This window comes from Aegilops tauschii, chromosome 5, assembly GCF_002575655.3.
Source record: "Aegilops tauschii subsp. strangulata cultivar AL8/78 chromosome 5, Aet v6.0, whole genome shotgun sequence".
Taxonomy (NCBI): Eukaryota; Viridiplantae; Streptophyta; class Magnoliopsida; order Poales; family Poaceae; genus Aegilops; species Aegilops tauschii.
In genome coordinates, this window is record NC_053039.3 from 461224837 (window position 1) to 461296410 (window position 71574).

The 71574-nt window shown below is 44.5% G+C and overlaps 4 protein-coding genes and 1 long non-coding RNA gene across 6 annotated transcripts; 3 read left to right on the top strand and 2 right to left on the bottom strand.

Annotated features, from left to right (window-relative positions):
- The first annotated feature begins 23235 nt into the window (after window positions 1-23235).
- On the top strand, window positions 23236-23799 carry LOC141023017 (uncharacterized). The gene has a single exon (XM_073499321.1). It carries the CDS (start codon window positions 23236-23238, stop codon window positions 23797-23799), a length of 564 nt encoding a protein of 187 aa, XP_073355422.1.
- Window positions 23800-32943: 9144 nt separating this feature from the next.
- Window positions 32944-37987, bottom strand: LOC109763186 (uncharacterized). Of its 2 annotated transcripts, XR_012183135.1 has the most exons (5): window positions 35785-37987; window positions 35246-35697; window positions 34988-35106; window positions 34788-34854; window positions 32944-33274 (listed from the first exon to the last, which is right to left on the bottom strand). It is a non-coding gene; the product is annotated as an uncharacterized lncRNA (long non-coding RNA). The 2 variants fall into 2 exon arrangements; XR_012183134.1 differs by having other exon boundaries at window positions 34788-35106.
- Window positions 37988-41573: 3586 nt separating this feature from the next.
- LOC109763058 (protein SUPPRESSOR OF FRI 4) lies at window positions 41574-46720 on the top strand. Its single transcript, XM_020321932.4, has 7 exons — window positions 41574-42173; window positions 42348-42445; window positions 43615-43735; window positions 43859-44244; window positions 45258-45376; window positions 45481-45534; window positions 46323-46720. Exons 1-7 carry the CDS (start codon window positions 41983-41985, stop codon window positions 46389-46391), a joined length of 1038 nt encoding a protein of 345 aa, XP_020177521.1. The 5' UTR covers window positions 41574-41982; the 3' UTR covers window positions 46392-46720.
- A 357-nt stretch (window positions 46721-47077) lies between these two features.
- On the top strand, window positions 47078-49523 carry LOC109763073 (uncharacterized). The gene is made up of 3 exons (XM_020321941.4): window positions 47078-47537; window positions 47872-49122; window positions 49243-49523. The coding sequence occupies exons 1-3, from the start codon at window positions 47348-47350 to the stop codon at window positions 49272-49274; spliced, it is 1473 nt and encodes a 490-aa protein (XP_020177530.1). The 5' UTR covers window positions 47078-47347; the 3' UTR covers window positions 49275-49523.
- Window positions 49524-49577: 54 nt separating this feature from the next.
- Window positions 49578-52616, bottom strand: LOC109763084 (uncharacterized). The gene is made up of 8 exons (XM_020321948.4): window positions 52240-52616; window positions 52013-52162; window positions 51227-51403; window positions 51005-51093; window positions 50830-50894; window positions 50609-50711; window positions 50012-50122; window positions 49578-49927 (listed from the first exon to the last, which is right to left on the bottom strand). Exons 1-8 carry the CDS (start codon window positions 52397-52399, stop codon window positions 49799-49801), a joined length of 984 nt encoding a protein of 327 aa, XP_020177537.1. The 5' UTR covers window positions 52400-52616; the 3' UTR covers window positions 49578-49798.
- Between the last annotated feature and the right edge of the window lie 18958 nt (window positions 52617-71574).

The following is a 71574-nucleotide window of genomic DNA, read 5'->3' on the forward strand; positions in this document are numbered from 1 at the left end:
CCTTTTCTATTTAGCTATCATATTTGATTTGTTTGAACATTTTCTATGTAATTGAGAACATTTTTAAAAATCCTTGAATATTTTTTGTGAAATCTTGGACCACTTTTTTAAATTTGTGAACATTTTTTGAAATCATAAACAATTGTTTCAAATTTGTGAACGTTTTTTACAAATTTCTGAACAATTTTGTAATGCCTAAACAATTTTTTCGAATTCATGAGCTTGTTTACAAATTCGCGAACTCCTTTTCAAACTTCTGAACATTTTTTAAATGAGAAAACAAATTTAAAATTTGGTAACCTCTTTGTGAAAATCACAAACATCTTTTTGTTCGATGAACATTTTTCAAATTCATGAACTTTTTTTAAATCAACAAACAATTTTTGAACCGATGAAGTTTTTTGAAATTTGTAAACTATTTTGAAATTGGCAAACATTTTTTGCTTTTTAACATTCGACTTTTATTCATATTGATGAACATTTGTCAAAATCATGAATATTTTTCAATATGCGAACATTTTTTTAAATCATCAAATAAATTAAATCCGCAAACATTTTATGATTTCTTGGACATTTGTTTTCAAAATTCTTTTTTTTTTGAAAAAAATCAGAACTTCTATGAAATTCCAAACTATTTAAAGTAAAAAAAAACAAAAAACAAAAAAAGATTTAAAAAAACAGGGCGCCCGTACATGGGCCGCCCCAAAAGGGCGCGCGCTGGGTGAGCAAGGGGTGCACGTTGCGTCTCCTCCCAGCACGCGGTATAGGAAGTCCCACATAGCCTTGCCATGTCCAGTCCACCTTGCAACCCGAGGTAAAGGGCATGCACGACCAATCCGAACGCTAGCACGGATGCATATGCGTCCGCTACCATTTTCGCATGAAACTTTGATCCCCGCAACTCTAGACAGAATGCTTGTGCGTTGGCTACAATTTTTCCCGTCAAAATGTTGTCATCTCAGCACATAAGTTTATTTCAGTAGGATTTAGTCCGTAGCTGTAGCAAAACTCCACAAAAAGGCACACACAAAGCAGTACACATATCCGATGCAACATGTGCACAGAAGTCCCGTCGTACCCAAAAACAAAAGGAGAACAAACATGTTTTCCTGGCCCTCCTAATTTTATTTTTTTTGCGGGGGTTCCTGGCCCTCCTATTGCCGCTAATATAATGGTGCTACAGTACCATATGGTGCTTGGTGCTAGGGCTGCACGCCATCATGCTGTCGTGAGTTTTTCCCACTCATAGGTCATATAACCCACCTAGACCATGTGTCTCTGTGAAATCAGCCGAAGAAACAACACCATTGACGACCTGGGATTCGATCGTGTGGATATTTTTGCCTTCCACCTCATTAGAAGCGCCCAACTGATAATCTGATATATAGGTGTTGCTCCCAATTCTAACATTTGCTCAGCTCTGCCGCCGGTGGCAACAAACTCCCACAGCCAGATGGGAATCGGCGTACGGCGGAGATGCCCCTCCTCCTGGGAGGCGGATTTACAGCAGACACTAACCACCTCTTCTTCTTCTTCTTCTTCTTCTTCTTCTTCTTCTTCTTCTTCTTCCTCACTGCTTCATGCCCATCCTCCTCTCTCCCCGATCCACCATCGGCAGCTCCGCCATTCCCGTCCATCAGCAATGGATCGGCCCCATTCCCCGCGGATCCGCTGGCAGCAGCAACAGCAGAACTCTTCGGGGCAGCAGAAGACGGCGGCATCACCTCCATTGCCTTGCTTTCTCTTTCTGCCTGGGCAAGGGCATCGCCGACGCTGGACGGTCGTGCCTCTCCACCCTCCTTCCGCACGTCCACCGTCCCCTCGCTCTCCGGCTGACACGCTGTGGCCTCCTCCACCCTGTCCTCGATCACGCCCTTCGCACCGTCGCCGCCGGGGGCGGACGGAGCGGCGGGGAAGCGGCCGCAGCCGGGTGGCCACGAGCGCTTGGCCGAGACCCTCCTCGGTCTCACCCCGCGGGACGCCAGCCGCTCGCCGATCGGGGCCACCCTCACCCCCACCATCAGGGCACAAGCCCTGCAGATCGAGAAAAAAAATAGCCGCAACGAAGAAGATAAGAACTAGAGGTATAAACCCTAAATTCCGATTGCGCCGCGGCGGAACGGGGCGACGAAATAATTGCCGTAGAAAGAGGGGCCGAGGCATTCACCTTCCGCAGAAGTCAGACGAGCCGCCGCCGGTGTCGTCGGCTGTTGGCGACGTGGGTGGAGAGATCGATAGACAGAGGTGTGGGACGGAATCGGAGGGGCCGGCTTCCCGATTCCGACGATCCGGTGCTAGGCGAGTCCGACCATTAAGCTTGCGATGGACGGAACGGGGGAGTATTATACACGCAAAAGGCCTGTCCGTTGCAACAGGAGAAAAATATCATACGCCTATGCGAATAATCTCACTTGAGGAACTTTTTTCCCCCGAAATTCCCGGAGCGCCTCCTCTGAGGCGATTAGGGTTTTTGGGTGGAACTTGACGGCGTGCGTCGATCTGATCGGTGGGGCGCAAGGATCACTGCTCGGAAGATGAATTCATCGTCGGAGCGAGGCAAGGAGAAGGAACCTGTGTCGCCTCGGGCGGCAAGAGCGAAACTGGCAGAGGCCTTGGGGAAACTAGAGATTACCGACGAAGAGGCTACTCCGCTGATAATCGACGATCGTGACAATGGGGCACCGGAGAAGTGGATGCTGGCAGGGAAGGTATTGTATCGGCACCTGCTCCATATCCAAACCATTGCTAGCGCTCTCCGGCCAGCTTGGGGGAACCCTAAGTGATTGTCTTTCCGATCTGTTGGAGAAAATAAGTTCGTGGCATGATCTCGATACGTCAACCTTTGACGTATCCTTGAAAAAAAATAAGTTCGTGGCTGAATTCGCAAGTCAAAGAGATCGGGACCGAGTATGGGAGGGTTCGCCGTTGCATGTGGGCAAGAACGCAGTTATTCTATCCGAATTTGACGACTGAATGCGGCCCTCTGAACTCAAGTTTGACAAGCTCCAACTATGGGCTAGGGTCTTAAACCTTCCCTTTCATCTGCGGGATGATAAGTGGAGTGTGGAAATTGCTAAGCAGATTGATAAACAGGCAACCTCAGTGCTATTTGATCATATGAATGGCTACTTACGGGCCAGAGTGACGGTCGATATTAGTAAACCTCTGCGGAGGTGGATTTTGATCAAGTCTGCTAGAAGGAACTGCATGGACCCCTATGATATCTTATATGAAAATGTGCCACATTTTTTGTTTCTCTTGTGGACGATTAGGCACTCAGACTTATATTGTCCAACACCTGGGACGTGTGATGCTAATGGCGACCTTCCTTTTGGCAAGGGCTTAAGGGCACCGGATGAGTATAAGAGAGCATTCTCGGGGGATGGCTCGTCGAACCAGGGCAATCAGAGTAACAAAGCCAGAACGAGAACCTCGAGTACTGCTGCAGACAAGAACCCGGAAGTTACCTCCCCAGTGAAGACGCGTCACCAGTTTAAACGCAAGGGAGGACCACCGGGTAATCAAATGGTGTATAGGAGGGTAGCAACGCCCTTGCTGACTAATGATCCGCACATATCTAGTGTTGCTGGGGACGAAATTGTTCCTGTCAGTGCTGGTCATGTGGATGAATTGAGAGGAGATCCAGAGCAGAACGGTGACGGTCACAGGGAACCAAATAAGAAGAAACCCACGCCGGTGAACTCCGGAGATTTGGCAGCGGCTGCGTCACAACGCTGCCAGTCACAATGTGTTGCCTTAGCTGGAACTGTCGGGGGCTTGGGAACCCGTCGACAGTTCGAGAGCTTCACAATGTTGTGAAGCAAGAAGTGCCCTGTCTGTTGTTTGTTATGGAGACAAAGATTGCAGCAAAGCGCGTGGAACTACTTCAGAAAACTTTAGGCTTTCCTGGGTGTTTTGCGGTTGATAGTAGTGGACTAAGTGGAGGGATTGGTTTGTTTTGGTCGGCGGATGTGCAAGTCGAGCTAAAGAATTATAGTTCTGGCCACATTGATTGTGTGGTGCAGAAGGTGAATGGCAGATCGGGTAAGTGGCGGTTTACTGGTTTTTATGGTGAACCAAAAAAGGAGGAAAGATACCAGAGTTGGCGTTTCCTCCGAACTTTGTTCGCAATACAACATTATGCATGGATTTGTGTTGGTGACTTTAATGAAACTTTATTTGCGTCAGAACATTTCCCGCGTACGGCTAGACCCGAATGGCAGATGAAAGCGTTCCGAGAGGTAACTGAGGATTGTTTGTTTCAAGATATTGGTTGGTCTGGGACAAAGTATACATGGGATAATGGTCAAGATGGTGTATCAAACGTGAAAGCCAGGATTGACTGAGCCTTTGGAAATGCAGAGCTTCTCGATATGTTTGCTTATGCTCATGTTCGGCACATTAGCACGACAGAATCAGATCAATTGCTTTGTCAAAGTTGATCTGCGTGAAAGTGTGGCTGATGGTCGCCTGAGGGGGCCTAAACCCTTTCATTACGAGGATATGTGGCAGTGTCATGTCGACTATGATCAAGTAGTGATTGACAATTGGCAGAAAGGAGATGGTCGGCAGGGACTAAAGGGTGTTCTTCAAGCACTAACCACGATGCAGGATTCGTTAAGTGCATGGGGTGGAAAGGAATTTTGTTGTTTGGCACGCAAAATTCGTAAGCTTCGTTCTCAACTAGATCGATTGCATAGCCAATCTGTTGGTCAGGGGCCGTCTGACAAAGAAAAAGTTGTTGCAAACAAACTTAAGGAGGCCCTTCGGTAGGAAGAAATCTTTCTTCGGCAGCGTTCTAGAGTGTTGTGGCTGAGACATGGCGACCGTAACACGAAGTATTTTCAGGCACAAGCTGCACAAAGGAAGAGATCAAATAAAATTCAGAATTTAGAGAGGGAAGATGGCTCCATATGTCGTACTGGAGAAGAGACTTGTGCTGTTGTACAAAACTTCTACCAAACTTTATATACTACCCAAGGGTACAAGCCTTTGGAGGATTTGACTTAGCTAGTAACCCCATGTGTGACACATGAGATGAATGAAGCTCTGGCTAGGCCTTTTACAGCAGAGGAGGTGCGTGTAGCACTGTTCCAAAATGGCTCCATCGAAGGCACCGGGGGTGGACGGTTTTACTGCTGGTGTTTTTCAGCGGCACTGGAATTTACTGAAAGATGGCATAGTTCCAGCTGTGCTGGGATTCTTGAATGGAGGCGAGCTACCCACACGGATGAATGACACCACTATAACACTTATTCCCAAGGTGAGGCATCCTCAGCGTATTAATCAATATCGATCTATTTCATTGTGCCCGGTTCTCTACAAAATTGCAGCCAAATGTATTGCCAATAGAATCAGGCCTTTTTTAGAGGAGATTATTGGGGAGGAGCAGAGTGCTTTTGTCCCCGGTCGCTTGATCACAGATAACATTCTCATTGCTTATGAGAGTGTTCATGCGATGAGAAGAAGGAAAGGAAAGAATAGTGTGTGCGCGGTGAAACTCGACATGATGAAGGCATACGACCGCGTTGAATGGCATTATATTGAGGCAATCATGTCTAGTCTTGGGTTCTGCACATCTTTTATCCGCCTTATTTTAAAGTGTGTTTCATTGGTCAGGTTCTCTATCCGAGTGAATGGAGAGTTGCTCCCGTTCTTTGACCCATCAAGGGGTTTAAGGCAAGGGGACCCCGTGTCACCTTATCTTTTTCTGATGTGTGCAGAGGGCTTCACAAGTTTGCCGAATAAATTTGGTGGAGTTTATGTGGACAAAGGGATTAGGGTGAGTGCTCGGTCACCTTGGATCAACCATTTGCTTTTTTGCGGATGATAGTATGATCTTCATGCAAGCAAAGGATGACTCAGAAATTATGGGGACTGATACGTCTCCAACGTATCTATAATTTATGAAGTATTCATGCTATTATATTATCCATCTAGGATGTTTTATATGCATTTATATGCTATTTTATATGATTTTTGGGACTAATGTATTAACCTAGAGCCCAGTGCCAGTATCTATTTTTTCCTTGTTTTTGAGTTTTACAAAAAAGGAATACCAAACGGAGTCCAATTGACGTGCCAATTTTTGATGATTTTTTCTGGACCAAAAGAAGCCCCCGGAGTAAAAGAGTTGGGCCAGGAGAGTCCCGGGCTGCCCATGAGGGTGGGGGTGCGCCCACCCCCCTGGGCGTGGGCCCCTGCCTCGTGGACAACCCGGAGACCCCCCCCTAACGTGAGACCTACGCCAAAAAATCCTATAGATACTGAAACCTCCAAAAAAACAGAATAGATCGGGAGTTCCGCCGTCGCAAGCCTCTGTAGCCACCAAAAACCAATCGGGACCCTGTTCCGGCACCCTGCCGGAGGGGGGGAACCCTCACCGGTGGCCATCTTCATCATCCCGGCGCTCTCCATGACGAGGAGGGAGTAGTTCACCCTCGGGGCTGAGGGTATGTACTAGTAGCTATGTGTTTGATCTCTCTCTCTCTCTCGTGTTCTTGAGGTGGTACGATCTTGATGTATCGCGAGCTTTGCTATTATAGTTGGATCTTATGATGTTTCTCCCCCTCTACTCTCTTGTAATGGATTGAGTTTTCCCTTTGAAGTTATCTTATCGGATTGAGTCTTTAAGGATTTGAGAACACTTGATGTATGTCTTGCCGTGCTTATCTGTGGTGACAATGGGATATCACGTGATCCACTTGATGTATGTTTTGGTGATCAACTTGCGGGTTCCGCCCATGAACCTATGCATAGGGGTTGGCACACGTTTTCGTCTTGACTCTCCGGTAGAAACTTTGGGGCACTCTTTGAAGTACTTTGTGTTGGTTGAATAGAAGAATCTGAGATTGTGTGATGCATATCGTATAATCATACCCACGGATACTTGAGGTGACATTGGAGTATCTAGGTGACATTAGGGTTTTGGTTGATTTGTGTCTTAAGGTGTTATTCTAGTACGAACTCTATGATAGATTGAATGGAAAGAATAGCTTCATGTTATTTTACTACGGACTCTTGAATAGATCGATCAGAAAGGATAACTTTGAGGTGGTTTCGTACCCTACCATAATCTCTTCGTTTGTTCTCTGCTATTAGTGACTTTGGAGTGACTCTTTGTTGCATGTTGAGGGATAGTTATATGATCCAATTATGTTATTATTGTTGAGAGAACTTGCACTAGTGAAAGTATGGACCCTAGGCCTTGTTTCCTAGCATTGCAATACCGTTTGTGCTCACTTTTATCATTAGTTACCTTGCTATTTTTATATTTTCAGATTACAAAAACCTATATCTACCATCCATATTGCACTTGTATCACCATCTCTTCGCCGAACTAGTGCACCTATACAATTTACCATTGTATTGGGTGTGTTGGGGACACAAGAGACTCTTTGTTATTTGGTTGCAGGGTTGCTTGAGAGAGACCATCTTCATCCTACGCCTCCCACGGATTGATAAACCTTAGGTCATCCACTTGAGGGAAATTTGCTACTGTCCTACAAACCTCTGCACTTGGAGGCCCAACAACGTCTACAAGAAGAAGGTTGCGTAGTAGACATCAAGCTCTTTTCTGGCGCCGTTACCGGGGAGGCTAGGTAAGCGGCACTCACACCCCGTCAACTAAGCTCTTTTCTGGCGCCATTGCCGGGGAGGTGATTGCTTGAAGGTATATCTTTAGATCTTGCAATCGAATCTTTTTGTTTCTTTTTTTATCACTAGTATAGTCTATAAAAGAAAATTACAAAAAAATGGAATTGAGTTTGTCTCATACGCTTCATCTTTTTAATATCTTTCGTGAGTATGATGGAAAGGAAAATTGTGCCAAAGTGTTAGAAGAAGAATGCATTAAAATGTTTGGCACTAAATATTTGAATGATGAGCATGATTGCAATGTTGTTAGTATGAATTCCTTGAATATCCATAGTACTAATGATAATTGCACTAGTCATGATGAAAATATCTCTTATAAGCATGTCGATTTTTGTGGAGTGTATTGGGTTTGCAACTACACACCAAATAGGGAAGATAGATATTGCAAGAGGCACAAGCATTTAGAAACTAAATTGTTTCAAGAAAGTCTTGATGTTTGTGCTGAAAAATTCAATATTTTTCGCGATCCTTGTGAACTTTGCAATGAACATGGTCATTTAAATCTCCAATGCAAATTGTTTCATGACCGAATCGTGTCCAAAAATTGTGATAATTTGATTACCATTGAGCATCATAAAGAGCTTAGTCTTCTTTTGGGGTATGAGGAAATGAAACGTATAACTGAGAGTATTCCAAAGTTTAATCTTGATAGATTTCTTGATTTTGATCTAGAGAAGATTCATATGTATTGTGCGGTGAATTGCATTGAAAATCCTTATATTGCCATTTACATAAAGAAAAGAAAACAAATAGAAGATGAAGAGAATACTAATGAAAGGGAAGAGACTTCCCAATATCCTCCTATTATTTCTTATGATGAATCAGGTAACAAGGAGGAGCTTTCTATTCAACCAATCTCATTAATAAGGAGCTCCAAAAAGAGGATTGAACCCACACATGATGTGGTGAAGAAGAAGAAAATAAAAAGGAAGAGAGGTAAAAAGATATCTCTCCCAAATAATGTTGCTCCTATTATTGTTGCGCCTCATGAAAATGAATCAAAAATAATTATGGAAGATGATGCACTTGATGATGATCTCGTTATGCCTATTGCTTGTTGTGATGATTATGATTGGGAAGATAATAATACTTCTTATGATCTTGAAAATCTTTTTGGCACTTGCTTAGAAGAATATGATAATTGTTATACTATTGGTGCTATCCATACTATTAATGATGAGAGTGATTATGCTTATGATATGAAAAGGCCCAAGCTTGGGGATGCTATGTTTAATGAAGATGATGTTTTTGAGAATATATTTGCTGCAATTAATGTTTGTCCCAAGCTTGGGGATGCTACGTTTAATGAAGATGATATTTTTAGTCTCCCAAGTTTTGATATGCAAATTTATAATGATGATAGCATGCCTCCTACTTTTGATGATTATATTGATGAAAGTGGGTTTGGAAGAGTGTCAACTTTAGGAAGTAATGATCCCACTATTTTGGAGGATGTTAAATCTTATAATATTTATGGAAGTGGATTTGGAGAGGTCATGACTTTATTTAGTGATGTATCCACTATTTCGGAAGAGGTTTCAATTGATTATGATAAGAACAAAGTTGCTACTTACGATGATTATTGTGATGAAACTTATGCTATAAAAAGTAGTGATGATTATATTTATAAAACTTGTCATGATTATGCTTACCCTTTTTCTGAACATTACTCTTTTAATGTGGAAACAATTTATAGTATTCAAGTCTCTTATGATACTCCCACTATTCCGAATGAGAAGAATTTTGCTTATGTGGAGAGTAATAAAATTTCTATGCTTGTGCATCATGAAAATAGTGCTTTATGTGATGGCTATATTGTTGAATTCATTCATGATGCTACTGAAAATTATTATGAGGGAGGAATATATGCTTGTAGGAATTGCAACAATATCAAGTTTCCTCTCTATGTGTTGAAAATCTTGAAGTTATGCTTGCTTTGCCTTCCTATGCTAGTTGATTATTGTTCCCATAAATTGTTCGCTCACAAAATCCCTATGCATAGGAAGTGGGTTATACTTAAATGTGATAGTCATATTCTTCATGATGCTCTCTTTATGTTTCAATTCTTATCTTTTATGTGAGCATCATTGAAATCATCATGCCTAGCTAGGGGCGTTAAACGTTAGCGCTTGTTGGGAGGCAACCCAATTTTATTTTAGATTTTTGCTTTTTGGTTCTGTTTAGGAATAAATAATCCATCTATCTTCTGTTTAGATGTGGTTTTGTGTTTTAATTAGTGTTTGTGCCAAGTAGAACCTTTGGGAAGACTTGGGTGAAGTCTTTATGATCATGCTGTAAAAAACAGAAACTTTAGCGCTCACGAGATTAGATTCAACTTTTTACTGGAGAGTGCTATTTAGTTGATTCTTTTTGCAAATGATTACTAGACAAATTCCTCAGGTCCACCAATTTATTTTAGAAATTTTGGAGTTCCATAAGTATACGTTTGATACAGATTACTACAGACTGTTCTGTTTTTGACAGATTCTGTTTTTATTGTGTTGCTTGCTTATTTTGATGAATCTATGGCTAGTAAAATAGTTTATGAACCATATAGAAGTTGGAATAAAGTATATGTAACACCAATACAAATAAATAATGAGTTCATTACAGCACTTTGAAGTGGTGTTTTGTTTTCTTTCGCTAACGGAGCTCACGAGTTTTCTGTTGAGTTTTGTGTTGTGAAGTTTTCAAGTTTTGGGTAAAGATTCAATGGACTATGGAATAAGGAGTGGCAAGAGCCTAAGATTGGGGATGAACAAGTCACCCCAAGGTAATATCCAAGGACAACCAAGAGCCTAAGCTTGGGGATGCCCAGGATGGCATCCCCTCTTTCGTCTTCGTTCATCGGTAACTTTACTTGGAGCTATATTTTTATTCACCACATGATATGTATTTTGCTTGGAGCGACATTTTATTTTCTTTAGCTTTGCTTGCTGTTTGAATAAAATACCAAGATCTGAAATTCTAAAATGAGAGAGAGTCTTCACATAGCTACATAATTATTTAACTACTCATTGATCTTCACTTATATCTTTTTGGAGTAGTTTGTCATTTACTCATGTGCTTCACTTATATCTTGTGAGTAAATAGTTGAATGATTTGAATATCATAAATCTGAAATTATATATGTTTCATATGCTTATCCCATGGGGAGTAATGACTTCACATATAAGAAGTAGAGGTGGTAAATTTATTGAAGGTTAGCAAACATTGTATTGGTCACTTGAACAATTCATGAAAGAATATTGAAGGAAGAGAGATTTCACATATAAATATACTATCTTGGACATCTTCTATGATTGTGAGCCCCATTAATTATTTTCAAACCTGAGCAAATTATTTGAAGTGGGACAAGGAAGACAACATAATGAGTTATGCTTGGGTATATTTGTATAGAAGTTATATTGTTATGGATCCTCTAACATGTGGTGCTTGCTATTTAGAATCCTTTGCTAGCCAAAATATCTGTACTAAGCGGGAATACTGCTTGTGCATCCAAATTCCTTGAACCAAGTTTCTTCCATGAGTGTCCACCATATCTACCTATATGCGGTATTTACCTGTCGTTCCAAGTAAATTTGCATGTGCCAAACTCCAAACCTTCAAATAATAATTTGTTTTGTATGCCCGAATCGCTCATATAGCGACTAGGGGCTGTCAGTATCTTCCATGCTAGGTGGGTTATTCTCACGATGAGTGGACTCCGCTCATCATTCACGAGAAAATGGCTGGTAACTGGGATGCCCGGTCCTATGATCAAAAGATCAAAAACAAATTTGCAAATAATTTAAACTCCCCCAGGAATGTTGATAGTTGGACGGCACCCGTTGTTTCGGACAAGACGTGGAGTGTGAATGTTGGTGGAAGGGGAGTAAAAACTTTACCTTTCTGCGTGGGAACCGCCTATAATGTATGTAGTATGAAAGATATTGGGAACTCTTGGTCGTTATGTTGACAACGAAAGCATACCTCTCAAAATTATTTTCATCTCTGTTTTTGCTTCGAGTTCTGGCACCTCTGCAAATCCCTGCTTCCCTCTGCGAAGGGCCTATCTTTTACTTTTATGCAAGAGTCAGTAGTATTCCTTCTCATTCCAACCTACTCTTTAGTTGGCAAGCATCATGTGATGGAAAGATCTAAGCATATATGGCCATTCAAATATATTTGATCATGAATTATTATTGTTCACAATTATCTATATGATAAATAAGTTGGGAGGCGAAACATTAAGCCCCTATCTTTCTCTGTGTTAGATGGATGCTATTTGTTCTAAAAATATGCTTTGAGTGGTAGCAATCATGGAAGACTGTATGATAGTTGAGTATGTGGGATTTGCTAAATCAAAGCTCTGACATTGACCCTTCCTGAAAATATGATGAATTGCAATTGTTTGATGACTGAGAACATAGTTTGTTAGTTTTCAAGAAAGTTTATGGTCTATGCTTTAACATGTGAACAGTTTGTTACTTGATCATGAAAAGTTTTATGAAATGAGCTACTGTTATGACATATAATGATGCTAGAAAAGGTGATTGAAATTATCATTGATCAAACTTGTGCACCTGCTAGCATTCACACTTCATAAATTATTTCTTTTATCATTTACCTACTCGAGACGAGCAGGAATTAAGCTTGGGGATGCTGATACGTCTCCAACGTATCTATAATTTATGAAGTATTCATGCTATTATATTATCCATCTAGGATTTTTTATATGCATTTATATGCTATTTTATATGATTTTTGGGACTAATCTATTAACCTAGAGCCCAGTGCCAGTTTCTGTTTTTCCTTGTTTTTGAGTTTTACAGAAAAGGAATACCAAACGGAGTCCAATTGACGTGCCAATTTTTGATGATTTTTTCTGGACCAAAATAAGCCCCCGGAGTAAAAGAGTTGGGCCAGGAGAGTCCCGGGCTGCCCACGAGGGTGGGGGGCGCGCCCACCCCCCTGGGCGTGGGCCCCTGCCTCGTGGACAACCCGGAGACCCCCCCCCCTAACGTGAGACCTACGCCAAAAAATCCTATAGATACTGAAACCTCCAGAAAACAGAATAGATCGGGAGTTCCGCCGTCGCAAGCCTCTGTAGCCACCAAAAACCAATCGGGACCCTGTTCCGGCACCCTGCCGGAGGGGGGGAACCCTCACCGGTGGCCATCTTCATCATCCCGGCGCTCTCCATGACGAGGAGGGAGTAGTTCACCCTCGGGGCTGAGGGTATGTACTAGTAGCTATGTGTTTGATCTCTCTCTCTCTCGTGTTCTTGAGGTGGTACGATCTTGATGTATCGCGAGCTTTGCTATTATAGTTGGATCTTATGATGTTTCTCCCCATCTACTCTCTTGTAATGGATTGAGTTTTCCCTTTGAAGTTATCTTATCGGATTGAGTCTTTAAGGATTTGAGAACACTTGATGTATGTCTTGCCGTGCTTATCTGTGGTGACAATGGGATATCACGTGATCCACTTGATGTATGTTTTGGTGATCAACTTGCGGGTTCCGCCCATGAACCTATGCATAGGGGTTGGCACACGTTTTCGTCTTGACTCTCCGGTAGAAACTTTGGGGCACTCTTTGAAGTACTTTGTGTTGGTTGAATAGAAGAATCTGAGATTGTGTGATGCATATCGTATAATCATACCCACAGATACTTGAGGTGACATTGGAGTATCTAGGTGACATTAGGGTTTTGGTTGATTTGTGTCTTAAGGTGTTATTCTAGTACGAACTCTATGATAGATCGAATGGAAAGAATAGCTTCGTGTTATTTTACTACGGACTCTTGAATAGATCGATCAGAAAGGATAACTTTGAGGTGGTTTCGTACCCTACCATAATCTCTTCGTTTGTTCTCCGCTATTAGTGACTTTGGAGTGACTCTTTGTTGCATGTTGAGGGATAGTTATATGATCCAATTATGTTATATTGTTGAGAGAACTTGCACTAGTGAAAGTATGGACTCTAGGCCTTGTTTCCTAGCATTGCAATACCGTTTGTGCTCACTTTTATCATTAGTTACCTTGCTGTTTTTATATTTTCAGATTACAAAAACCTATATCTACCATCCATATTGCACTTGTATCACCATCTCTTCGCCGAACTAGTGCACCTATATAATTTACCATTGTATTGGGTGTGTTGGGGACACAAGAGACTCTTTGTTATTTGGTTGCAGGGTTGCTTGAGAGAGACCATCTTCATCCTACGCCTCCCACGGATTGATAAACCTTAGGTCATCCACTTGAGGGAAATTTGCTACTGTCCTACAAACCTCTACACTTGGAGGCCCAACAACGTCTACAAGAAGAAGGTTGCGTAGTAGACATCAGGGACTGTTCTGGACAGTGTGTGAACAGAGACAAAAGCTCAATATACTTCAGTCCCAACACTCCAGAAACTGCTCGGGTTGCTCTAAAAATTTGATGGGCATTTCCGTGGAAGCATTCAGTGAGAGGTACCTAGGTCTTCCCACTGTTGTTGGACGCATAACGAGTGGCACATTTGATCATATTGGCGAAAGAATCCGAAGCAAGCTGAATAGTGGATGTGAAAGACTGGTGTCTTGTGCTGCTAGGGAAGTCCGACTGAAGTCAGTTATTCAAGCTATACCAACGTTCTCAATGAGTTGTTTTAAACTGACACGAAAAGTTCGCAAGAGTACTTCCTCGAGTATGGCGAAGTATTGGTGGAGTAGCTCTCTCGATCGGCGCTCTATGCTCTGGGTTTGACTGGGATACACTCGCATCAGCTAAAGTTGGGGGAGGCATGGGCTTTCGCAACCTTGAGATCTGCAATTTGGCCATGCTAGGCAAACATGGCTGGAGATTGACAACAAGCCCGGGCTCTCTCTGTGCCAGCGTGCTGAAAGGGAGGTACTTCCCCTCCTCCAATTTCATGCAGGCTACTGTATCGAGGGGTGCGTCAGCCACCTGGTGGGCCATCATTGCAGGGAGAGAACCGTTGAATGTGGGTATGATTCGGCGAATAGGAGATGGAACTTCCGTCTTGATTTGGGCTGATAGTTGGGTACAAGGAAAGTTGTCGATGAGGCCTTCTGCTCAGATTGGGACTGCCCCTATAAGCAGAGTTTCTGATCTCATTGATAGTGATAATTGGTCGTGGAAAATGGATCTGATCAGAAGTAACTTCATGGCTCCTGATGTTGATGCAATACTTAATATTCCGCTAAGGAAAGGGGGAGGAGATGACTTCTGGGCATGGGCGTGGGAGAAGACGGGTGTCTATACTGTGAAATTAGCGTATCGTGCTCTCATGACTCGTGATACGTCTCCAACGTATCTATAATTTTTTATTGTTCCATGCTACATTATATTCTGTTTTGGACATTAATGGGCTTTATTATACACTTTATATTATTTTTGGGACTAACCTATTAACCGGGGGCCCAGCCCAGAATTGCTGTTTTTTGCCTATTTCAGAGTTCCGCAGAAAAAGAATATCAAACGGAGTCCAAACGGAATGAAACCTTCGGGAACGTGATTTTCGGAACGAACGTGATCCAGAGGACTTGGACCCTACGTCAAGACATCAACCAGGAGGGCACGAGGTAGGGGGCGCACCTACCCCCCTGGGTGCGCCCTCCACCCTCGTGGGCCCCATGTTGCTCCACCGACGTACTTCTTCCTCCTATATATACCTACGTACCCCCAAGCTACCAGATACGGAGCCAAAAACCTAATTCCACCGCCGCAACCTTCTGTACCCGTGAGATACCATCTTGGGGCCTTTTCCGGAGCTCCGCCGGAGGGGGCATCGATCATGGAGGGCTTCTACATCAACACCATAGCCTCTCTGATGATGTGTGAGTAGTTTACCTCAGACCTTCGGGTCCATAGTTATTAGCTAGATTGCTTCTTCTCTCTTTTTGGATCTCAATACAATGTTCTCCCCCTCTCTTGTGGAGATCTATTCGATGTAATCTTCTTTTGCGGTGTGTTTGTTGAGACCGATGAATTGTGGGTTTATGATCAAGTTTATCTATGAACAATATTTGAATCTTCTCTGAATTCTTTTATGTATGATTGGTTATCTTTGCAAGTCTCTTCGAATTATCAGTTCGGTTTGGCCTACTAGATTGATCTTTCTTGCAATGGGAGAAGTGCTTAGCTTTGGGTTCAATCTTGCGGTGTCCTTTCCCAGTGACAGTAGGGGCAGCAAGGCACGTATTGTATTGTTGCCATCGAGGATAACAAGATGGGGTTTATATCATATTACATGAGTTTATCCCTCTACATCATGCATCTTGCTTAAAGCGTTACTCTGTTCTTATGAACTTAATAGTCTAGATGCATGCTGGATAGCGGTCGATGTGTGGAGTAATAGTAGTAGATGCAGGCAGGAGTCGGTCTACTTGTCTCGGACGTGATGCCTATATATATGATCATACCTAGATATTCTCATAACTATGCTCAGTTCTGTCAATTGCTCAACAGTAATTTGTTCACCCACCGTAATACTTATGCTCTCGAGAGAAGCCTCTAGTGAAACCTATGGCCCCCGGGTCTATTTTCCATCATATTAATCTTCCAACACTTAGCTATTTTTATTACCTTTTATTTTACTTTGCATCTTTATCATAAAAATACCAAAAATATTATCTTATCATATCTATCAGATCTCACTCTCGTAAGTGACCGTGAAGGGATTGACAACCCCTTTATTGCGTTGGTTGCGAGGATTTATTTGTTTGTGTAGGTGCGAGGGACTCGTGCGTGGTCTCCTACTGGATTGATACCTTGGTTCTCAAAAACTGAGGGAAATACTTACGCTACTTTGCTGCATCACCCTTTCCTCTTCAAGGGAAAACCAACGCAGTGCTCAAGAGGTAGCAAGAAGTATTTCTGGCGCCGTTGCCAGGGAGTCTACGCAAAAGTCAACATACCAAGTACCCATCACAAACCCTTATCTCCCGCATTACATTATTTGCCATTTGCCTCTCGTTCTCCTCTCCCCCACTTCATCCTTGCCGTTTTATTCGCCCTCTCTTTTCCGTTCACCTCTTTTTCGCTTGCGTCTTGTTTGCTCGTGTGTTGGATTGGTTGCTTGTCGCGATGGCTCAAGATAATACCAAATTGTGTGACTTTACCAATACCAACAACAATGATTTCCTTAGCACTCCGATTGCTCCTCTTCCCGATACTGAATCTTGTGAAATCAATACTGCTCTGTTGAATCTTGTCATGAAAGATCAATTCGCCGGCCTTCCTAGTGAAGAGCCGCTACCCATCTAAATAGCTTCGTTGATTTGTGTGATATGCAAAAGAAGAAGGATGTGGGTAATGATATTGTTAAACTGAAGCTATTACCTTTTTCGCTTAGAGATCGTGCTAAAGCTTGGTTTTCATCTTTGCCTAAAAAAAGTATTGATTCTTGGAATGAGTGCAAAGATGCTTTTATCTCTAAGTATTTTCCTCCCGCTAAGATCATCTCTCTTAGAAACGGTATCATGAATTTTAAGCAACTTGATCATGAACATTTTGCACAAGCTTGGGAGAGGATGAAATTAATGATACGTAATTGCCCTACACATGGTTTGAATTTGTGGATGATTATACAAAAAATTTATGCCGGATTGAATTTTGCTTCTATAAATCTTTTAGATTCGGCCGCGGGAGGCACTTTTATGGAAATCACTTTAGGAGAAGCTACTAAACTCCTACATAATATTATGGTTAATTATTCTCAATGGCACACTGAAAGATCTACCAATAAAAAAGTGCATGCGATAGAAGAAATTAATGTTTTGAGTGGAAAGATGGATGAACTTATGAGATTATTTACTACTAAGAGTGTTTCTTCTGATCCTAATGATATGCCTTTGTCTACTTTGATTGAGAATAATAATGAATCTATGGATGTGAATTTTGTTGGTAGGAATAATTTTGGTAACAACGCGTATAGAGGAAACTTTAATCCTAGGCCTTATCCTAGTAATTTCTCTAATAATTATGGTAATTCCTACAACAATTCTTATGGGAAGTTTAATAAGATGCCTTCTGAATTTGAGACTAGTGTTAAGGAGTTTATGAATTCGCAAAAGAATTTCAATGCTTTGCTTGAAGAAAAATTGCTTAAAGTTGATGAATTGGCTAGGAACGTTGATAGAATTTCTCTTGATGTTGATTCTTTAAAACTTAGATCTATTCCACCTAAACATGATATCAATGAGTCTCTCAAAGCCATGAGAATTTCCATTGATGAGTGCAAAGAAAGAACCGCTAGGATGCGTGCTAAGAAAGATTGCTTTATGAAAGTGTGTTCTTCTAATTCCTATGAAAATAAAGATGAAGATCTAAAAGTTATTGATGTGTCCCCAATTAAATCTTTTTTTTGCAATATGAATCTTGATAATGATGGGACTGAATATGATCCACCTTTACCTAGAAGGCGTTTCATAAATTCGGAGTTTTTAGATCTTGATGCAAAAATTGGTAAAAGTGGGATTGAAGAGATCAAAACTCTAGATATTAATGAACCCAATATTTTGGATTTCAAGGAATTTAATTATGATAATTGCTCTTTGATAGATTGTATTTCCTTGTTGCAATCCGTGCTAAATTCTCCACATGCTTATAGTCAACATAAAGCTTTTACTAAACATATCGTTGATGCTTTGATGCAATCTTATGAAGAAAAACTTGAGTTGGAAGTTTCTATCCCTAGAAAACTTTATGATGAGTGGGAACCTACTATTAAAATTAAAATTAAAGATCATGAATGCTATGCTTTGTGTGATTTGGGTGCTAGTGTTTCCATGATCCCAAAAACTTTGTGCGATTTGCTAGGTTTCCGTGATTTTGATGATTGCTCTTTAAACTTGCACCTTGCGGATTCCACCATTAAGAAACCTATGGGAAGAATTAATGATGTTCTTATTATTTCAAATAGGAATTATTTGCTTGTAGATTTTATTGTTCTTGATATAGATTGCAATCATTCATGTCCTATTATCCTTGGTAGACCTTTCCTTAGAACGATTGGTGCAATTATTGATATGAAGGAAGGGAATATTAGATTCCAATTTCCGTTAAGGAAAGGCATGGAACACTTTCCTAGAAACAAAATAAAATTACCATATGAATCTATTATGAGAGCCACTTATGGATTGCCTACCAAAGATGGCAATACCTAGATCTATCCTTGCTTTTATGCCTAGCTAGGGGCGTTAAACGATAGCGCTTGTTGGGAGGCAACCCAATTTTATTTTTAGTTTTTTGCTTTTTGCTTCTGTTTAGGAATAAATATTTGATCTAGCCTCCGGTTAGATTTGTTTTTATGTTTAAATTAGTGTTTGTGCCAAGTTTAACCTATAGGATCTTCTTGGATGATAGTTATTTGATCTTGCTGAAAATTGCAGAAACTTTCTGTTCACGAAAATAATTGTTAAAAATCACCAGAACGTGATAAAATATTGATTCCAATTGATGCTGATCAATAAACAAATTGTCTAGGTCTTCCTATTTTGGCTGAATTTTTGGAGTTCCAGAAGTTTGCGTTAGTTACAGATTACTACAGACTGTTCTGTTTTTGACAGATTATGTTTTGTGTGTGTTGTTTGCTTATTTTGATGAATCTATGGCTAGTAAAATAGTTTATAAACCATAGAGAAGTTGGAATACAGTAGGTTTAACACCAATATAAATAAAGAATGAATTCATTACAGTACCTTGAAGTGGTGTTTTGTTTTCTTTCGCTAACGGAGCTCACGAGATTTTCTGTTAAGTTTTGTGTTGTGAAGTTTTCAAGTTTTGGGTAAAAGATTTGATGGATTATGGAACAAGGAGTGGCAATAGCCTAAGCTTGGGGATGCCCATGGCACCCCAAGATAATCTAAGGACACCAAAAAGCCAAAGCTTGGGGATGCCCCGGAAGGCATCCCCTCTTTCGTCTACTTCCATCGGTAACTTTACTTGGAGCTATTTTTTTATTCACCACATGATATGTGTTTAGCTTGGAGCGTCTTGTATTATTTGAGTCTTTGACTTTTAGTTTACCACAATCATCTTTGCTGTACACACCTTTTGAGAGAGACACACTTGATTCGGAAATTATTAGAATACTCTATGTACTTCACTTATATCTTTTGAGTTATATAGTTTTTGCTCTAGTGCTTCACTTATATCTTTTAGAGCATGGTGGTGATTTTGTTTTATAGAAACTATTGTTCTCTCATGCTTCACTTAGATTATTTTGAGAGTCCTACAAAACAGCATGGTAGTTTTCTTTGACAATGATAGGCATTCAAGATTAGTAAAAAAATATGAGTGTGTTGAATATTATGAGAAGTTTGATACTAGATAATTGTTTTGAGATATGAAGATGGTGATATTAGAGTCATGCTAAGTTGATTAGTTTTGAATTTGAGAAATACTTGTGTTAAAGTTTGTGATTCTCGTAGCATGCACGTATGGTGAACCGTTATGTGATGAAGTCGGAGCATGATTTATTTATTGATTGTCTTCCTTATGAGTGGCCGTCGGGGACGAGCGATGGTCTTTTCCTACCAATCTATCCCCCTAGGAGCATGCGCGTAATACTTTGCTTTGATAACTTGTAGATTTTTGCAATAAGTATATGAGTTCTTTATGACTAATGTTGAGTCCATGGATTATACGCACTTTTCCTACTTCCACCATTGCTAGCCTCTCTAATACCGCGCACGTTTCGCCGGTATCATACACCCACCATATACCTTCCTCAAAACAGCCACCATACCTACCTATCATGGCATTTCCATAGCCATTCCGAGATATATTGCCATGCAACTTACCACCGTTTCGTTTATTATGACACGCTCCATCATTGTCATATTGCTTCGCATGATCATGTAGTTGACATCGTATTTGTGGCAAAACCACCGTTCATAATTCTTTCATACATGTCACTCTTGATTCATTGCATATCCCGGTACACTGCCGGAGGCATTCACATAGGGTCATATTTTGTTCTAAGTATTGAGTTGTAATTGTTGAGTTGTAAGTAAATAAAAGTGTGATGATCATCATTTTTTATAGCATTGTCCCAAGTGAGGAAAGGATGATGGAGACTATGATTCCCCCACAAGTCGGGATGAGACTCCGGGCGAAAAAAATGAGAGAAAAAGAGAGAAGGGACAATGTTACTATCCTTTTACCACACTTGTGCTTCAAAGTAGCACCATGATCTTCATGATAGAGAGTCTCCTATGATATCACTTTCATATACTAGTGGGAATTTTTTTCATTATAGAACTTGGCTTGTATATTCCAACGATGGGCTTCCTCAAAATGGCCTAGGTCTTCGTGAGCAAGCGAGTTGGATGCACACCCACTTAGTTCCTTTTGTTGAGCTTTCATATACTTATAGCTCTAAGTGCATCCGTTGCATGGCAATCCCTACTCACTCACATTGATATCTATTAATGGGCATCTCCATAGCCCGTTGATACGCCTAGTTGATGTGAGACTATCGTCTCCCTTTTTTGTCTTCTCCAAAACCACCATTCTATTCCACATATAGTGCTATGTCCATGGCTCACGCTCATGTATTGCATGAAGATTGAAAAAGTTTGAGAACACTAAAAGTATGAAACAATTGCTTGGCTTGTCATCGGGGTTGTGCATGATTTAAATATTTTGTGTGGTGAAGATAGAGCATAGCCAGACTATATGATTTTGTAGGGATAACTTTCTTTGGCCATGTTATTTTGAGAAGACATAATTGCTTAGTTAATATGCTTGAAGTATTATTATTTTTATGTCAATATTAAACTTTTGTCTTGAATCTTTCGGATCTGAATATTCATACCACAATTAAGAGAATTACATTGAAATTATGCCAAGTAGCATTCCATATCAAAAATTGTGTTTTTATCATTTACCTACTCGAGGACGAGCAGGAATTAAGCTTGGGGATGCTTGATACGTCTCCAACGTATCTATAATTTTTTATCATTCCATGCTATATTATATTCTGTTTTGGACATTAATGGGCTTTATTATACACTTTTATATTATTTTTGGGACTAACCTATTAACCGGAGGCCCAGCCCAGAATTGCTGTTTTTTGCCTATTTCAGAGTTTCGCAGAAAAAGAATATCAAACGGAGTCCAAACGGAATGAAACCTTCGGGACGTGATTTTCGGAACGAATGTGATCCAGAGGACTTGGACCCTACGTCAAGACATCAACCAGGAGGGCACGAGGTAGGGGGCGCGCCTACCCCCTGGGCGCGCCCTCCACCCTCGTGGGCCCCATGTTGCTCCACTAACGTACTTATTCCTCCTATATATACCTACGTACCCCCAAACTACCAGATACGGAGCCAAAAACCTAATTCCACCACCGCAGCCTTCTGTACCCGTGAGATCCCATCTTGGGGCCTTTTTCGGAGCTCCGCCGGAGGGGGCATCGATCACGGAGGGCTTCTACATCAACACCATAGCCTCTCCGATGATGTGTGAGTAGTTTACCTTAGACCTTCGGGTCCATAGTTATTAGCTAGATTGCTTCTTCTCTCTTTTTGGATCTCAATACAATGTTCTCCCCCTCTCTTGTGGAGATCTATTTGATGTAATCTTCTTTTGCGGTGTGTTTGTTGAGACCGATGAATTGTGGGTTTATGATCAAGTTTATCTATGAACAATATTTGAATATCCTCTGAATTATTTTATGTATGATTGGTTATATTTTCAAGTCTCTTCAAATTATCAGTTTGGTTTGGCCTACTAGATTGATCTTTCTTGCAATGGGAGAAGTGCTTGGCTTTGGGTTCAATCTTGCGGTGTCCTTTCCCAGTGACAGTAGGGGCAGCAAGGCACGTATTGTATTGTTGCCATCGAGGATAACAAGATGGGGTTTATATCATATTGCATGAGTTTATCCCTCTACATCATGTCATCTTGCTTAAAGCGTTACTCTGTTCTTATGAACTTAATACTCTAGATGCATGCTGGATAGCGGTCGATGTGTGGAGTAATAGTAGTAGATGCAGGCAGGAGTCGGTCTACTTGTCTCGGACGTGATGCCTATATACATGATCATACCTAGATATTCTCATAACTATGCTCAGTTCTGTCAATTGCTCAACAGTAATTTGTTCACCCACCGTAATACTTATGCTCTCGAGAGAAGCCTCTAGTGAAACCTATGGCCTCCGGGTCTATTTTCCATCATATTAATCTTCCAACACTTAGCTATGTTTATTACCTTTTATTTTACTTTGCATCTTTATCATAAAAATACCAAAAATATTATCTTATCATATCTATCAGATCTCACTCTCGTAAGTGACCGTGAAGGGATTGACAACCCCTTTATTGCGTTGGTTGCGAGGATTTATTTGTTTGTGTAGGTGTGAGGGACTCGTGCGTGGTCTCCTACTGGATTGATACCTTGGTTCTCAAAAACTGAGGGAAATACTTACGCTACTTTGCTGCATCACCCTTTCCTCTTCAAGGGAAAAGCAACGCAGTGCTCAAGAGGTAGCAACTCGCAACGAGCATTTAGCTCTAGAGGAAGGGACGATTACGGAGTCCCCAGTGAGTGAAAAACAGTTATGGGCAGAGTTGTGGAAGATGAAGGTGGTGCCCAAGGTACGGGTGTTCTGGTGGAGGGTTCTAAGAGGCATTCTGCCGGTCGAACAAACTCTCCAACATAGGCACATTGCTACCGTGGCTACATGCAAAATCTACCAAGCTGCAGATGAGGATTTGATGCATGCACTTATCAAGTGCACAAATGCAAAGAGATTCTGGGTGGAAGCTCGGGAATGGCTACAAGTCAAGCTCCCTGAAATTCACCCAGATTCATGGTCTAGGGACATATTATGTGACCCTAGATTTGATGAGACGGATCAGGCAAAAATTATAACTATTATGTGGGCGATCTGGAACTCAAGGAACAACATTACACATGATAAGAATGGATATAATCCCAACCATTCTATCAAGATGATCAAGGACGATTTGGCAATTCTTGAAGTGCCACTGGAGCACACCAGGTTTGTGCCAGGTTTTGGATGGAAACCACCAGAGTATGATTGGGTGAAAATCAATACTAATGCTGGTATAGCTGGAGAAGTACGTAAGGGTGGAGCAGGAGGGACCGCCCGCTCTCCTACAAAATTCATTGCAGCCTAGAGCAAGCCGTATCCGGGAGTAACCGATCCGTTGGTGGAAGAAGCTTTGGCTATGCGTGACGGTGTCATTTTTGCTCAGCTTCGAGGCTTCTCGCGAGTTCTGCTGGAAGTTGATTGCTTAGAATTGGTGGATGCGTGGAACTCGCGCTCTTTTGCACACTCTGTTATAGCGCCTATTTTCCTTGAGATTGAAGGGCTAGCCTCATCTTTTATTTCTTTTGTTATTCAACATGTAACAAGAAATGCCAACAACTCGGCCCACTTGTGTGCGAAGCTTGCTTGCACACTCGAGGTGACCAGCTGCTGGATGGACTCACCGTCTGGGTTTCTCATGACCACCGTCATGGCTGATCGTGTAGGAGCTCTTAACAGTTGAATAAAGCTCTCTTTCACTCGCAAAAAAAGGAGAAAAATATCATACTCCTTCCATTTCATAATACAGTGCATATAATTTTTCTTAAGGTTAAACCTCACAAACTTTGATCAAGTTTGTGAAGAAAAACATATACATCTAGAATGCCAAACATATATCACTAGATTCAACATAAGATGTAATTTGATATTTTATATTTTTGGTATTGTCGATATAAATAGTTTTCCTTATAAAGTTGGTCAAAGTTTACAATGTTTGATTTATCAAAAAAATCTATACACACTATATTATAAAACGGACGGAGTATTTAGCATCAACATTATTTACTTACGCGTCGCCGGTGGATCATTTAAGAATATCTGCCACATCGCGAGCCGTCGGATATGACGCCATCCTATGCGGCAGAACGGTGTCTTTTATCATTGCAACAGGGTTACTATTGCAGAAATCTTTGCAACACAAGACTTGTTGCAGAAAAATTTCACAACAAAGATATTGTTACAGAAAAACTTTTGCAATAGATGTCATGTTGCAGTTTTTTTCTTCATCTCGTGGAAGAAATTTTGCAACACTTGTTGTAGAAACCTATGCATCATAAGTTATGTTGCAGCTTTTTTCTGTTGAAAGATTTTTTTTTTCTTCACCTTTTTGCAACATAGGTGATTGAAGAAACTTTCACAACATAGGTAATGTTGCAAAAAAAATACAGTGAAGATGATATTGAGCAGCAATGTTGCCTTCGTCGTCGCCCTTTGCAACTATGTCGTTGCAATTGTAGTAGGGGGAGGGGGGCGACCGATGATGGTTGGGAACGACATGATGGGGGTCGACGACGGCCGTGCCGAGCTTAGGCGCCTCACAGCGGTCAACGGCCGTGGTGGAGGCATCTGACTGACGCCATCCTGCTTGCGGGGACTCATGACTGCTCAGCACGACTAAGATGCTGGAGAAGGAAACCATACCTACCTGCCATGAACCATGAACCACGAACCTAACACATGATTCACCATCTTCCAGATGCTGCCGATACAGAACACAATCTGCATCCGCTTGTGGACTACCTCTCAAACTCCGTCATCTATGATGCTAATCTATGATACTATGCACTAGGATGTAGTATCATACACTAGTATCATATACATGGTACTAGTATATGATACTCTCCACTACGACCAGCCTTAATTCTTATTGTATCTTTTATTTCTTTTATGGCGCACATCCCATCTTTTACTGGTTCTCTTCGGATTTTTTTGCCGTACGCCCTCTCTTTTATTTCTTTATAGAGTGCATTTTCCATCTTTATAGGGCCTCTCCTATAATAGCACACATCCCATATTTTATCTGATCTTCTCGGATTTGTTTGTAATTCCGCTCTTTTATTTCTTTTATAGCGCACATCACATCTTTATGGGGCCTCTCTTTTTGTACTCTCCGTGCATGTCCTTATTTATTGGGTCTAACCCGCAAAATTATCAAGTTAATTCCTTCGTTCTTAGAAATGGGACATGCACCTTCCTCTATTTTGTTCAATTCCCTAAGAGGTTTGTTGATGACTAACATATATAAATAGATGGAATTTACTGTAAAACTGTGATGTGTTACTATTAATCAATATAAACACACCTTGGATAGAGACGAAAACCAGCCCAGCCGGTACCGTCTATACGAAGCAAAAAGTGGGTCGGTTTGATCCCGCCACAGGACATATTATTCTTCGCTGATTTTGTGCTCACTCTAGAAGTAGAGACGTGGTTGTCGGCCTACAAGGCCCAACAGCGCAACAACTATATAAAGTTTCTTCGTGCTTAACTTATTTTCATCCACTCAATGTAAGGAAAGTATGGAAAAAATCTTCAAATATTCCCTTTTGTAGAAAATGCTTGATTTTTTTCTATTTACAAAATTTAAAAAGTGTTTTCAATCATAAAACCTTCATTTTTTTTAAATGGCTTTTCTTATAAACATAAAGATTTTTTAAATCTTGAACATTTTTCAAAGAATCAAAGAATTTCTAAAGTTTTTGAAATTTCCTGAAAATACGAAAAAAATGTTTGTAATTTTTTTTAAATGTTCGGCTGTTTGAATTCCATTAAAAAATTACAAAGTGGTTGCGATCATAAAAAATTGATGTTTTGAAGAAAAATCAGGTTTTTTGTAAACATGAACATTTTCTTAAATCTCGAAATTTTTTCCAAAGAAGAGAATAATTTCTGAACTTTTTGGACTTTTCTGAAAATTTTAAACAATGCTTTGAGAACATGAACATTTGTTTGAATTTTTAAACAAATTTTGGGATCGAGAACATTTTTTGGCATTTTGAACAAACAAAAACACGAACTTTTTTTGAAAAGCCTAATTTTTTGTGAAATTTTAAACAACTTTTGCAAATTTCTGAATAATTTTTTAGGAAGGAAATTTCTTGAAAAAAAGGAAAAAAGAATAAAGAATAATAACTAAAACAGAAAATGGTTGGATCTACCTTGTCGTAAGTTCTGATAAAACTTGCATTGCTAAGTGGCCACGAACGCTAATTATCCCTACTATCTAGCAGGATGCGCTCTGTAACCACGCTCTTATGTTTAACTAGTAGACAGCCCATGCGCTGCCACGGGCTTTGTAAAATTTGTACCGGTTGCATATCGAATTTAATATGGACAGAAAAGATAGCCAATAACACAAAAAAAATGATTTAAAATCCCCTTCACTCGCAATGTATTTTGATAAAAAAATCGACCGTATAATAGGAAGACCTATCATATATGATTCACAAAATAAAGAAGGGGCTACAAAAACATTGAACTCTTTATTGTGCTCTACATTACAAATGATAATAACACTTAAATGCCTTTATTATTTATGCTTAAGATACCATCTCACAAAAGCAAGTGTATTGTTATTATCCATTAATTGAAGATAAACACATGGAGTATTTTGTTCCCTTTAAACAAATGTTCGAACAAGTTACAACCAGAAACTCAATTCCATAAAAAAAGACCTTGATTGCAATATGCAAAAGCCTATATTCTAGAACATGCAATTCACCATTTAGGTACTACTGCAACAAAACACATCTTCTAGAACATGTTACTATCTTGGGAGAGGTAAATACATCAATCTTTGATAACATTTATTGTTAAAAAATTGTGTATACATTTATTTGTATTTTTATAATATTGTGATAAATCCATTGATGATTTTCTTCTAGTTTGTTTGAGCGGTGCAACGCCTGATTTGGTGTATCGGTTCAAAAGTAACTCACATAAGACTCAAAAGGAAATGTGTGTTGTAGTGTGAACTCTGACATAAACCGACCGAAGGGAAAGCCTAATTCGGTATACACTCAGACTTTAAGCTCAAATATAAGTGTGAATCACAGGCAGCATCAATTGTGAACAACAAGGCTAAAATTTGCACAGAGAATATGTTGTCACAAGTTTAAAACATATGTTTTTTCCCGTTTTAGCACAAAACTTGGAAAATACACAGTCGGACTGAGGAGAACACAAGTCTATAAGATTAGTCCTATCAATTGTTCATTATTCTATTAGCAACTAAAATAGAGAGATGGGTAGATATATAGAGAAACAATACCTAATCAGATCCCCCAAACATCGTGAGGCAATATAAAATGTCTGAAAAAATATAGTTCTCTGAAATATTGCAAGGGAGCCCCAAGACATTGACATTCTAAATTGCTTAGAGCTTAAATGCTTAATACAATCATGCTTCTCCATTTTGAGCCAATCCACCTAACGTGGACTACTTCATTAATACATGCAATCATTCCAGATAGCCTGCAAAACAAGAGGTAAAAGTCAGTAAATATTGTACAAATAAATTTTTTAGTTGAATTGAAAGGCTCAAATTAAAAATCAACAAATATATGCAGGGTTATTTCATACTGCTAGTTTATTGGGCAGCATTAATCTCCTTGTCGGCATATAATGTATAATCCAAAATCATATTACCAATTTTGGGGCAACTTTATACTACTTGCGAATATAAAGAATATGATTAACTAACAAATATTGGATTGTAACAGATGTGAAAAAAAATACTTCTATGCTTCAACGAATCATATGGTGTGAGTATCGTCTGAAAGCTTTTAGGATATATAAGGATAGAGGGTTGTTTTGTTCAAGGAAACAGAATGACTCTCCTTACACCAAGTCTAAGTTCATCATCATTCATCATTGTTACATGTATAAAACGGGGAAATACACAATGAATAAGAGGAATAAGGATAGAGAGTCGTTAACTTCATCGCACTGTTCATTTGCTTATACTGAAGAAATAAGATAAGATCCCCTGTGACAAATCTATTTATATTGACAAATGAATTCCCTCCATTTGTTAAAAAGATGCCTATTTGGTTGATCTGGAAGGCAAAGGAGAATTTCAAAACATGTATATGGTACCTTGCTAGAAGGAAAAAGATAAATGATATACTTGTCTCAAAATCAGAATGGATGATAGAATTACATAGAGCGGTTTGCCCATTTCGAAGATTCTCAGTGTTGTAAGGAACTGTGTCAACGAATTCCCACAGAAAATATAGCGTCTGATTCCAGGAAATGATTTATTTCTGTTACTCACAAACAACATGTACAACATTGAGAAGCTCCTCGTGAATCAAGCTTACAACACTGAGCATTAGAAAATCATACTCTCTTCTTGTGTAACACCCCGAGAATCATGCTACAGTAACTCTCTGTGATTAAGCTAATCATGTTGCTAAACAGGGCTTGATCACATTTGAATCACATTTCTTTTCAAACTCCTAATTCAAACTTCAATTAAATTTAAAGTGGAAAAATAAAAGTTTTCAAAAATTTAAACAAAAATGTTCGGGCCATGCCAGAAATTGCACTGATAATTATTGTGGAGAAAACACATTTTTATAAAATGCCTAAATACTTTTAAATGAAATAAAACAGAAAAGAAAATAAACAAATAAAAAGAAAATACAAAAGAGCACAGAACAAACAAACAAAAAAAAAGAAGAAGGAGAAGGCCCCCCCCCACTGGACCCCTGGCCCAACTAGGCCGACCCCCGGCCCAGCCGGCCTAGCCCACCTCTCCCACTCGCCCTCCCGTTCCCTGTTCTCCCAACCGGGGTCGGAACAGGGGCCGGTCCCCGCCGCACCCCCTCGCCGGCGACGGGGGAGGATAAGGACGCCAGCGCCCCCCGCCTCCTCGGGCCCCTCTCCCACTCGCCCCCGTTCACCTCTCGGCCTCTGCAACTCTCCCTTCCCCCCCCAGATCCACGCCGCTCCCTCCTTCCCCACGCCCGACGCGGTCGCCGCCGTTCTCCGTCGTTCACGCGGCCACCGAGCCCCGTTCTCCTCCCCGACGTGTCCCTGAGCTCCGCCGCGTCGAGCCCGTCCTCCCCGACCAGCTGCTCGAGCCGGGACCCCCTACATCGCCCCCCAACGCCGTCGCCTTCTTCCTCGGGTCGCCGCCGTCTTCTTCGACTCCGGCGATTGCTGCTGCTACTAAGCCACCCACGGGCCTTTCTTGCGCCGCGCGGTGAGCTCCTCTACCTCCTCCCCCTCTCCATTAGCTAGCTAGCGTGCCATAGCCACCGCGCCGCGTTAGGCCGCACCCTCCGCCGCCTAGCACGTCGCCGGCGTCGTTCCGGCGACCGTTTGGTCTTTAGCTAGCGCCCATCTTGCTCGCGCGTGCACGTAGGCCTCGCCCCGCCCTCTGGATTGCCCGATCTCGCGCCGTTCCACCGTTCCCGTTGCTCGCCCGAAGCACCTCGCCGCCGGCGAGCTCGAAGCACTCGCCCCCGTCCGTTCCAGCCACTCCGGCCACCACCGTTGGACGCGCGGCGCCGAGCCGCGTCGAACGCGCCCAGCCACAACCCCGCAGACCCCCTGTGCGCGAAACCCGCGCCCCTCCCGAGCCGCGCCGCCACGTTTGGCTCGTCGGAGTCAACTCCGGCGCGTCTCCGGCCAGTGGCCGACGTGGCGCCGCGTGGCCTCCCCTGTGAGGCTGACGTGTGGGCCCTTGGGCCCTGTTGACTGGGTTGACCCCAGTCAACTGCTGACTGGGCAGGCCCAGCCACTGACATGCGGGCCCCGCCGCATAATTAACAAAAAAAATGTTTTTATAAATAAAACTAATTAATTAATATAATTAGGCACTGACAGGTGGGGTCCAGTAGTTAATTAATCTAATTTTAGTTAATTTAATCTTCTAATTAGTCCACTGTCTATGACAGGTAGGGCCCACTGGTCAGTTTGACCTGGTCAGCCGCTCTGTTGACCTGCTGACGTCAGCATTACCTCATGCTGACGTCATAATCCATTTTTGCTTAATTCAAATAATTCCAGAAATTCAAATAAACTTTGAAAATTCATATCTTTTAAACCATAACTCGGATGAAAATGTTTTCTACATGAAAGTTGCTCAGAACGACGAGACGAATCCGAATACGCAGTCCGTTCGTCCACCACACCTCCCTAACCTGTCGATCTAGCAACTTTCCCCCTCCGGTCCGTCTGTCCGAAAACGCAAAACATCGGGAATACCTCCCGGATGTTCCCCCCTTCGCCGGTACCACCTACTGTTGCGTTAGGACACACCTAGCACCGCTCATTGTCATGTCACGCATCGTCATGCTTATGTTTGCATTGTATTTACTGTTTCTTCCCCCTCTTTTCTCCGGTAGACTACGAGACCGACACTGCTGCTGCCCAGTTCGCCTACGGAGTCGACGACCCCTCCTACTTGCCAGAGCAACCAGGCAAGCCCCCCCCCCTTGATCACCAGATATCGCCTATTCTTCTCTATACTGCTTGCATTAGAGTAGTGTAGTATGTTACTGCTTTCCGATATCCTATCTTGATGCATAGCCTATCCTTGCTACTACTGTTGTTACCTTTACCTGCAATCCTACATGCTTAGTATAGGATGCTAGTTACCATCAGTGGCCCTACATTCTTGTCCGTCTGCTGTGCTATACTATCGGACCGTGATCACCTGGGCGGTGATCACGGGTATATACTTATATACTATATACATGACACATGTGATGACTAAAGTCGGGTCGGCTCGTAGGAGTACCCGCAAGTGGATCTTTGTGGCGGAGCGACAGGGCAGGTTGAGACCACCCAGGTGAGAGGTGGGCCTGGCCCTGGTCGACGTTCGCGGTTACTTAACACGCCTAACGAGATCTTGGTATTTGATCTGAGTCTGGCCATTTGGTCTATACGCACTAGCCATCTACGCGGGAGTAGTTATGGGTATCCCGGCGTCGTGGTATCAGCCGAAGCCTTCGTGACGTCAGCGACTGAGTGGCGCGCGCCGTGTTGGACCGCTTTGACGTAACCGCCGTGATCGTGTGGGTTGCTAGGTCTGCTCGCGGCCGCGTTCGCAACGTGCAGGTGTGCATAGGGCGATGGGCCCAGACCCCTGCGCGCTTAGGATTAGACCGGCGTGCTGACCGCTTTGTTGTGCTTAGGTGGGGCTGCGACGCGTTGATCTTACGAGGCCGGGCATGACCCAGAAAAGTGTGTCCGGCCAAATGGGATCGAGCGTGTTGGGTTATGTGGTGCACCCCTGCAGGGAAGTTTATCTATTCGAATAGCCGTGTCCCTCGGTAAAAGGACGACCCGGAGTTGTACCTTGACCTTATGACAACTAGAACTGGATACTGAATAAAATACACCCTTCCAAGTGCCAGATACAACCCGGTGATCGCTCTCTAACAGGGCGACGAGGAGGGGATCGCCGGGTAGGATTATGCTATGCGATGCTACTTGGAGGACTTCAATCTACTCTCTTCTATATGCTGCAAGATGGAGATGGCCAGAAGTGTAGTCTTCGACAGGACTAGCTATCCCCCTTTTATTCTGGCATTCTGCAGTTCAGTCCACTGATATGCCCCTTTACACATATACCCATGCATATGTAGTGTAGCTCCTTGCTTGCGAGTACTTTGGATGAGTACTCACGGTTGCTTCTCTCCCTCTTTTCCCCCTTTTCTTTTCTATCTGGTTGTCACAACCAGATGCTGGAGTCCAGGAGTCGGACGCCACCGTCGACGACGACACCTACGACACTGGAGGTGCCTACTACTACGTGTAGGCCGCTGACGACGACCAGGACTAGTTAGGAGGATCCCAGGCAGGAGGCCTGCGCCTCGTTCGATCTGTATCCCAGTTTGTGCTAGCCTTCTTAATGCAAACTTGTTTAACTTATGTCTGTACTCAGATATTGTTGCTTCCGCTGACTCGTCTGTGATCGAGCACTTGTATTCGAGCCCTCGAGGCCCCTGGCTTGTATTATGATGCTTGTATGACTTATTTATGTTTTAGAGTTGTGTTGTGATATCTTCTCGTGAGTCCCTGATCTTGGTCGTACACATTTGCGTGCATGATTAGTGTACGGTCAAATCGGGGGCGTCACATCTTGCTAGCCGGTGGTGAGAAAACATGTGCTGCGATTAGTATTGAAATGTTCTCCTTGATAGGTTCATGAAGAATGCCGGCAATGAGAATCTCATCCAGTATTTAGGCCTGAAAATTTCACCACTGGTACCCATGAGAATTAGTCAGTACTAAAAAGAATGGTGTAGCTCTCGCAAGAAATTTCATCTAACTCCACTGCTGGTTCTTCGGTGTCTGAATTTCAGCATATATGTGAAGTTTAAATCGACCTCACATACCTAAAGAAATTAGGAAAAACACCAAGGCCGCAGTACGGCTCATGTGTCTTTGACAATTTCGACACGCCTACCGCGTCCTCGCCGATTGAGACCCCTACATCCTTGGTGGCGGCCACGGTGCCCACGTCCACCTGCATCCACGTTTGGGCGGTACTGGGGACTGTGGTGGCACTGGAGCAGCCACACACTTGTACCCGGCACTACTGCGTGTCAATGCAGATTAGAGAGATATATAGTTTAGGATCCAGAGATGGAAGAAGATACCTGGGCCGACACTGCTCTCGTTGATTCAAAAATCCCTAGGACCATCCCCTAGCAGCGGGCCCTCTCATCCTCTTCAAGGCTGCCTACCGCCTCGCGCTGCTCCTTTTCTCGCTTATCTCCACCGGCGCTCACCTTTCCGCCGGTGCCATCCGTCATGCCCTTCGTCTGACAACAAAAATAATTTGTTGTGAATATATATTGCCAATTAGGCATGAACAATCATTGCAAACTCAAAATTCGATTACTGTAAAAGAAGGAGCTCGATATCAGATTACTTGATCTTTCGTAGAGAAAAACAAAATACTAAACCAAACTTTGCTAGAACAGCAGGAGATCAGCCCAAACAGCTGCTCCATCACCATATGCATAGTTATAAGATAATTAAATATTCTGATTCATCTGCACGGGCATCAAGTTTCATTATAAGGGTTCAGATTTATTTTAGGGCAGAGAGACTTTAGATGGTTTCTATCTCCCTAAATTCTAACCCCAATGTGCATCTATGTCCCTGTTTCTTACATCCTCACTCACCGACCAGATCAAGAAGAAGCACCCAGATCATGATTCAAGTATTTTAAATTCATAAGACAAAAAATTAACATCAAAATAATCTCGAATAACAATGGCACCACCAATACCAAAATTGAGAAGTACGCTAGATGGTCTCTCCGAATTTGTGAGATTTCCATATATCTAGATCTTATGTACACGGACTCATGTCTAGATCACTTTCATCAAATACTCATCATCAACTTAACTTGGATAGTTGGTCACATGTGCCATGGATAGTTGGCCACATGTGCCATGTGGTACGTCTAGATCACTTGTTGGGCGTATTTAGGACTGCTCTCAACGTACAAGTAGCCACTCCTATATGTACAGGTACCTCACCGTACCGCTTCTCACAGTACAGGTAGCCCCCTCACTACACAGCAGCCGATCACACAAGCCGCTTGTCCCCACCACGGCGTTGCTCTGCCGACCTCCTCTCCCGTCAGCCTCCATAGCCTCGTGCCCATGTCCTCTCCCCACCATGGCCTCGCGCCACCCCGCCATGATCTTGCCCCACAACCAACGCTGTCGGTATCACATAGATCGATGTGCGGCCCCGCCATGGTCCCGCCCCACAACCAACTTCGTCGGTACCACAGAAATCGATGTTGTTGCTGGCGTCCATCCTCGGCGACGACGACCTGGCATGGCTCTAGGCCAAGGCGGTTGACAAGGCAAAGAATCTCTGCTTGGCCGCCTAGAAGGGCGTGCAGTTGGCGGCCAAGCTGTCGTCCAAGCACACTCCACCTGTGGTCTTCCTGCAGGTCGTATTGTGGCTGAAGATACTAAAGATACCAAAGATAAATGCAGGAACTTTAAAAAGATCATCTCAACAAGGTATGCAAGTAATTTCTTTTGGGTGTTTGAATTGCCACATCTTGGGTTTTGTTTTCAGTCCATTATATATTCTAGGGACAAACTTCATCTCATTTCATAGACCAAATAATATTTAACTACAGGACCAGATTCGCGTAAACTAATTTGCAAGGTTTATTCGATTTTGTGCATGACAAGGGGCAAGTAGAATTTTTTCTGTATGCACTTAGCAAGATTAATGTAACAGGCACAAAGTGAATCAAGTGTCTTCAACAAGCAATTTAAAAGTGAAAGTAGATAAACAACTTACTAATCCACATAGAAGAGTGTTGAGTATTGAAATTTGATTTGCCGCATTGCAATGGTCCGCTATGGTCCTGCAGTAATATGTGTATGACAGCAAAAGGATCTTCAAATCAGTATGTACACTAACTTATCCATTATAGTTCGATATAGTATATGAGATAACTTGAACATCTCTAGAAACCAGTGTGGAAAAAATATAACAACCAAATCGCACGTGTGGATTTTCATATGCACATTCCCAGACGCTACAAACTTGATCAAAGCCGAGAGCAAGGAAATGCATATCACAGTTGCAATGACCGCTAGGAGAACCCTCTCCACATCTGCGTGTTGAGAGACTTGAGATATTAATTTTGCAGGCACTCCACACAAGCACATGCATGTTATGTTAGCAGAGTAGAAGAGCCATCATCTTAAGTTAGGGTATACATTATCATTTTGGGTATGATCAAATGGAAATACCTGCTCATGTCGTCCTCTGATCCACTCATCCAAATCATCCTACAAAGCTCATGCATAATGGTTTAAGAAATAAAGTATATATGCTCAAAGGACGAGATTGATAGCTAACAAATAGTTGATGCTTAAAATTAGCTTGTGGTCTCCTCCTCCAACATGTGTTTCCTGTTTGAGCGTTGTGAAAGGTCAGGAGGTCCAGGCAGGTCAAGGCGATGGCCACCTTCAACTTTGGCAATGCAAACCCCCTCTCGATGGCCCTCTCCACAACATCATCCATCCGTGTGTTGAGAGACTTGAGCTATTAATTTTGCAGGCACTCCACACAAGCACATGCATGTTATGTTAGCAGAGTGGAAGAGCCATCATCTTAAGTTAGTGTATACATTATCATTTTGGGTATGATCAAATGGAAATACCTGCTCATGTCGTCCTCTGATCCACTCATCCAAATCATCCTAAAAAGCTCATGCATAATGGTTTAAGATATAAAGTATATATGCTCAAAGGACAAGATTGATAGCTAACAAATAGTTGATGCTTACAATTAGCTTGTGGTCTCCTCCTCCAACATGTGTTTCCTGTTTGAGCGTTGTTAAAGGTCAAGAGGTCCAGGCAGATCAAGGCGATGGCCACCTTCGACTTTGGCAATGCAAACCCCCTCTCGGTGGCCCTCTCCACAACATCATCCAACATATTGACGTTTAGCTGACTGAAAGGAACTATAGCAAGGAAAGGGGAAATGTATCATCAGATAATTCTTTGGGCCAAATAGCAGAATCTTACTTGATTCATGAAATTACAGTGCTAGGTGCTTGCAGAAGAAACAATGGCACGAAGAAAGATTCGTGTATGCATGTGCCTTTAGCAAGCAATAGCAAGAGGCAAAAGAGTAATAATAAATAAATGCTCAAATAATAATCTTTGATAGGGGGGCGTTACACTGTATTTCAGAATAATCCATTCATTTTATGATAAAACCAAATATGCAGCAGAATAAAAAATTATACAATGTGAGTAGTAGTAGATGAGTTTTTGAAGAATGGATCACTTTCCTACCACAAGGACTGCCGAAAAACAGTGCTAAAATATTATAAAGCATTTCATCAAGCATTCCTGCTCAGGTCCTAGGTATTGTATAATCCCTTCTTGCCATGTATGTATTCCTATACACATACAGCCTAAAATGCGGTAGTTAACAAAAGTCAAGACACTATAAAAATATATTAAAAAAAACTTCATCAGAATAGTATCGGTATTAAATTGCTATCTTCTGATGACATCTGGGTCATTGTATTTTGAATCGCAAACTGACAATAATTAACCGCAAGAATTGCCCGTTCATACATCTCCATCTGTCCATATTCACAAGGATTTCGCTGTCATAACTGTAGAGTATTTACTATTTACAGTGATTAGGCACACACACACACACACCCTAAAATCAAACACAAGGATCAACAAAAACACCTTATCTTCTTTTACTTCCATCACATTCCATTTCTTTTGACAAAAGCTAGCGAGTTCTTGCAGTTTCAATAACAAGCAGGTAGCTGAAACTCACATCAAACTAATGTTCCAACTATATAAATAAAAAACTAAAAATGAAAAAATGGAGATGTGTATGCTTGTTCAAATAAAAAAAGTCACATAAACTAAATTTTCCTAATAAAACCTCCTTGGATAGCTTATTCTAATTAAAATGTTTAATATCAAGTGAGCAACATGTTCCAGAATAATGATAATTAAATGAAAGCAATTGGCTAATTAATAATCCCTCTGTAAAGAAATATAAGAGCATTTAGATCACTACTTTAGTATTCTAAACGCTCCTATACTTCCTTACAGAGGATGTACATACAGTTGCAGGAAGGTAAGTGTGCATATACAGGACAAAAGCAGAAAATTTTCAACGTCAGGGCTATGAGATTAACATACCAGCTCTATCAACTGTTATTTCTAATTCAGTAAATTTGGTACAAAGCTTTTATAAAGCAGCCCTTAGAACCTCAAGTTTCTGAAAAATGTAACTATAACAGAAGAAATGAGATGTGTTATGTACTGCAGACTGTACTACCAAGCAAGCAAAGAAAACAGAGTTTGAAATTCAGATCATTTCAGTACCTTATTCAGCATGCATAATAAACCTTATTCAGCTTGGTACTCACAAATACATTGATTTTAAAAGAGCAAACATTTCCTGCATCGAACTTGAATTTCTTTAAGATGTGATTGGGAACACTTGCTAGTGTCCAACATAGCCTATGTCAAGTCTGCACAAGACACCTAGCCAGACATCCAACTTGAATTGGCAGAATCAGCCTTTTCTCGTCTGATGGGTTGTAGTTTATTCAGTTTTTTTCTTTCAAAATGGCATCGCTCAGTACAAATTTACGTAGGCACGCATGCGAAGCCGTTAGAAGCTACAACCAACATCAGCAAGAATTCAAGCGAAAGGCACTGGGGTAAAAGGAAATGATCATATGACGAAGAATTAAACATAAAAGAAAAAAAATTGGAGAAGGAAGAACATGTCAGGAGGATCTGATGAACCTGCTACGCATACTCATATGGACTTACGGTTCAGGTGAAGTGGAGCTGACGGAAGAGGGGATCACGAGCAGCGGCGGGATGGTCGGCGCTGGAGCTCATGGCGAAGTGGACCTGTGGCGCGGCGGCGGGGGAAGGGGTCGTTGGCGCGCAGGGCAGCGGCCGCGGTGGGACGTGGGGGCGGCGGCCGCGGCTGGATCTGGGCGCGATGGCCACGGCTGGAACTGGGGCGGCGGCCGCGGCGGGAGGTGGCGGGGGCGGCCACGACGGGCGGTGGCGGTCGCGGTGCGGAGACGGGTTAGCGTTTGAGGGAGGAAGATGGGGGAGGGGATCGGCGGCGGCTGCGAGGGCGAGGGCAATGGCGAGGGGATCTGGTGTGGTGTCGCTCGAGGGCACCTGGAGGCTTCGCCCGCTCGCTCGCTCGTTCGCACGTTGCCAGTCCAAGACGGGTTTATTTTCGCTGGTTTTCTTTCGTCGGTTTATTTTCGTCCGTCTTTTTGGCGTGGAGGGGAGTACCTGGAGGCATCGCTCCCTCGTAACATTGGTTGGTTCGATTTTTTTGGCGTGGAGGAAACTACATGGGAGGTGAGGGAGCACGAAAATAAACCGTGATAGGTGGGACGAAAATAAATCCGAAACGCAGACTACCAACTGAGACATTAGGAGTAGAGATTCTCGGAAGGGCCTTTTTTTTGGATTTTACACTATATCGGCCACTATGCTACTGGGCCGCCCCAGTCGGTCTGTTGTTTGTGCATAGCCCGATAAATTGACGCAATAAGCATCGTATATATGAGGATCCCGAATTAGTACCACCTCACATATATATCTTAAAGGTCCCGAATTAATATCACCTCGCGTATAAATCTTAAATAGAAGATGGACAAATAAAACCACATAAGTGGGATGAAACTAAGAATATCACTTTGCTTTATTAGTAGGTATAGATATAGATAGAAGAAAGATAAATAAAATCACATAAGCAGGATGAAACCAATAATATTACCTTGTTTTATTAGTAGGTATATAGATATACTCCATCCGTCCCATAATATAAGACATTTTTGCAAAGTAAAACAGCTTACAAAAACATCTTATGTTTGGGATGGGGGAGTAGATGTTTGGAAGCCAAATATGTCGGGTATTTTTTTAGTTATTACAACTTTCCAAACTATATTTGTTGTGCCGAGATTTGATTTATATTCTTTGTAAATGATAATTATTTTGGTTATTTAAGGATATATAGTAGAAAAGCCTCATGCGGTGGCACCATTCGTTCCAGTGAGCACATACTGCATCTATGTGTGGTATGAGATTACGAGAGGTGCACTGTCACGACCACACTTAGCACGGAAGGGCAAGAGACAACTCTATGTGTATAGGTGAATCAATCTGTGGTTGAATGGTAAGAAGGACAACTGTATCATCCTAGCCTACTAGGATTCAAATCCTCATGCTCGTATTTATCCTGGATTTATTTTAGGATTTTCGGCGATGTGCGTTTAGTGGGAGGAGACGTTCCCGTCGACTATAAGACACCTACGGCGACTTCGTAAAATTTCAAGATGATACCAGCAAAAATGCATGTGCGTTGCAACGGGTATAAAAATAAATATGAGAGTTCGTGTGGTATACGAGAGTTTATCTATCATTGTGAATAATAAGATTTTTCAATTAAATTGGTTGTAAGACTCACAAGGATCCATTTTATGAAGATTCCATTGTATTCCAAAAGTTCGCAATCTTCTTCTCTGCTAATAAAACCTACTCCTTCAACTCGCTCCAAAAGAATTGAATTATGTGTAATAAGTTGTTGATATTCAACGACCCAGTGTGAAAATAATTACAGAAATTTAAACATTTATCGATCAACGGCTACTCCTTCGATGGAAAAGTAATTGTGCATCATTTGCATACTTGTAGTAGCTTCAAATAGATCATATATTAATTACTATATCTCGCAATCCCAACTGCTATGCGGGGCAAAACAGGACGCGAGCAAGATGCACCATTGTCGCACTCTCTGTACTCTTCACCCCCCCTCTCGCTCCGTCTCACCAACGACATCAATGGGGTTTAAAGTTGACGAATATTTTGATGGTCAACAAGTACCGATGGGCCCTAAATATCATCTCCCTTAAGAAATATTTCTTTTCAATATTTCACTCAATTTTAATTATTATATCTGATAGTGTAACAACAAACAACAACAAGTAACAACTAACAAACAACAGTACTATGACAGGAACAACAAAAAACAGCAAGTAGTTGTAATCGGTGTTCATTCGGAAAAAATTGTAATCAGTGCTAGCACACATAGTATCCAACACCTTCCAGTCAATGATTTTGGTGTGCACGCTCGGTCCACCGAAGTGACCGAACCGAGGCCCATGCAAATACCCTTAATTCTCGTCATTCAATGTCAAAGATTATAATATTGAAGGAAGTAATCACACCTCTCTATTGCATTCATGTTGGACTCCGACCTACCAAACGCCGCCTCTCAACATTTGCTAATTAGTAAAAACATGATGTTAGAATATTCTTTGGGCACATCTTGTTGATATTTAAATGGAGGATTATTTTGATTCTTAACTTTAGTTGAAATTTGCAGCAACTACTAAGTTCTTGTGACAATTCCACTATTAACAATAGAGTCGTCAACCAAATGCGTTGGCAATAAAGCAAGTATACCAGTGTCATCATCCGACCTTTTTCCCTGAACGTTTCCATCATGCATATGAACCTCTTGGTTGCCTTGAACGGTTTTTGGGTGCATTACTAGTAGGCGCATTCGTTCCACCAGTCGCATGTGTTTGGAAGACACTATTAAATGTCCAACTCCATCCATGAAACGTTCCATCCCCCGTACTTCCGAACCCTCTTCCATCAAGGCCTCTACCCCTCCCTCTTCCATTCCTTTCCCGACCATAGCTTGAGCCACGTGGTCTTTGTCCACGACCTCTACGACAGCAACTAGGGTGAAGTCATCCCACTTGAATTTTGACTCGTCATGCTCACCGTTACCACATTCTTGATGCCAATAAAGGAGTAAAGCGCGGTTTGCAGAAAACATTGGGAGCTTTTCCTACTTAATAACTTGATACCACTCTTTCTCACGCACCCCCCTTCGTTATTGACACAAATCTCACGATTTTCCGGTTTACTTCTATCTTGAAATGAAGTCTCACAAATTCTTCAATGAACCATACATGTAGCTTGATCTGAACCTCCATGGTATCCCCTATCAGTTAGCTTAACTATGTACCCGTGCCCAGACCACAGGTTTATCGAGGACCACTATTGTAGGGTTCATATACTCCTCCATTAACAAAGCTTCATTCACAAAGAACCACAGACACATCACCATTGCCTTATTCCAATCACCTAAACATCCGAACTGCACTATGAAGAGGTTGTCATGAAGACACATCTTTAGCTGGGTTCCATGAGGATTTCATGCCCGCAATCAGAGCGCTAAGGCTACCTCTCGTCGTGTGAACTCTCGCAATCGCCAGCCACTTTGCCTTCTTGGGTGGATCATCGATCTCTTCTTTTTTAAAGACGAATTCATCCACACCTTTCTCATGAAGACGAAAACGACTTAGAAGTTGGGCTCGTTTCTCCCATCCCTACCATGGTTCCTTCGACATGAAGGGAATTCCTTCGGACGGCGAGCACGTCCGAGGGAACCCAAAACGCCTCACCAGCCACCCACCAGCCACCACCGCACCCAGCGTGGAGTTTGATCCATCAGCCGGAACACGGGAGCCCGGAGAGTGCCCAACCGCGGCCCAGCGGCTCCAACGAACGGGCAGGCCCATCCCAAGCCCGCCCGCAGCGTCACGGGCACGACACGAGCGCAGGCAAGGGGCAGACAGCAAAACACCTAAACCCAAGGGTCTGCAAGGGAAAACACGCGCAACACCAAGGCAGCCCGTGGCGGCCCACACGCCAGCCTCCGGACCCAGGCGGCACGCCATATTTACAAACTCCCCCTCCGAGCCCCCGCACCGACCCCGTCATCCCCCCCGCGGCCCAAATCGCACCGAGAACCCGCGTGCTCTCGCCGCCTCCTCCTCCCTCCCCCCGCGGCGTCGCCGAACGAAACCCTAGCTCGGTCGCGCCCGCCCGCGCCGTCGTCTCGCCGGAGAGCGGAGAGGGCGGAGAGGGAGAGGGAGCGGGAGGCGGGGATGGGGAAGAAGAAGAAGCGGGTGGAGAAGGTGTTCTGCTACTACTGCGACCGGGAGTTCGACGACGAGAAGATCCTGGTGCAGCACCAGAAGGCCAAGCACTTCAAGTGCCACGTCTGCCACAAGAAGCTCTCCACCGCCGGCGGCATGGCCATCCACGTCCTCCAGGTCCACAAGGAGTCCGTCACCAAGTGCGTACCCTCTCTCCTCCTCCTCCTGTTAGCCGTGGATCCGCGCCGCCGCCTCCTTGCCGGGGCGGCCCAGATTCGGGGTTACCCGACGCTCGATTGGATCCGTGATTGCGTGCGGTAGGCGGGGCTCTGATTGCTCGGTGGTGTCTAATCTGTTTCTTCTTTTGGCCGCAGGGTCCCGAATGCCAAGCCCGAGAGGGATTCCACCGAGATCGAGATCTTCGGCATGCAGGGGATCCCCTCCGACGTGCTCGCCGCCCACTATGGGGAAGGTATCCGCGGCAGCTTGCTTATTTTCTCCACTATGGTTTTATGTTTCTCTGCTAAACTTCTTTAGAGGCCAGAGTGCTGTAATCTGGATGGCAGTGTTGCTTCTGTTGACTAGTTTTGCTTATGACGATGGCCAATCACGCTGCAAATTATTGGATTCCTTAATATCGGCTAAACGTCGAACGTACGTGGTTCACGCCTGAGCATAATTATCCATCAGCAAACGGAAGACCCCCGCCCCAAGAGTTCAATTGGGCATGTTATTTCTCTCCAATGCCATGTTGTTTAACCTTTATGAGTAGTTTTCCTTGGCGCTGAAGTTGCCATGTTGTTTCTGTCCAATAGCATGTCGTTTAACCTTTACATACATATAAATTCCTAAGGTATGAATGAACTTGCCTTGTTATTTCTCTCCAACAAGCATGTTGTTCAACCTTTACATTTGAGAAGGCAGAGTGGCGTGCTCCGCTGCGCTCAAATATAGTGGTGTTTGGTGCATGTATAAATGATAGTTTTGTTAGCTTGGACGACGGTGTGCATTTATGTATCGTTGTGGCAGAGCTACATGCTACTTGGCACCGCTCCCTGGCTGTGGTGTAATTAGCAGCGTCCCAGTAGCCCACCACCATTGCGCACATGGAAACAGCAACACACTCACAGCCGGGCCCACAGTTCGGCTAACACACCGACCAAAAAAATCCATGCACACACATCGCACATCCACGCACAAGTGCGGCAGCCAAGGCAGGGGCCCCACACCCCATCCCATAGGCCCAGACGCAGCCACACGAATTGAAATAGCTACCTTTCTCAGGGAATAACCACACGCAAGACCATCCCAAAGGCCCACCATCCAGCCTCAGCGAAACACCAGACCCCCTCAGCGTTGGCCTGTAGTCACCCTTAAACTTGTAGGGGATTCCTTAAATGCTGAACTTGCCGCGTAATTTCCTGCATAGCGTGTTGTTAACCTTTACATTTAATATTCCATGTTCTGTCTACTACTGCTGACCTTACCATGTTCTATCTCTACAATAAGCATGTTTTTTAACCTTTATTACATGTAAGCGCTGAACCTTTTGTTTTTGGCGGGCAGTGTAAGTAAGGGTCTGCCATGTTATTTCCCTCCAATACTATGTCGTCTAACCTTTTACACGTGTTCCACATGCAGAGGAAGATCCTTCGTCGAAGGTGGCCAAAGTAGAAGTGCCGACAATAAGACCTCCTATTATGCCTAATTATCCGCTAGGCATGCCTTTTCCTCCTCGGCCTTATGGTGCAGCCCGCCCTATGTATGCTCTCCTTTTTCTTCTATCTAAATTTTTAGTTCCAGTCTACTTAAAATATGCGTGTCCAATTGTATTGTTGGCACACTTTTTGGAACAACTTCTAATTTCTGTCTCACTTTTTCACAGGTATAATCCTGCAATGATGGTCCGACCTCCGATTTGGCCTCTTCAGCAGCCGCAACCTTGGTTTGCTCAACAACCACCGGTTTCAGTTCCCCCAATGATGGCTGGGCAAGCACCACAGCAACCACTATTCCCCATTCAAAACATGCCCAATCCTATGATGACATCAGCACCTGCTAATTTACTTCAGACATCATACGCTATGCCCACCACAGGGGTTCCTTCACCTGTTGCCCCTCAGGCTTCCCAGCCTTTGTTTCCCGTTAACACCACTGGCAATGGAGCAGCAAATTCGTCATTCAGCTCGTCAATTTCACCTGCAACTATTGCAGCAAATTCTCCAGCATCAGTTGGTACTGCAGGATATGGCTATGTAGCTAATAACCCTGGTATGTTGATTTTCCCAGAACTTTTGACGCCTATTTCTAAGCACCTTAGATGTGCTAGCTTTTTGTTTGAGACATATATATAGGGATGAAAACAGAGCGGAAACAAACGTAATTGGGTGCTACCACATTTGTTTTCATATTTTTGTGTGGAAGCAGAAATGAATACAGAAACCCCAAAAATAAATTTGAAACAGATGCTACCGGAAACGAACATGGAGTGGACACGGCAACGGAAGCGGGTGTTCACCGGAACTTGAAAAACCCCTTGAACCATAAAGAAAAACAAAAAGCAAACCAACAAACTTAATCAATTGTTAAAATGGCTACAAAATAATATGATTAGCTTAGTGACTTAGTGTAGTATTGTAGTAGTACTGGAAAATTAAATATAGGGTCTAGTTAAGTATGTGTGTGGTAGTAGAAGCCAGGCCTCACATGGGCCCATATATATTAAGAGCGGAAATTCCATATTCATGGAAACGGAAAGTTCCATTTCCGTGTCTGTTCCGTCTAAAACCACTGTTTCATGTTTTTTTTGTTTCCGCATAAAAAATTCCATTTCTGTTTCCGTTTCCATTTCCGTATTACGAAAAGCGGAAAGTTTCTGCTTCATTTTCATCCCTACATATATAGCACATCTACCGTATAGAGTATTTATAGTATATGAAGGAAATCAGAGAACAATATGGACTAACTAAATCTTCTTATAAACACCTGAGAGGAATTTAGGCAAGATTTTATCTGTTGTTTAAAACAATACATAGTATATGAAAGGAAATCAGAGAACAATATGGACTAATTAAATCTTATTATAAACACCTGAGAGGAATTTAGGCAAGATTTCATCTGTTATTTAAAACAATACATGTATATTAGGAGCAACATATAGCTCATTTTATGTGAAGGGGTATTTCTGAGTTGACGTTTTGTATTTCCTTCTGATATTTATTATGTTTGCTCTTGTTGTTTACTCATGGCCTTTGTGAATTCACTTGTGCATGCATCTGTTCTAGGTACAGGAGGGCCAGCAATTGGACAGCCACCTGCAGCTGCCACTAATAGTAAAACGTCTGCTACTCAACCAGCTACGAGTGAGGTCTATCTGGTGTGGGATGATGAAGCAATGTCAATGGTATTTATTGCCTTCCCTTTATTCTCATTCTTACATGTGACCTGGGAATTTGTTTGATCATCAGATACAAGTGTAATGTCTAAAATGTTTGTTGATTTATGTAGGAGGAAAGAAGGTTGGCGCTGCCCATGTACCAGGTGCATGACGAAACTAGCCAGGTAAGTTCTGGCTTTTTATGTTTCCATTACCAGTTATCTCTCAAAAATCATTGGAGTGTGGCACCCGTAGAGCAAGTTATACGAGCTTTGAAAGAGAGAAATACATGTTGAGTTTACATGGAAATATGAGATGTATTCCTTCAGTAGTTGGCTTGTTACATACTTCCTCTGTTCGAAAATACTTGGAAGTTCTAGGTTTGTCCTAAGTCAAACATATCAAACATCTGTATGTTAGACCAAAGCCTAATAGGATAAACCTAGAACTTCAAAGTATTTGGAAACGGATGGTGTATGTGAGATAGTTCCTTATTATACTACCCTTTTACATATTCATGACATCTACTTGGTGTTTATTTGTTTGATCATCTATATCCTGCTGATTTCGCGCACATCAGGAGTTCCAAGTAGGTATTTACATACATTGTTCTTCCTGCTAGTAAGTTTTTTTACAATCTGACAAATCTCATGGTGCTAATGACTTGAGGGTTATCGGCCAAGCCCTGGACAGTACGCAAACGTGTATGTATTAATTTCAGTTTAAGCATTATACTTATATTTTTTTTACGATTCACCACGTGCGGCTGAGCTTCTGCCAGTACTGTAGCATTTATAACTTAATTTTGATCGAGAATGTGGTGAGAGTTTGGTTCCAGGTCAGCTTTCATATGGCCTGTGAGCCATCAACTTTTGTTCATAAAGAGGAAATTCTCATGCTCTGTTATTTGTTCCCAAGTTGCAGAGGTCAAATCTAATACCACCTTTCTTTGTTTTGAAACTTTTGTGGACAGATGAGCTCGGTTGATGCAGCGTTCGATCGAAGAATATCAGATATTACATTTTCTAGACAATTGACATAAACAAGCTGCGCCTGGTGTTCAGTAAACAGCTTGATGCGATTCGCCAACTGGCTCACCCGTGCATCCATAGGAGGGACGCCGTGCAATCGGTGATCCTGGAACCCCCCTGTTGTTGATCTACTTAGTTAGTGACTGGAGGTACCGCAGTGGAAAGATTGTGTTGGTCTGACTTGGAGATTTTGATTCAACATCGTTTGTCCTGTCTTTTCGTACCGAGAGTGGAAACCTGTTAGACCTAGAAGTCATTTGTTCCGTTGTCGATTGACTGACGATATGAGTATCTTCAGCTCTGTAAACCTGAGGATGAAATTAGCAGTGTCTTTTCACTAGCTGTGCTGCTGTTGAGTACCATATGTTGTTGGCACCGTCATTTTGCCTTGCGCGGCGTGATCGTGTATCCATGGCTAGCAAAAGCAAAAGAGGTGTTGCTTGTTTCAGCAAATTTCTCATAGGGAATGCAATTCTTCTCTCCGGTACTACTCGTCTTTTCTCTTTACCTTTCACAACGATCTGAGATGCCCCCTGTCTGCTGCTTTGCGCCGCTCTTTTGAACTAATCTCGCGCCCTTTTAATTTGCTGCAAATTTGATCTTTCTGAGAATGCTAGTACGTGCAAATTATGCCACCTTGCGTGCATGAACACATTCTACAACATTACACAGATGCTGACTTGTGTGTGGAGTGGGGAAGTATGTTGAGTGGATCCGAAGCAAAAGAGGAGGAAAAAGGTTGAGTCGGCTGGGGGATCCTCCCCGCTTCTCTCTGGGCAGCGGCTAGCAAGCAAAGCATCTGTGCCAAGACTGCCAAAGGAGAAAAGAACCTCAAACCCACCAACGAATCCAATCATTTCCATGCCCTGCCTCTGCCTCTGCCTCAGTGTATACCAAACACTAAAGCTCACTCGTCCCTCACTATTTCACTTCACTGGATTCTGCTAGTAGCTTTGCTGCATTTGCAATGCCTCCTCCTTTAACCTTTAACCTTTTGCACAGCCATGCTTCATGGCTATATCAACAGCCCCAGCTCCATTCCCCTCATTGCACAGAAACGCCGGCCATGGGGGAATGCAAGAGCTCCCGACGCCCCTCGCGCCCTCTCCTCCTCTCCGCCATTGTTATTGTGCTCGCCTTCTTTGTCGCGCAATGCGGTATGTATGCCACTGGTTCCTTTCATCCATCTTACACACTTCTTCCCTAGCATGCGTAGAGGACGTACACTCGAGTTCAGTTTTTGTGTGTTTGCCAATTTCACCCCTCAACAAAAATTTGCTTGCACTTGCTGCGAAATGTGTGCGGAGTTTTATGCCAAATTTCGCCGAAATGTATGCCGGTTCTTAGTAACAATGTTGTGTATGTGCAAATTCGGTTCATCTTTAGTAGCATGCTAACAGGTTGGTCTTACTGAAGTTTTGCTCACACTTGCTGCGAGATTTGTGCAAATTCAGTCTCACTTATTGATGGTTTTGTTGGGTGCACAAGCAGGAGCGAGGGTGCTGACGGTGGACGAGCTGCTGGACCAGTACTCCGAGTCCGACCACCACCACTCGGCCTCTCCGCCTCCGGGCTCCCCCGGCTGCGCCCCGGAGCCGGACGCGTCGCCGCCGCCCGTCATCCCGGCGCCGTCCTTCGCCTACCTCTCGCCCCCGCCGCCCATGCAGTTCTACTCCCCTCCGCCCCCCGAGGTCGTGCCCACCCCGCCTGAGATCACGCCGAGCCCGCCTGAGGTCACGCCGAGCCCACCGGAGGTCGTGCCTAGCCCGCCTGAGATCGCGCCACTGCCGCCAGTGGTCGCGCCCAGCCCACCTGAGATTGCGCCACTGCCGCCGGTCGTCGCGCCCAGCCCGCCTGAGATAGCGCCACTGCCGCCGGTCGTCGCGCCCAGCCCGCCCGAGATCGCGCCGCTGCCGCCGGTCGTCGCGCCCAGCCCGCCCGAGATCGCGCCACTGCCTCCGGTGGTCGCGCCCAGCCCACCGGACATTGAGCCGTTCCCGAGCCCTCCGGAGGTGACGCCGCTGCCGCCGATAGTGTACCCGAGTCCACCGGAGGTTGCGCCCAGTCCACCGGAGGTCGCACCGTTCCCAGGGCCACCGGAGGTCACGCCCAGCCCGCCAGAGGTCGCGCCGTTCCCAGGGCCACCAGAGGTCACGCCCAGCCCACCGGACGTGACGCCATTCCCGGGGCCACCGGAGGTCGAGCCCAGCCCGCCGGAAGTCGAGCCGTCCCCGGGGCCACCGGAGGTGACTCCCAGCCCACCCGAGGTCACGCCGTTCCCAGGGACACCGTACGTGGCGCCCAGCCCGCCGGAGGTCACGCCGTTCCCGAGCCCGCCGGAGGTGACCCCCAGCCCGCCGGACTACGCGCCGTACCCGCCGCCGGAGTCCTCGCCGGGGTCGGGGTCGGGATCGGGGTCCTCCCCGAGCCCGCCGGGGGGCAGCTTCCAGCCGCCGGTGGTGCTCCCGCCGACGACCGGGCCGCCGTCACCGTCGGCGGGGCACGCCGAGTGGTGCGTGGCGAAGCCGTCGGTGCCGGCGGCGATCGTGCAGCAGGCCATGGACTACGCGTGCGCGTCGGGCGCCGACTGCGAGTCCCTCCAGGCGGACGGCGCCTGCTTCAAGCCGGACACCATGACGTCCCACGCCTCCTACGCCTTCAACAGCTACTGGCAGCGCGCCAAGTCCACCGGCGCCACCTGCGACTTCGGCGGCACCGCCATGCTCATCACCAAGGACCCGAGTAAGCCACATCATCTCACCTCCTTCAACCCCATTGCCATCTTCCATTCTTCTTCGCTCTTCTTGTGATTGACTGATGTTGTAGCCACTAATTTCTTGCTTTCCTCATCTTCCTTTCCAGGCTATGACAACTGCCATTACAGTGTGATGTGAAGAGCAAACAACCTCCCCACAGATGCAACAGATGCCATGAATGGTGTATGATTTTGGAAGCTGGACACCATTTTCTGCTCAAGTTCAGAGGAAGTAGTGCAGATATATATACATGCATGTAGGCTGTTTTGAATGTGAGCATGTTCATTTTGTGAATGTACCCATCTAACTTTTGCTTCCTTTTGACTCATATTATTTTGTATAATTCTGAATAATGCTATATGTAATGTAATTTTCCATCTTCATGAATTTCATGATGGCGACCTCGATCGTCAGTTGATAAGTCTCTGACGAAGGCTTCGCTAACTGAACATCAGTGACCACTGAGAACTGTATTATACCGTTCGACAGACTAAAGAACCAGATGGTATGATATTGTTTGACATGGAGGGCATGACGATCATGCTCCTCGAGCTTTTATTGCTAAGTTCAATTTACGTAATGCGTGCACAAAATCAATTGACCGGTAATCTCTTCGACACACACACATAAAACAGATATGGTAGGTGCTACCATGGCCTTGCTCAGGCTGGAACTTCGTCGGAACAAGGGTATGTCTGCAGAACGTAAACCGGGTCGCCGACCTTGACGATCCTCCCTTTGCCCTTTGCTGACACCGACTCCTTGCAGACCAGGTTTTGCCCAAAGTATACCTGCAAAACGAGATAAAAATGCGAGCGGTCAACGGCTTGTTCTACCACTAACAGTACAATGGGTTGAAAGGGACTATTAGTTACCTTCTGTTTATTCTTGTGGCTCGGGCGGATCACTTCACCGGACCGGAATGTCAGCATGGTTTCTGTTGGTTCGCTGCCAGGTATTCCGTTCTCTTGATTAATGGTAGGCACCTGAATCAGCAAACAGAGAAACTAAGCATAGAGTACATACTCCTATATATATAAATATTACCTTGTGAATGTTTAGTGTGCACATCATTGTACTGAATTATGGTGGTGTAAGGTTTATGAAACTGATGAACAAGTTCATAAGTATCAGCTTTATAAGAACTGTCCCCATTATTCACCCGTTGTTACTTGCATGCCCTGTGGTAGTCCTCAATGTCATGAGAATTACCTCAGGAGGCCCGCACTAAGCCAACTGATATATCAGTTACTCACTTGCACTCAAGTAACTGTAAGTATGTTAAATATGCAGCAAAGGAGGATTTTTCACACCCTGAGACTTTAGCCCGTTGCTTATGTAGCTATGGAAAGGATGGAAAGAAAAGAAGCAAGCAATTTGCTATCTGTCAATATCATGTTTCTTTTCAGAAAATGGCTGCAGAATTAAGTTTCAAGCACACTCAACCACAGCACCAGATCTGGGAATTTTACCTTGCAACGGTCGCATAACTTCACGCCGTCAAATGTTAGCTTGTTTATCTTCATGGTTTTCCACAGATCCTCTGCGTACGGGTGGCATCCGTCCACTAAAATACTGTCAAAGCAAACCATGTCTGTAAGAAGGTAAAATACTAAGCAACCTGCTATCATAATTCATAAATACATAAACCGCCAGCAAAGAGGTTGTTGCAAAAGTACAGTGTGCTTCTTACTTTGGTCTGAAGCGATTGATTGGTACAGGTTCCTTAAGCAGCTCATTCAGTGCATCCAGTGATCCCTGCAAATTATTTGAACTATCAACTTGAGCTTTGTGTTTAGCAGCAGTGAACATAGCCTTCATAGTTCATACACGGGCAAACAGTCTGAGCCGTGAACTACGAACTGTACCTGGGATGCTATCAGGAACGGGAAGCAATCCGTGAAGGTGATCTTGTAGCCTTGAGCATACTCAGGATTAGTCGGCCTGATTTCGGACTCTGTGAAAAGCATGAAAAGGAGACATTCTCCATAAGTACCAGAGACGGTCTCACTGAGAATACATTTACTGAATATTTTTCGACAGGTATCCAAGGTATATTTTGCGATGAAAGAACATCACAAGGCACACACCTTCTTTAAACCGCACGAGCCGACTTGGTTTCCCGAAATAGGCGGAGAACCATTCAGCTGCTTCAGTTCCTTCATCATAGGCAGAACCAGACCACTCCCAGACAGAGACGTCGTCAAGCGTGACGTGTTCCGCAGCAAGAGGGACCTTCAGTGTGTCCATCCCGGGTGCTCTTATAACTGCAATCAGCAGAGGATCAAATAAAATTGATGTTTAGGTGATTTCCTCTGAAACATTAAAAATTAAGAAAGGACATCACACTTCACATCCCAGTTGCTCTTATAAATGCTGTCAGCGTCTCTGAAGCATACAAAAAGGAAGCCGCATCACAAGTCACAATGTATCAAAGAGTATACACAAGTTGGGAACCCTAGTAATCAATTTTGTAAGAATAAAAAACACAATTAATTTTGATCAAATCCACCAGTTTTAGTGTATTGCTTGATCAAACAACAAGCAGTATTCAGCAACACATGGGAGACAGAACATTTTGCAGGAAACCAAATTAGTCTGAACAAATTGTCTGTTAAAACAAAACAGAGAGACAGAGGCTAAACTTTCTTGATGATCCATTGGAAAATATTTAATTAGGAAGAAAATCAGAGCACATCTTCTTCTGAACCAAAATTACTAGTACAGCTTAATGAACAAACAACTGTTGGTCAAAATAAAATTACTGCAACCCATCTTCTCCTTTGGTTGAACATATCTTACTCCAGTACTAGATCAGTTGGAACAAATCGAATGCCTAATGTAAATGATCAAGAAAGAAAGAAAAACAAGAGTACCCAAGTAGGAGTCGGGGGTGGGCTGCCAGTCCTCGTCGAAGGCCGCCGGCGGCAACTCCGTCTCCACCAGCGCCATCTTGGGCTCCACCCGCTGCGTGAGGGCCCTGCCCTTGGCGTTCACCACCACCCACTGCCGGTCCCACCTGAACCCTGCAGTCAGATCAGAGCTCAGCACGACGAAGGAAAATGATTGGTTTCAGTGAGGCTGGGGGACAGTGGAGTGGTACCGGTGGAGGTGACGGGGGCCTGCGGCACGGAGACGCCCCTGCAGGACTTGATGGGGTAAATGAGGATCGACGCCACCGTCGCCGCCGGCTCCCCCGCCTGCCCGTCCCCCCCGCCGCCGCCGCCGAGGAGGGAGGAGAGGAAGGACGCCGCCTTCTCCATGGACCGGCCGGTCGATCGTGGCGCAGAAGCGCGCGAGAGGGAGGGAGTGAGGAAGACGAGAGTGCAGAGTGGAGGCCGGAGGAGCGACAGCGACAAGCGCAAGCTCGCTGCTTTCGCGGCGTCTTATCTCGCCGCCTGCCTACCCCGGCGCGCCCATTCGGCCGGTTTGGCACGCAGCGTCCGATTTTTATGGAAAGAAACGAGCTGTCGTTTTCCCCGGACGGGCTGAGGCCAGCTGAGCGGGTAGCTATTACTTTCCATTTCTTGCCACGGTAGTAATTGCGGGTCAGACGACTCATACATGGTGTCCAAAAAATCATGCCATTATATTTGGCACAAAATAGATATTGTTAATTAAGCCCTAAAAAATTTGCTATTCTTCGGGCGTCGGTTAGATTGATGCGAGGCGTTCCGCGCCCATGACGGGACGCGGTGTCACGACCGACGAAGGCGAGCAAGGGGGCTACGGTGCAAGTACGGTGGTGGCCGGCGCCGGAGAAGGAGGGTTTAGGACGGCAGGGGCAACAAATAGACGGACGGGGCGGCATGGGAAGACGGTGATGGGGGAGCGGGCGTAGCCGCCGACGCAAGAGGAAGGGAAAGGGAGGCGTTGGGGTGGGGGACTTGAAAATGGCACATTAGCCCATTTTACACGTTATCGGCTCGGAAGAGAAAAGGGGCTGCTTAGTACCCTCTTCATTGTACTAAAGTTAGTACAAAGTTGAGACACTTATTTTAGAATGAAGGGAGTACTTATTTACTTGGTCACTTGCAAGATCCGTCACGGATATGTGTCATCCACATAGAGCTCTACTCTATGCCGCGCTAATCTTCCTCTAGTTAGGAGTACTCGATACGGTTAACTTGTTAGTGTGATGTGAGGTGTCACGTGGGCCAAATGTACATGTTAAGTATGTAAGCCATCATTGGCATTTTTTATTTGCCTTGTGTGGATACGATCTTTTATAAGAAGATACACGCATGTTAAGTATGTAAGTCATGATTGACATATTTTATTTGCCATGTGTTGATACGATCTTTTATGAGAAGATATATGCATGTTAAGTATGTAAGTCATGATTGGCATTCTTTATTTGCCTTGTGTGGATACGATCTTTTATGAGAAGATACACGCATGTTAAGTATGTAAGTCATGATTGGCATTTTTTATTTGCCTTGTATGGATACGATCTTTTTTTTTTTTTGCGGTTGGATACGATCTTTTATGAGAAGATATATGCATGTTAAGTATGTAAGTTGTGATTGGCATTTTTTATTTGCCTTGTGTGGATACGATCTTTTATGAGAAGATACATGTATATGTGATCTTCTCTTACAAGATGTTATTTGATTGTATATGTGATCTTCTATGCAGTTGGCTACTATGTAGCTAGCTGCTATTATTTTCATGTGCCCTCCACAACACATTAGTGACTGGCAGAAAATACATCAGCGATGACTATGACTAGTCATCAGTGACTGGTCAAATGAGAATGACACTGATAATGAATAACCAACTTTCTGCGTAAGCCAAACAAGACGGTGCGCCAAGATATTTTATATTGCGTCCCACACGATTCTTTCTACTAAACTGTTTGTAGTATACCTGATTTTTTCATTATGTTTTGAAAAGGCAAAATGGTGTTACGGAGGGAAAGGATGGTGTTTGAATTGCTAGAACATTTACGTGCAGTGAACATGCATCTAGTACATGAGTGTCGTGTTTAAATTTGGAATTATTCCAGGTTCGTTAGGCATTTTTATGCATTAATAATTGAGTTTCTGGGCATATAATGTGTATAATTCAAATTTGAACTACAAGCACATGCTCCAATGCACCAAAGTTTGCTGAAAAATCACACGTGTGTCTTTGGGTGAATTTATAGGTCCCATGCAAGAAATGAGAATAAAATTCAAACATCTGGGTGTCGTGGCTCGGCTGAAATGATTGAGAAACTTGGTTTTTTAATTCCTATAAATTCAAAACACGGCTAAAAATCATGAAACTTGGCATGGTGTCATGACATGGCACCAATATGCTGCAGTAAATTTTTTGGCCGAATTGGGACAAGCTTTGGTGTAAGCTTCTTGCAAACTGGAGCTTCCCTCAAGAGGGCTCCTGGTTCTGAGAGGGAACGTGTCACCTCCGTGTGCGAAACGAGATACGTACACTGCCTTCTCCTGCCTTAATTTTTTTACACATGCAGATTAGGCCAAATAGAAGTATCGTGCTAAATTTTGGAATTATTCCGTGTTTGTTTGGCCTTTTTTATACATTAATTGAGTTTCTGGGCATTTAATGTGCATAATTCAAATTTGAACTACAACCACGTGCTCCAGTGCACCAAAGTTGTTTCAAAAATCACATGTGTGTCATTGGGTGAATTTCTAGGTCTCATGTAAGAGATGAGAGTGAAATTCAAACATCTGGGCGTCGTGGCTCGACCGAAAAATTGAGAAATTTGGTTTTTAATTCCTGTAATTCCAAAACACGCCTGAAAATCATGAAACTTGACACGGTCTCATGACATGGCACCAACATGCTGCGGTAATTTTTTGGCCAAATTGGGACAAGCTTTGGTGTAGGCTTCTTGCAAACCGGAGCTTTCCTCAAGAATGCTCCTGGTTCCGAGAGGGAACGTGTCACCTCCGTATGTGAAACGACATATGTACATTGCCTTCTCCCGCCTTGATTTTTTTACATTAGACCAAATAGAAGTATCATGCTAAATTTTGGAATTATTCCGTGTTCGTTTGGCCTTTTTTATACATTAATTGAGTTTTTGCGCATTTAATGTGCATGATTCAAATTTGAACGACAAGCACAGGCTCCAGTGCACCAAAGTTGTTTGAAAAATTACATGGGTGTCCTTGGGTGAATTTATAGGTGCCATGCAAGAGATGGGAGTGAAATTCAAACATCTGGGCGTCGTGGCTCAGCCGAAAAGATTGAGAAACTTGGTTTTTTAATTCCTGTAATTCCAAAACACGCTTGAAAATCATAAAACTTGGCATGGTCTAATGACATGGCACCAACATGATGCGGTAAATTTTTTGGCCGAATCGGGACAAGCTTTGGTGTAGGCTTCTTGCAAACTGGAGCTTTCCTCAAGAAGGCTCGTGGTTCCGAGAGGGAACATGTCACCTCCGTGTGCGAAACTACATACGTACACTGCCTTGTCCCGCCTTAATTTTTTACACAGCCAGATTAGACAAAATAGAAGTACCATGCTAAATTTTGGAATTATTCCGGGTTCGTTTGGCCATTTTTATACATTAATTGAGTTTCTGGGCATTTAATGTGCATAATTCAAATTTGAACGACAAACACAGGCTCCAGTGCACCAAAGTTGTTTGAAAAATCACATGTGTGTCATTGGGTGAATTTCTAGGTCCAATGCAAGAGATGAGAGTGAAATTTAAACGTCTGTGCGTCGTGGCTCGGCCGGAAAGATTGAGAAACTTGATTTTTTAATTCCTATAATTCCAAAAACGCCTGAAAATCGTGGAACTTGGCATAGTCTCATGACATGGCACCAACATGCTGTGGTAATTTTTCTGTCCGATTTGCGAAGGCCCACACAGTAACAATCAACAAAGTCATTTTGGAACAAGTGCTGTCACGTTACAAATCAGAAACACAAGTATTATTGAAACCGTGGGCGTTAGATTTAGCAATTACGTGCGGCCACGCGTCCCCTTTTTTTATTGGCTAGGTGCCGTGCGGGGTAGCTATTTGAGTACGGGAGGCGTGCGATCAGACCCCTGCACGTGCTCATCGGGAGGAGAGCCCTTTGACCGCTACCCGCCGCGCACCTCCCTCCCAACGTCTCCATTAATGGCGCCCGAGCACCCGTTCTACGGCGTGGCTATATGTCACACTGGACTGAGATTTAAGAGAGAAAAATGAAAATCTGAAAAGAAAGTTTTGCACGGATCTTGATGTAAGATCCGACGGACCTATATAGCATCGACTGTGACTTATAGCAAGCATGATGAATATAAGGACGATGACAGTGGATAATAATTGTCTTACATATTTAGAAACATAATTAAAAAAGCCACATGCGGCAACGCTCGAAATACACAAGGGCAAAAGAAGAAGGAAGACAACGATCTGGCTCGCTGATCTCTACTTTCTTGATGCGTTGCTGCAGGCCGCGGGAACTAGTCTCCGCGGCGAGCAGCGACGAGCTCTTTCTTGTCCTCAAGATGCTGCTTGAGAGCATCCACAGATTCCTCCACCAGCCTTCTACGCTCGATGCGCAGCATGGCATTCTCGTCCATAAGTTTCTCGACGATGACGCCGGTCCTCTTCAACAAGGTAGTGGTCTGCTCTTGCTGCTCCGCACTTCCGACGATCTTCTCCCTCAGCAGCTCGCGCTCGGCCTGGAGCTTCGCATTGCTCTCATTTAGTTGCCGGATGACATCGGTAGACTGTTCAAACGAGGCTTTCAGGTCATCCTGCAACCTCTCCTACCTGGAGATCTGATCCATCTGCCTAAGGACGAGGGCACGCATGCGCCTGTAAGAGTCCTCGCCTGCCCGCGAGGCATTTTCCCAGGCCGCCGCGGCGCGGGAGGACATCTCTGCTGCATTCGCGGTGCGGCGGGACATCTCTTCTGCTTCCGCGGCGCGGCCGGACCAGTCTGCTGCATCAACGGCGCGGCGGGTCCTCCGTGCTGCTTCGGCGGCGCGGCGGGACCTCTCTGCTACTACGGCCGTGTGGCAGGACATGTTGGCTGCTTTCGCGGCGAGGCGGGACATCTCTCGTGCTCCCGCTTCCAGGCTCGCCTCTCCGTGGTGGCAATCTCTCGACCCAGAACTCACGCTGGCCATGGCGGACGCAAGGGAACGATGATGAATGACTTGTTTGTTTTTGACTTTTTGTGGATGAGGAGTTGAGGAGGAATGTGCAGTCATCTTGGAGTAGTAGTATTTATAACCGCGTAGTAATACGCTCCTAAGTGGGAAACCGTTTAGGTTTTGATCGGTGTGAACAAGTCTGCAATTTGGAATGTGACGGGACGCGGCCTCCCCGTTCTTCTAAAAAAATTGTGACAGGACACATGCTCAAACTTTACTGACGGTTATAAGTGTGGCACTATTCCCGAAAGGCGTAACGTGGGCACGTACACCCTCTTGGCCGCGTACGTGGCGTTTGCATCATAGAGTGCACCGCAATAGGCAATGTCAGCACACGTCTTGTTCCAACAACCGTGGGAGCTCGTTATTACCATCGCGCATGCTTCTTTTAATTAGAATGGGTGTGCCCTTCTAGCGCACACACGTTAATCTATCTAACTGTTTTAGTTTGTTGTGGCTAATTGCAAACAGTTCATCCATGTGAAGTGTATGCCATCAATCACAGACACTTTGATCTGGCTTACCCATTTCTGTTCTGTTGCCTAATCGCAAACAGTTAATCCTTCTGAAGCGTATGCCCTCAATCACACACACCTTGATCTGGCTGACCGTTTTTTTTGTGTTGCCTAATCGCAAACAGTTCATCCGAGTGAACTGTATGCTGTATATCGCACACACCTTCATCTGGCTGCCCGTTTCTTTTGTGTTGCCTAATCACAAACAGTTCATCCAAGTGAACCGTATGCTCTATATCGCACACGCCTTCATCAGGCTGCCCGTATCTTTTGTTCCGCCTCATCGCAAACAGTTCATTGGACTGAACCGTATGCCCTGGATCGCACAGGCAACTAAAATCTAAACCATGTTTGATGCATCCTCCATTGCAAACGTTTTGCACCTTTTTTGACGGTTTTTACATCCCCGTTTGTGATTGATGCATCGCACACAGTTTCGTGAAAGGGTCTCTGATCGTAGTGTCGCGTTAGCAGCATCCTGTAGTAGTGATATGTGTTAAGTTGTTTAGTCTAAGAGTTAAATAAAGATTGTGTTGCAACAAACAAAAAGATGTTGCAATTGCTATGTAATAATGCCATTATGCTAATAGTTACAAAAAGACTAATGTCTAATTACTATGTCATTGTGCTCTATGTTCAAATGCCGATGCTAATAGTTACAAAAAGAATAATGTTCAATTGCACGATAGTGTGATCTGTCACAATAAGTCATCTTCAACACACCTTTTTCTTCATGAACTTCCTCTCTTGAAGCTCGCACGATCATCCTTTTGGCCTTCAAAGTAAGCTTAGAGTTCTTGATCCTTGTACTATGACCATTGTGTTCTTGAACTTGGTCTACCAAAGTGTATGGGTGGTGAAGGTAGACATAACTTGATAGGGAGTCATGCAGTCATAGTCGAGACATTGATGAACCATCATGACCATAGTGTGATCTGTCACGACCATAGATCCAATAAATTTGTCCGTGACGTACTTTTGATCCGCCCATATGTAATTAAAGTTTCTCAAATCTCAACATGACAACCGTCGGGTTCGGGTGCGGGTAATGGTTTCCCAAACCCATACTCGTCTCAATATTTTCACCCAAACCTGTGATAGTACCCGCACCTCGGGTTTCAAACAGTTCCCATATCCGTACCCGGCCGGTGGCGGGTAATGCCGACGGGTAAGAACACCGATTTCGGCCACCTTACCCAATTCACACTTCACCATGTATTTTTCAGCATTTTCGCATATATACACAACATTTTAGCATGTATACTTCGACATTTCAGCGCTCACACACACACACACACACACACACACACACACAAAGAGAGACATGAATGAGGCTATTGGTATGTCGACGCCTGAACCGTTGAAGCCCAACCAACTGCTCGTCTTTGTGGACCATGGAGGTTCCGACTGTGCGGTCATCCACTCGCACGTGACCGTTGGGTAGTTGCTGTCTGTTTGTGCCAAGGTCAATTAGATTATCTTTGAGATAGAGCTTTGTAGCTTGATCACACGTTTGGAGCTAGCTAGCCCTAAATCTGGCAAGGTGGTTGTCCGGGTCGCTCTCACGAGCAAAAGAAAGAAGTGTGACACCACAGAAAAGGCATCCACAGCTGATTGATGGATGATCATATGTCTGTTGGGTTGTCGGTATGGCCTGGCTTGCCTCAGTAGACTTGGTGGTGTCTGTGGTCTTCAGCTGAGGTACTCTCGTTGGGGGTTTATTTGCGATGTAGCCGTGTAGGGGTTGGTGATCATTGCGTCCTGGGTATGGTGGGCTGATCATGCGTTTTTGCATGCTATATAAGTAGTCCATATGTGTGGTTGATTTGTATTGGTTTTTTCTGGGTTTTCCATTAATTAACCAGGTAATTCTCTTCGGCTTAATTAATCGATGAGGCAAAACTTTTGCCTTCGTTTAAAAAAATCATCTTCGGCAAAGATAAAGTTTTAAGTTGAATACAAAATTATACATTTGACAGAAAGTAAATTACTATTGTAAACTAGTCCGCTAAGTTTTTTTAACTCTAGTACAGATTTATATATTTGGCAGAAACCAGATCAAAAGAATATACGTTATTTGAAGCTGGGATGCAAGTAAGGACAATTGGAACGAAAATCCTATTCTGAGCTCGGGCTCAGCTGCTCCCTAAATAATGACCGCATAGTTGCATGGAGATTTGCGCCTCAAGACGTATTTCTCTTCTGTATATGCAGCGTATGTTTCATATATTAATTTTGAAAGCTGAATAAAACTATTGCTTATTATTGATGATTTGGTGCGGCATACAAGAGTATATAAGAGGGTACAAACCGACTTGGGGTAGGGGTACAAAACTGACTTGGACTAGAAGTCGTATACCATAATGACTACTCTAACATCCCCCCGCAGTATCAACGGCAGGCTCGACGACGTTGAGACTGAAACAGATATCTTGAAACGGCTTAGTAGGCAGTGCCTTGGTGAAAATGTCAGCAAACTGAGCCGTAGAGGGAACATGAAGCACCCGAACCTGACCAAGAGCAACCTTTTCACGAACAAAATGAATATCAATCTCAATATGCTTTGTGCGTCGGTGTTGAACTGGATTGCTGGTCATGTAGACTGCTGATATGTTGTCACAGTAGACAATAGTGGCCTGCTCAGTAGGCCTATGTAGCTCGGAGAGTAACTGCCGAATCCAGATTGTATCTGCAACGGCATGTGCCACAGCGCGATACTCAGCCTCGGCCGACGAACGTGAGACTGTAACCTGTCTTTTCGAAGACCAAGAAATCAAATTGTTACCAAGAAAAACATAAAAACCGGAAGTGGACCTTCGAGTGTCAGGACAACCAGCCCAGTCTGCATCAGAGTATGCGGTAAGCAAGTTTGGAGAAGAATTATTGAGGTGGAGACCATGATTGAGAGTTCCTTTTAAATACCGAAGAATGCGTTTAACATGATTATAGTGAGGAACCCGGGGATCATGCATATAGAGACATGCTTGTTGAACAGCAAAAGAGATTTCAAGACGAGTAATGGTGAGATATTGGAGAGCACCTGTTAGGCTACGATAGAGAGTAGGATCGGAAAAGGGTTCACCGGTAGCCGAAAGTTTAAAACTAGTATCGACAGGAGTGCGAGATGATTGACAGTCAAGCATACCAGCACGATTAAGAAGATCAAGAATATACTGGCGTTGGGAAAGAAAAAGGCTGGAGGAATCTCGAACAACAGCAATGCCTAAGAAATGATGAAGGAGTCCTAGGTCAGTCATAGAAAATTCAGATCTAAGAAGAGAGACAATATGATCTAAGAACTTTTGAGAGGAGGCGGTAAGAATGATATCATCTACATAGAGAAGTAAATAGGTAGTGTCAGAAGTTTGATGATACACAAAAAGAGAGGTGTCGGAGAGAGATGGAGTGAAGCCTATTGTTTGAATGAAGGAGGAGAAGCGTTGAAACCAAGCTCGTGGGGCCTGTTTAAGACCGTAGAGAGATTTCTGAAGAAGACATACATGAGGAAAGGATGGATTTTCAAAACCCAGAGGTTGCTGGCAGTAGACAGTTTCTTGAAGGGAACCATGGAGGAAAGCATTTTTCACATCAAGTTGGTGAATGGGCCATGAAGAGGAGACAGCAACACTAAGAACGATGCGAATGGTGCTAGGTTTAACAACAGGAGAGAAGGTTTCTTCGTAATCAATTCCTTGTTGCTGAGAAAAGCCACGACAAACCCACCTGGCTTTATATCGTGAGAGGCTCCCATCGGAGTGGAACTTTTGGCGAAAAATCCATTTGTCAGAAACAATATTTGTATTGGGAGGACGAGGAACAAGTTGCCAGGTGTTGTTTTGAAGTAAAGCATTATATTCTTCTTGCATGGCAGCGGCCCAATTGGGATCAAGTAGAGCAGTTTTGTAATTCTTTGGAAGAGAAGTGAGAGATACGGAGGTATGAAGGTTTAGGCGGTCTTGGGGTTGATGAAATCCTGATTTGGCCCTAGTACGCATGCGATGATCATTAATCGGGGCTGCTGTAGGAATAGCACGAGGGGGTAAGGTGGGTACTGGTGAGTCCGGCGCAGCGGAAGAGTCGGACGAAGGAGTAGGGCTGGGTGGTGGAGTGGGAGCAGGGCACCTGGCTTTATATCGTGAGAGGCTCCCATCGGAGTGGAACTTTTGGCGAAAAATCCATTTGCCAGAAACAATATTTGTATTGGGAGGACGAGGAACAAGTTGCCAGGTGTTGTTTTGAAGTAAAGCATTATATTCTTCTTGCATGGCAGCGGCCCAATTGGGATCAAGTAGAGCAGTTTTGTAATTCTTTGGAAGAGAAGTGAGAGATACGGAGGTATGAAGGTTTAGGCGGTTTTGGGGTTGATGAAATCCTGATTTGGCCCTAGTACGCATGCGATGATCATTAATCGGGGCTGCTGTAGGAATAGCACGAGGGGGTAAGGTGGGTACTGGTGAGTCTGGCGCAGCGGAAGAGTCGGACGAAGGAGTAGGGCTGGGTGGTGGAGTGGGAGCAGGGCTGGGTGGTGGAGTGGGAGTAGGGGCCGGGGGTGTTGGGGAGGGAGCAGGGGTCGGGGGTGTTGGGGACGTCTCGGGTGGGGTGAGTGTATGGTTGGGATTGGCTATGGTGGGTGTTATTGGTGGTGGTGATAAGTTGTGTTCGGCAGGTAGGGGAGTATATAGTTGGAAAGGACGGGAAGAGGGGGTGTTTGCGGAGCTAGGGGTGTTGGATGGTGTAGTAGTGCGTTGTGAGAAAGGAAAAATGTGCTCAGCAAACGTGACATGACGAGAGACATGAACGTGTCCGGTGTGAAGGTCGAGACAGCGATAGCCTTTGTGCTCGTCAGAGAAGCCGAGAAAAGCACATGGGATAGAGCGTGGTGACAATTTATTTGCAGAAGTGGCGTAGGCATTGGGAAAACAGAGACAGCCGAAAACACGAACCGCGGAGTAGTCGGGGTGGGAAAGAAAGAGGGAATAATAGGGAGTAGTGTTGGGTTTAGTTTTAGAAGGTCGAATATTTAGAAGGAAGGTGGCCATGTGTAGGGCTTCAGCCCAAAACTTGGGAGGCATAGATGATTGAATGAGGAGAGTGCGAACTATATCATTGAGGGTGCGAAGAGAGCGTTCTGCTTTACCATTTTGAGGGGAGGTGTAGGGACATGAGAACCTAAGCAGGATGCCATGTTGTAAGAAGAAAGTACGATTTTTAATGTTATCAAACTCGCGACCATTGTCACATTGGATAAAGCGAATTGGGAGGAAGAAGTGAACAGACACATAGCGTTGAAAATTAAGGAAAAGAGAATGGACCTCGGATTTGTTGCGTAGAGGAAAAGTCTAGACAAAGTGGGTGAAATCATCTAGGATAACAAGGTAGTATTTAAAACCCGAAACACTTGCAATGGGAGAGGTCCATAAATCACAATGTATTAATTGAAAGGGATAAGTGCTACAAGAACTAGAGGAACTAAAGGGAAGACGCACATGTTTGCCTAATTGACAAGACTCAGCAAAACACAGAATTATGAGAGTCCCTATTACATGGTATGGTAAATTCACTAAGCATAGAAGCTAAGACGGCGGGGTTGGGATGGCCCAAGCGACGATGCCAGAGATCGACGGAGGCCAGCATGGATGTTGGAGGGGTGGCGGCAGGAACTCCATTAAGAGAATAAAGATCACCGGAACTATTGAAGCGAGTGATCTCGGCCTTGGTCAGGTAATCCTTCACAGATAAACCAAAAGGGTCAAATTCAGCCGAAACTAGATTGTCGCAAGTAAATTGGCGAACAGAGATAAGATTTTTAATGAGGGCGGGTGCAACTAGAACATCGCGAAGTAAAAGAGGTTTGGTGGAAGAGGGAAGTTGAGCCTGACCAACACAATATATAGGAATAGATGATCCATCTCCAAGGATAATGGAAGGGAAAGGAGATTTAGTGCACGAAGATAACCAATTACTAGATGCAGACATATGACTAGAGGCCCCTGAATCAAAGATCCAATCCGTACCTGAGTTTCCTTGTGCAGCAAAGTTATTCATGGCCTGGAGAAAGGCAGCTTGATCCCAGCTCGGCGTCGCAGGTGAGGGTGGCGTCGGAAGCAGTGCCGGCGGATACGATGGTGAAGGCAGTAGGGCCGGCTGGGGAGTGTAGTAGGCATTGGCCGGCTGTGGTGGGGGTGGCGTCGGGAGCAGGGCCGGCTGAGGTGTGTAGTGGGCACTGCCGTCGGTGCTGTAATGACCATAAGGAGTATACGTCGGGGCGGCGTGATAGGCATTGGCCGGCTGTCGGGGGTTGAGAACCCCGGGAGCACCAGTAGGCGGCCGAAGGCCGGGTTGCCAGGCACCTGAGTATGCCGGCGGAGCACCGAGGGTGGACGGAGCGGACCAGGGCATGGGCCATGCTTGAACAAGCCCCGTCCAAGGATCATGAGGAGGCCGCCATGCAACCGCAGATGGAGCACTGGTGGGTGGTGCAGGACTCGGTGCTGGTGATGTCGACGGCGGCCTGTAGATAGGGTTTTTGCCGCGGTAGTTCGGACTAGGACGCCAGCCTGGGGGCGGTTGAACAGATGACGATGCGGACGGCCCGGTGGCAGGAGCCGGCCTGGAAGGCGGCGCTGGTGTAGACGACAGAGGAGGACGATCCGCAGCATGAAAGACCTTGGGGCGAGAGTCCTTGCGAGCTTGTGTTTCCGCCGCGAGTGGTAGCAAGGAACGAACTTCAGCGAAGGTAGGAGGGGGCCGTATCATCGGTATGAACGAGGCTTGCTTGTCAAAGTCTTCGCTGAGGCCGACGACAACGATATTGATTAGATGTGAGTCGCTAACTGTATCGCCGAGTTCGCGGAGCTCATCACCGGGGCGTCTTAACGCGCTGGCAGAACAGGTTCACCGGGGCGTCTCCTTGCACCATATTGCGAAGCTCGGTGTGGAGAGCGTTTTTCCGAGCGTCGGTGTTGCTTTGGAAGAGCTGACGGAGGGAGTGCCAGATGTTGGCAGCGGTGGCGCCGTCGGGATCGAGCATGTTGAAGATCTCGGTGGTGATGCGGGTGTAGAACCACTGGACGATCGCGAGATCGTCTTTCAACCATTGCGGATCGTCGGGGCGGGGAAGACAGTTGGCGGCGACATGCGAGCGCAGGTTGCAGCGGCCGAGGTGGAGATCGAAGAGATGTCTCCAATGATAGTAGTTGTGGGCGGCGAGATCAAGAACTATGGGGATGTAGGGGCTGACGTCGGAGATTGTGTCAGCAAGAGATATTGGTGCGGCGAGGATGGGTGCAGGGTAGTTTTGTGGAGCTATGGTGAGGGTCGAGAGAGAAGCGGCCGCGGCGTTGGCAGCCTTGGCGATGAGTGCGGCCCGGCGCTCGAAGTAGCCGGGCGGCGGCGGCGGCGGCGTTGGCGGAGCCATACCCTAAACCCTGGGACCGGTATCTGATACCATGAAAGCTGAATAAAACTGTTGCTTATTATTGATGATTTGGTGCGGCATACAAGAGTACAAACCGACTTGGGGTAGGGGTACAAAACTGACTTAGACTAGAAGTCGTATACCATAATGACTACTCGAACAAATTTCACGCCTGACCGCAATCATGACATCGTGTGGGCCCATTTGTAGCCGGTCCAGCCTGTTACCGTCGCACCGGGTAACTTCCTGAGCCTTGCTGGGCCTTTATCACGAAACGGCGGCCCAAATGGTCACGCCCTACTTCTGCAACTTGCCGAATAGTTTTATGCTTTTCTGAGTCCAACAAATCGAACACCTCTACATGCGGACGTAATGCATCCCCAGTAAGATATCGTTCTCAAGTTTCTTTCCAAATTCTGTTCACTATCAAAACTCACCTCCTCCTCGTCGAGCAGTTCATGCTCGTACTCCTCACCGACCCAGCTGCTGGCATCTGACGGTGCTCCGAGCTGCATCCCCACGCACACCTGCATTTCAAGCGTCAGCTACCAAAAGCTTCAGGGGAAGAATGTGTTGTCCCAGGAAGACGAAAGGACACGCAGCTCCAGCCCATCCTGTACTTCACGGACACCATCGCCATGCCTCTTCGTTACAACACTCATCTCCCCGCCGAGCTCGCTGTTGGCCATGGTCCTTGCTGCTGCCAAACTGGTTTGCCCTCCACTAGTACAAGCTGCTCACGGAGGCTTGGTCACCACTTATATGGACTTGCATGAACTTTTTGGCGCTCCACTAGTCTGAATTCGCATAAACTGCGTGTCCACTTCAAATTTCAAATGCACACTATTGTCATGTCACACTAAAAACAATCAATACCACCTTGCACAAAATGCACGCACTGTAGCTGTCACCTACTCCCTCCGTTCCAAATTACTTGTCGCACGTATGGATGTATCTGGATATGTTTTAGTTCTAGATACATTCATTTCAGCGACGAGTAATTTAGAACGGAGGGAGTACTTAAGACCTCCTATGCGTTCGCGTGATCCACCAAGGAGACGCACAGGAGCGAACACACCCTGAACAACCAAAAACATTCAGCAATCCGGTCAACCTGGTACACCAGGTGTCACAATCTGTTGGCACCTGAAGCCTTGCAAAAGTGTGCGCCGGATAAAATAAAAATCAATTATTTCGGTCCACATCAACACATAATACAGCGTTAAACCCTTTACAAAAATCTAGTAGTAAAAAATGTTATGAATTCCATGTTCATAACAGTAAGTTCATCAATTCACATCGTATAGGTTACAGGCGCATAGCACAGAGGAACAAGCGTCCTCACTTCAACTCTGGCTCGTCGTCAGCTCCTCCGCATGCTTCCTTATTGTTTGCTCCAGAGCGATCATCCTTGAAGCACAAGGAGTCATGTCCAGTGGTGTGGACTTTCTGGTCTCAGCCTGCATCATGAACGCTTCGTTTCCGTCAATCCACCAAACATTTCTATGTTATCTGACACTTCCATGGATTACAAAGCATGCACACTGCACATAGTGGTACATGAAACTTATTAGTAACATTTCTGCCTCCTAGTTGGTAAACTGAATTCTGCAAGTTTTTCTTGTGTCAATTTTCTGACCACCAAAAGCCAGCTCTTAAGCCGAATCATGCGCAAAGCCTATTACGGTACATCAAGTCTATTGGAGCCGTTCATTTTTGTGATTCGAGGGTCCAGATTAGCCAATACTACAACAGATTTTTAGTAGTATACTAATCAATTAGGGGCATTTTAGGTAGTTCACTCTATTCACCAATCCTAAACGAGTAGCAATCCTATGGCCAGCAAGCAGCAGTCATCGAGCTTGACGCGCAACATCACGTCGTCTTCTTCTCCTGAAACCACCCAGCAATGAAAGGCCCCCATTCGTTCTCCGTGGTGGCGCAAAAACTGACGACGGCTCAGAATTCCCATACGTCCTGGACCACTATCCTGGACATCCTGTACCATGCACTGCATTGCCCCGTCACGGAGACGCATCCTGAACCCACCACCATCCACGCCAGGCAGCCAGACCATACGAAAAGGGCCCACTGTACGCTACTGTTACCCGAGTATTCGCTGGTGTATCTCCCTTTTCCACGCGTCTGGACTGTTCGGCCAGCTGTACTTTCCTGCATCCCAATGCTGCAGCGAACGACCCAGATATAGAGAGCAGCTGAGCCCGGGCACCGAAACGCCCCTCTCCAATTGGAATGAAAACGAAGCACACAAATATAAGCGCACAAATGCTAGCCGAAAGTGGTGCTCTAATCGCAAGCTTACATTAGCTCAAGTGAACAGTAAAATAAAATAAAAATTATTTTTTGTGTGAAACTTTGACAAATGTTTTCATAGCTTGTAAAATTTCAACACCATATGACATTCGTGAAAAATGTGGCAAAAGAAAAAAAAATCCATGCTTCAAAATGTTATTTCGTCACATTTTAAATGAATGCCATCTGGTAATGAAATTTTGCAAGCTATGAAAACATTTTTCAAAGTTTCACACAGAAGAAATTGGAATTTTTTTTATTTTTCCAAAAAAATTATATTACTTTTCACCTGAGCTCATGTGGCTCGGGATCAGAACCGTTGTGTCCCCAGTAAGCGCGGTTTTGTGTTTTTGTAACCCAGCTGTTAAAATAATATTGTTGGTACACTTTCTTACTTTAGTAGCAACTAGGCGGGAGATATATATAGGGCCAGGACAGAAATAAATACATGGGTGGTACTTTGTTTCAACAAAAAAATGTGGTCAATTCCTCTTTCCTTATTGGAGCATCTACAGTCGGACTTACCAAATCTGACCCTCTATATGTCCACGGACGCGTCCGGGCACGTCCGCGGGCGCAACCGGACGGCCCCTCATATTTCCGTCCCGGCATCCACATATCTGACCCCCGGACTCTCAAATCCATACAAATACATGCACGTCGATCATACAAGCCAAATATCGCACCTAAATAACAAATTATCAAGCATAGATAGTGTTTACATAAAATTTATTTAAAGTTTCAAATTCAAGCATTGGCTCCTTGGTTGCCATTGTGGGTCCACATGTGCTCCACCAGATCGTTGAGTAGCTGCGTGTGCACCTGCTGATCTCGAAAATTATGATGCATATGTAGAAAGTTCGTAAGCTGAGCCGCATCTTGATCTTCTGGGATTTCAACTTGTTCTCCAGGTGCTTCGAAATCATGGGTTTGGTGTCCGTGAAGGCGTACTATGTCCGTGAATACCGGAGCCACCGTCGAGGCGATCCCGAGGCGATCGCCTGCCAAACCCCGCACCGTCGCGTGCGCGGTGGGCGGAGCGGATCCGACGATAGAGGAGATCAGAGAGGGAAGAGTGGATTGGCAACAAGATCGAAGGGATCCATTAGGCCTACGAGAGTCATGGATCAAGGCGAGGGCGGCAGTGAAAAGCCTAGCGGCGAGAGAGAAAGCGAGGGGATTCGGCCGGCAACCGAGTAAAGGCAATCAGCACAATTCCGCCGGATCGGGCATGGAGAGAATCAGATCCAGGATGGAGTTGTTGAGACAGGATCTGGGAATTGGGAGATTGGAGGAAATCCCGTGTTCAAAGGCAAAGGCCAGGGTATATCCTCAAAAAGCAGATTCACCAGATAAGAGAGAGGAAGGCGATCACGCCCTAGCCGGGATGTATCCCACGAGTAAGGAAGTAAATCATATCTCTGTCAATTTTCCGAGTAATCGTCATGCGTTGGTGCAGCGATCGAGTATAAAGCTACAGAAGGAGAAACCGATCTCTACCTGCCCTGAACCCATTGTTGTTCAAACACACCCCTCTTCTGCAATGACTGGGCAAGAGCACCGCAAGGGAAAGGAGCAGATGGGCTCGAGCGAGGAGGTTGCCTCCAGCGGCAAACCTGCGCTGGGGCTCCGTCCTCTCCTCAGGGGCAGCCCGTCCGGCGGCCGTGGAGACGGCTTCCGAACCCCGGACGGACAAAGGGTGACTACTCATCAGGAAGCAAGGTACGATGAAAATGCTCAAGTCATGGCTCCTGTGTTCCCTGTCTCCATGGAGATGCAGGCGCCAAACATCGTGCAGCTGAATCTGACCAGAGAAAGAGCGGCCATGCGCTCAAGGTGGATAGCCGTAGGGCTGTTCTTCTTGGTGCAGATGTTCGGCTTCGTGGGCTTGTTCAATGAGCTCAGGAGCAAGTGGGGGCTCCGGGGGCGGATGAGCTACACGCCCCTGAAGAACAACCGCTTTCTCCTTGAGTTCGAGCGGGAAGGAGATCTCCGGTTCATCCTCAACAACGGCCCTTGGACCCACAAGGGCGACACATTCCTCATGGTGGCGGTCGGCGGGAGCGCGAGGCCAGGCGATGTGGAGGTTGCCTTCATGCCTATTTGGGCACGTATCTATGATGCCCCCCAATAATGTATTTTGAGTCAGTCGCCAGGAAGCTTGGAGCTGAACTTGGTGAGGTGATCGAGGTGGATGCTGACAGAGATGACAGGATATGGGGAGAGTATATGAGGGTCCGTATCAGTCATGATGTAGATGAGCCTATCCGTAGCAAGCTAGAATCTCATGACAGTGCCGATGGCAAGTTGTATAAGATGACTGTAAAATATGAGAGACTGCCTAGGTTTTGTAGCTCCTGTGGCCATCTGGGTCACGACCAGTGCGATTGTAAGCTGCCCGAAGATCTCCAAGAGATGAGATTTTTGGCAGCGATGTGCTCTTCTTCCTTCAAAAGGAGTAGTACTAGGGGTGGTGTTGTGGTCCTGGAAGCGAGTAGCGCCCGTCGGTTCCTCGTCTTCGAGTCAGAGGTCAAAGGTGATCACGGCAGGGCTCCTCAAAGGCCAGCGAAAGCAAGCTATGGCAGAGTGCCAGGAGAGGTGCTGGCGGACCCGCTGGTACAACAGGCCATCACGGCGGTGAGTGCGATACGCCTAGATTCAGGGAAGACTGGAACCGGTGCCAAAGATCAGGTGACTGTGCATGCTCCTCCCAAAGCAAATAACCAGGCCGGGACTGGGGTCGACAACGACAATTCCCCTCCAGGCCAAGCCTCAGCGACCACACTGGTGTGGACTGGCAACGGGGGCGAGCCTCAGGAACCAGAAACTCTTCTGGGTTCTAACCCAGTCCTCCCCGTCGACGAGTCACCGACGGCAGATGTGATGCACACAGAATCGGCAGTGGGCGGGGCTACTGGTGTGGAAAATTACACCGATCAAACACCTCCCCCTCTAGGCTTTGGCCCTGTTCCGCTTTTTGCGGGTGGCGGTAAGGGGGGCGGGACCGAGCCCTAGGACCAGGAGGCGCTCAAGAATGTGCATGATCCAGAGGAAGCAGTCAGCAAAAAAGTAAGTGCAGAGGGGACTGTTGAGGGAAACCAGGCCATGGAGCGGGCCGTCGTTGCAAAACAGCTGATGAACACAGGGGGTGTGTTTATGGCGAGCAAGAAGGGCATACAGGAAGGAAACCTTGGAGGGAAGGGGAGCAGAAACAGGCGCAAGAAGACGCCTCTCAAGTGCAACGGAGGGGTCCCATCTGTTGGAAATATGCCCTAGAGGCAATAATAAATAGGTTATTATTATATTTCCTTGTTCATGATAATCGTTTATTATCCATGCTAGAATTGTATTGATAGGAAACTCAGATACATGTGGGGATACATAGACAACACCATGTCCCTACTAAGCCTCTAGGAGACTAGCTTGTTGATCAATAGATGGTTACGGTTTCCTGACCATGGACATTGGATGTCGTTGATAACGGGATCACATCATTAGGAGAATGATGTGATGGACGAGACCCAATCTTAAGCCTAGCACAAGATCGTGTAGTTCGTTTGCTAAGAGCTTTTCTAATGTCAAGTATCATTTCCTTAGACCATGAGATTGTGCAACTCCCGGATACCGTAGGAATGCTTTGGGTGTACCAAACGTCACAACGTAACTGGGTGACTATAAAGGTGCACTACAGGTATCTCCGAAAGTGTCTGTTGGGTTGGCACGAATCGAGACTGGGATTTGTCACTCCGTGTAAACGGAGAGGTATCTCTGGGCCCACTTGGTAGGACATCATCATAATGTGCACAATGTGACCAAGGAGTTGATCATGGGATGATGTGTTACGGAACGAGTAAAGAGACTTGCCGGTAACGAGATTGAACAAGGTATCGGGATACCGACGATCGAATCTCGGGCAAGTAACATACCGATTGACAAAGGGAATTGTATACGGGATTGATTGAATCCTCGACATCGTGGTTCATCCGATGAGATCATCGAGGAGGATGTGGGAGCCAACATGGGTATCCAGATCCCGCTGTTGGTTATTGACCGGAGAGTCGTCT

Bases quoted from the DNA above. Each gene is read 5' to 3' on its own strand.
- LOC109763073 (XM_020321941.4), top strand. From the start codon at position 47,348: ATGCCTCCTCCTTTAACCTTTAACCTTTTGCACAGCCATGCTTCATGG. The intron at 47,538-47,871 runs GTATGTATGCCA...GTGCACAAGCAG, and splicing joins CTTCTTTGTCGCGCAATGCG to GAGCGAGGGTGCTGACGGTG. The intron at 49,123-49,242 runs GTAAGCCACATC...CTTCCTTTCCAG, and splicing joins GCTCATCACCAAGGACCCGA to GCTATGACAACTGCCATTAC.
- LOC141023017 (XM_073499321.1), top strand. From the start codon at position 23,236: ATGAAGGTGGTGCCCAAGGTACGGGTGTTCTGGTGGAGGGTTCTAAGA.
- LOC109763058 (XM_020321932.4), top strand. From the start codon at position 41,983: ATGGGGAAGAAGAAGAAGCGGGTGGAGAAGGTGTTCTGCTACTACTGC. The intron at 42,174-42,347 runs GTGCGTACCCTC...TTTTGGCCGCAG, and splicing joins CACAAGGAGTCCGTCACCAA to GGTCCCGAATGCCAAGCCCG. The intron at 42,446-43,614 runs GTATCCGCGGCA...TTCCACATGCAG, and splicing joins CGCCGCCCACTATGGGGAAG to AGGAAGATCCTTCGTCGAAG.
- LOC109763084 (XM_020321948.4), bottom strand. From the start codon at position 52,399: ATGGAGAAGGCGGCGTCCTTCCTCTCCTCCCTCCTCGGCGGCGGCGGC. The intron at 51,404-52,012 runs GTACTCTTGTTT...TGCTGATTGCAG, and splicing joins CACCCCCGACTCCTACTTGG to TTATAAGAGCACCCGGGATG. The intron at 51,094-51,226 runs GTGTGTGCCTTG...TGCTTTTCACAG, and splicing joins GCTCGTGCGGTTTAAAGAAG to AGTCCGAAATCAGGCCGACT.